This window comes from Nicotiana tabacum, chromosome 17 (assembly GCF_000715075.1).
Source record: "Nicotiana tabacum cultivar K326 chromosome 17, ASM71507v2, whole genome shotgun sequence".
NCBI lineage: Eukaryota > Viridiplantae > Streptophyta > Magnoliopsida > Solanales > Solanaceae > Nicotiana > Nicotiana tabacum.
Window position 1 is genome coordinate 40,233,283 of NC_134096.1, and position 72,089 is coordinate 40,305,371.

The following is a 72,089-nucleotide window of genomic DNA, read 5'->3' on the forward strand; positions in this document are numbered from 1 at the left end:
TAATAAAACCCTTGATTTTTTAATAGTTTAAGAATGGATAATTACGTTGGTGGTTCACCATTGGCAGCGTTGGACGCCATCACAGCCTATGGTGGGAATTGGGTCGTGACTGCATGGTATCAGAGCTCTAGGTTCACATATATTTCACGAGTAATGAGCAGACTGTCACGTCCCGAACTACCCCCTAGACGTGATTGACACCCAACTAACACCACATGCTAGGCGAACCACTTTCTCAAACGTTTAACCATTTACAAAACACTGGGAGAAAAATAAGTGCAGACCTAAAAGTATTATTAATAATTATAGACGAAATAGTTATCAACCAATACTTTAGTCAATTGATAGAAAAACCAACAATCACTCAAATAATAAAACTCTAGCCCAAATCTCACACTAAGACCATTGAGCATCTAATAGAGTAATATGAGTTTTACTGACGGGTATGCAAACCCCAAAGAAAAAGGAAATAACTAACACGAACTAGATAAAGCTGGGAAGAAAGCCTCCACGAACAATGCGGTGGCTCTCCTCAATAATAGGATCCACTCGAACGAAACTCGTCAACCACTAGCTCTATCTCCCGCAACGGTATCTGCATAGAGGTGTAAGTAAGGAGTGAGTTATACGTAAATATAACCCAGTAAGATTTTCGACCCGTCACTTTGAACACCTCTGGAACAAGTGTTAGAAAATACAAATACACCACAACGAAAGCGATATGATAAATACGATGATTATACAATAACTCTCTCTCTCTATATATATAGAGTTAATAAGAATTAACCAACAAAAGTACTCATATCTTAACACAGTACACACCAAGGACTTGTCATAACTACAATGAAAAAAATTAACCAATATCTCTACGAGTCTGCACCACAATGACTCAAATATGTAACAGAGCATACACAATGCTCAGTGAAGCATACTTAATGCCCCAAATATATCAAGAAACATATACAATGCTCGGGTGATGTACAAAAGCATACACAATGCCCCAACATCATGGCTCACAGCAGTATCAAACTATCAAAACCAACACATGGCTCACAGCTGTATCAAACTATCTAAACCAACATCATGGCTCACAACCATATCAAACTATCAAACAAGTTATAAAATAATTTTAGTATTTTCCCCCCCATAAAATAGTATATTCGCGTCTAGTCAAAGATCATCGATTCTGCCAAGCGCACGCTTGTTCCAACACATGGACCAGGCAAACAAAATATATTTATAAAACGGATTTTGAAAAAGCAAACATCAAAACTTAAAGTCTCACTTACCTCGCTAACGGGAAGTTCTCCAACCTTGCAACATCTAGAACACCAATCAAACGACCTCCAATGACCTCAATCTATCGAAATGTATTGATAAATCATGTCAATTATGCTAGTCGGTGCCAAATTTTAATTTCGGTGTGTAGTATCCATCTCCCTAAATTTAAGCTTAAGGCTAAATCTGAATATTCTATACCTTAAATACCATATTCTTAAAGGTAAATACATGTTCCAATATCTCAATCTAAACTCAATGTTTAATTACCAATTCAATATAGTAAAATTCATGTTCAGATAATAATCATAACGTATGTAGAAAGAAAGACTAGAAAAAAATTTGATCACTTCTGAACGTTTGCACATTTACATACTAATTCCTTACTCAAAATCTAAATTTTATTTCTAATCCCAACTTACCTATCACTGCCTAATCATTAGGTATCGAAAGAAAAGAAGCAGAAACCAAAATTGTATCAACAAAATATTTTCCCTAGCAGATTAAGTGGCTTTCTCATTTTAAGTCTACTACATCACGTCTAGTTCCATAAACTCACCACTCATTGGCAAATTATTTTTCCTCCATTCATTGGCCTAATAATTATAAGTTATAGATGTTAATTACAATTCCAATTCAATGTAATAAGCACGTAGAATTGGATTAGATAGATACCTGTTTGCTAGACTTGTGAAGTTCCAACTTAATTGATAGTCCTTGCTTGTTCAACTATTAAAAAAATGTCAAAGCTTTATGCCTTCAACTTCTCAAATCCTCAAGCCACCATCAAGATTAAATGATCACCTTAGTTGTTCGCCTACATGTGATGCGCCGTGAATGTTCAGAACTTCTGGGTGTGTATTTTCTTTGTAATTTCTATACCCAGGTAATCTCACGTGACCAACTAATAAATGATGGGCCTGGCTCATTTTTCATCTTTGTAAATCATATTATATTATAAGCGGGAAGCCCAGAGTAAAAGTTAAATTACCATATTACCCATTAAAAGTTGAATGACCATTTTGCCCTTAAATTACACATTTACTCTTATAATTTTTAATACTTAAAAGTAAATTTACCTTTAAAAAATAATAATATTGTATTAGAATGAAATTAGATAAATATACCAATACTTGTCCAGGTGCAATTCTCACTTATTACACCCTATTCAACCTCTAGAATACCTATTTAATATTTTAATTCTTTTCAACTTTCAATAATAACTACAAATGGGAGGGTGAACCTTTTCAATACCTTTTATATCCTACTCAAATCTAAAAAACAGACAGTTAACTTACTAAACAATTATTCTTTCTGTCAAGCCATTATCCATTAAACAAATCATTCTTCAAAATTATGCATATTGCTTAGTATCATCTACAAAAAAAACCATACTACAAGTGCCAAATTAGGTTAATTGATTTCTTTTTTTAGTCACTTTCCATAGTTTTTTACTAATTCTATAACTAATTAATGGTATTTTACCTTGTTATGTTCTGTGTAAAAGTTTTCCGATAAATCAAATGATAAAAGAAATTTTGAGAAATTCATGAAACCGTCTGAAATTTTAAATTATTTGTGGTCCACTCGATTTCTATTCTTTTATTTTTTTTCTTCGGTTCTTTATGCTTTACAATAATTTAATAACTGTAATATCATTCATTTCTATTTCTTTTTTTTCCTTACCCTTTTTGTCTATTTTTATTCATTGTATGATTCGATAACAATATCTCCATTTTGTTACTCTTGTGAGATGTACCGATACATCATCTTATATTGTGGTTTTCATGTTCTTTTAGCATATTTCATAAAAAAAAAACATTCTTCTAGCATAATTTTTAGATAGCCTTGTGATAAATTAAGTAATCTCACATAAGGTAACTTTTCTGGTGCATTAAAATACATATGAGATTGAATTGCATTAATTTTAGTATTGTTATATATATATATAGTATCTATTAACTTTTGGTCTTCTAAAACCTATCCTAAAAAGAAATTTTTTTGTCATCTAACTATTCTCTCCATTCACTTTTACTTGACATGTTGTGACTTTTCACGCCCCTTAAGAAACAATGATTTACATGATAATTTTGCCACAATAACCCTATTAATTGATACTCAATAATTGAACCCAAATTTTCAAATAACTTTTGAAGAAAACAATACTCCAAAGAACAAGAGAATAAAAGATGACTTTAGTGGACTTTTGTGTTTAACGAACACTGATAATGAAGAGTTCTCTGTGAATTTCAATATTGAGCATTGGAAAGCTACAATTGACCATTATTTATTCAAAAAATATTGGTTAATGAATTAAGGTTATAACAGGAAAACAATTGTCTTCTCTTGATATGTGTAAAGTGACAAGTAAAAATGAAAATCTATTTTTAGTATACATGCAAAGTAAAAGTGAACGGAGGGAGTGTAGTAATCAGAGACATTATTTCTCTTTAGGAAAGGTTGATAATTGGCTTGACATTTTGGTCAAATAATAATCGCCAGCATGTTCGTTTTCTGTTCTAATAATACTTTAATTAATGTATGTTTACTGAGTATGTTATTTATATTACTGGTATGATTTTTTTATTTAAATTATTTATCCTTTTCTTTTATTTTACCGTCATTTTATAAATTCACCATAGACAGAAGGAGGCAAATAAGTCATTTACTGAGTAGAATTTCAATACCCAAATTATCAAACATTAATAATGTTTATGGGTCGTACAGTTAATCTTCATATATTTACCTTAGACAAAAGAAAGAAAAAATCGTACTGATTTGCATAGGATACACGTGCAACGTACGTGTCCAGAAACTAGTATTAACCAAAGTCACTTACTTAAAATTCTAAATTTGGTAATATGTAATTGGCCAACTGGTCACTTATTTAATATCTTATTTGATAATATATTATAATAATCTCCTTCCATTAGCTTAGTATTTGACCTAATAACTATAAACTAAATTAACTCTCCAATGTTACAACTAATACGTATATAAAAAAAGAGTCGGGTTATTACACAAACCTAGTAGAATCTTGCAGATCGGTGCAGAGATGTCTATGATTATCTTCGAGAGACTATGTGGTATTAGGAAACTTCTGCTTCTTAATCATCTATCGTGCAATCAATGTTGTGCTATGTATCTTTTTCTTATTCTCTGACATATGGTGAGGACGTACACGACAGCATTATTGGGCGGTAGAGGGGCTGCTCCCCCGGTCGTCAGAGGTAGAGGTAGAGGCTGAGGGAGGGCCACAACTCATGTTAGAGGACGAGGGCATCCTAGAGTTTTCCCAGTGGTACCACCAGCGGATCCGGTGGAGGATCATGTTATTGAGAAGCATGATGAGGTACCTGCAGCCGAGTAGGCCCCAATAGATTTTATGATCACACCCGACTTTCAGGAGATCATGGACAGTATGTTGCATTTATGGATTTTATGACTCAGGCTGAACTATTCCTAGCAGATCCGACCACATCTCAGGCAGGAGATAGAGCACAGACCCCTACCGCTCATGCGTTGGGGCACACTGCTACTGTTTATCATACCCAGGTGCACTACCTGCAGTGGGGTTTAGCTTCTAGAGCAAAGACCAGACCGGTTGCGACTGTTGAGGAGAATAAGTGGCTGGACAGATTTACTAGACTTCGTCCTCCTATCTTTGGCGATGAGAAGTCAGAGGACCCACATGATTTCATTGACTATTGCAGGGAGAGGCTGCATAATTTGCTTTATGATTTATTCATACTTTATGACTTTGTAAGAATCTAAGTATGTTTCTATGGTTTCTACATTTAATTCCATTTACTTAATGAAACTCTTGATTATTTAAAAGTTTAAGAATGGATAATTATGTTAGTAGTTCACCATTGGCTTGTCTAACGATATCATTGGGCTCCATCACGACCTATAGTGGGAATTTGATCGTGAGAAGGTGGGTGTGGAATATGATTTTTTATACTTCAATACCACATAAGAGGGGAGGCGATTTGTATGGTGCCCAATTTTTGCGTGCACTGAATCATCGAAAGACCTATTTCATCGATGCGTTCCTTACACTACAATTATAGAATAAATAATACAGAAAGTAAAGAACATAAGGATATTTACGTGGAAAATACCCATCTCAAAAAGGTAAAAAATCACGACCTACTTCCCAGTAGGATTTTCCGTAAAAACATCACTAAACTCTGAGCCAAAACAAAGTTTACAAACTCTTGCAAACCTAAGGATTAAACTTTAACCGTTGTAGCAACACGCCACAGGCTGTTGCGACTACTTCAAGTTAACTGTGACTTGAATAACACAACTCAAACTTACCTAGTACAATTTATTTCTAAAGAAAGCTGAAAGGTATAACTCAAAAGATCCTACTACACTTGAACTAGAATTCAAGACAGACACTTGGAACTGGTTCATGTAGCTTCAGGTTCGCATCCTTGAATTTTACAAGAATTGCTCACAAAATACCTTGCTATTTTTCTCTCAATTCTGCTAAGTTCAGTATATGTGTGATTACCTATAATAGAGAATAACACTGATATTTATAGAGTTAGTAGAATAAGGAGGAACTGGAAGTCTGATGCTTTACTATTCCTTTGTGAAAAAGTTCTAGTTAACTTCAACATCTAACTCTTTCCTTATCTTGGATATAGTTCCCTTCAAGTAAGGAGTCCTACTCCTTATCAAATATGCAACCTTTTCATTCAAGGATTATCAGGAATAATCACTTATACTTACCCCTTGCACGTGTATGACTTTTGCTTGATTCTAACTGTGACATGTGTACAGTGTCCATGAACCTAGTTCATGCATGTGTTCCTATGTTAATCATCAAAAGATATACTGCTTAGGTCAACAATTTCTCCCTTTTTATGATGACATACTCTGTGATTTTCATAAGCGTGGAACTTGTTTCAACTTAGCTCAACATTAAACATAATGTCAGAGCACTTTCCATTTAAAGTTACAAATCATCAAGGACCAGATTCATTAGGTTATAGATATCACAGTCTAAAGCATAAGCACACCTTATGTTTCCCCTTTTGGCATTATCTAAAAGTTAATTAAGTTAAGTAACAAGATTTTAACAAATATTACTCATGGCCACTAGGCTACTTCAAATGCAATCATGTATTCAATATTCTTTTTTTTTCAATCTAAGGATATTAGACATCTAAGAAATATCAACATCAAATAATTTGAGCAAAAGCAGTGAATTTTATTGATTAATAAGATCCTACCACAAAATATACGAAGAAATAAAAACACAGAACCATGAGCAAAAAATAGAAAAATCCCATTTGGGTCATAAAAATGGACTGGTTACAACTGAGCTAGGAAGGGTTTAGGAGTGGGAAGGACCAGGATCTTGGTTCTTGGCTTGAAGCAGCTCCACCATATCTTGAAGAATATCATCGATCTTCTCCTTCTCCTTTTCAAGCTCAGACTTAAGAGAGTCTCTCTCAGGTTCTACATCAGCCATCCATTTTTTTAGCCTCTCAATTTCTGCATCCTTAACCCCACTCCCATGCTCCAATGCTCTAACCTTGTTATTTTTAGGTACCCTCTTGGATGAACCAGGTTCTTTGGGTGTAGTTTGGACTTGGTAGTCATAATTAGTCAAAGTTCTCACCCCAAAGTAATCTTTACTAGTACATACATCCCATTTCTTAAGAGGAACCTTGAAGGAGGAAATCACAACAGTTCAGATAAATACATAGGGAATGGCATGAGTATTGGTGCCAAGAAAGACCCTATGAAGGAGTTGGATCATGAATCCTGAACAATTAATCTGTTTTCCAACATCCAGACATTCCATAAGGATCACGTCCATGAAGGTAGCCATATTTCTTCTTTCCTTCCCGGTAAGAACCACCTTGTTCACAAATTCAAAATGCACCTTGTAGGAGGGCTTCATCTCACTTTTATACACAGCTTTGGGTTCTCCTTCCAAGTCATTGTCAGCAAATTTGTTTATGATAGCTAGTGAGGAGGGAAGATCATCTAGACTTGGCAATTTAAGCTTTTTATAATCGTTATACCCCTCATCAGGTTCTCCCCAAGCTTCTTGTCATCAAAGCTTATTTTTACCCCTTTTACCTTACTAATGACCCTTCTATGGTTCACCTCACAATTCATAAAGAATTCTACAATTTCAGCCCTGACCAACCTACCCTCAAACTGAAGGAACATGTCATTCTAGCCTTGTAATTCTAATTTTTCCAGCAACAAAACCATTTCTTCTTCCTCCACATCTCGAATACGCCTTCCCTTCAAAATGGTTCTTTTCTGGAACTTTACTAGATTATCTTCCTCCTCATCAGTCTCTTCTTCACTTTATTCCTCCACCACTTGAACTTTCATGGCTTTTCTATCAGACTTGGTTCTTTTGGACAAGATTGAATCTTCTGCCTCAGCAATCCTTTGTTGAGACTTCTTCTAAGAAGTCTTTCTTTCCTTAGCACTGGGAGTGGGTAATTCCAGCTCCTTTATCTCATCCCCGTCCTGAAGGACCAAGTCCATCTGCTCAATCTGAATAGCTTCACTCGTTTCCCCAACTTTCTTCTTCCCCTTGGCAGCAACCTTATTGGCACTCTCAGCTAAGGTCTCTTTTAAGTTGGCCTCACTCTACTTCTTCTAGCTCCTTGTAGTTCTTCAACTTGTAGGAGAAATTTTTACAGGGATAAAAGAAGCAATCTTTATCTTCTTACCACCCATACCCTTGCAGGATTTTTTATAATAGAACTCTTTTTCTTTTTGAGGTTATATCTATCATACACCTTCTGTAGCAGATCATGGAGGGGCTCTTGTCTAAAAGGAACAGGTTCTTAGAACCATTTTCTCAACCTAACTAGCCCTTCTTCTGCAGTAGTTTCACCAGATACACAAACCCTTTCTTGTGTCTCCATTCCAATATTTTCTTCCTCATCAACACTCTCTTCACTCCATACAACGATTGCCCTTGTTTATTCATCCAACCCAATACGAGTAGGTGAAGTATATCCAACTCATTCTTCTTTCCTTCCCCTCACATCTGCCTCAACACCCTCGCTCACCTTTTTTTTTTCTTTTTTATTTTTACCACCAATGTTTTCAGTATCAACATCCCTTGTTTCAACACTAGCCATAGACCTAACCTACACAAAATGATTCCCAAGATTTTCTGCAATGTTAGAACCAACCATAGACGAGTGAAACTCAAAAGTTACATGTTCAGTTTCAGAAAAAACTAGTTCTTCTCCCTCAGTCGCATACTGAAAAGAATCATTAGAATTTTGTGGTTCTTCTGATTGACTAGCTTGAAATTTCTCATTCAATTTCTTGGCCCATTCTCCACTTGTTACTGTTTTGCATGCAACCATTTTAAAATAGTATTTCTTGGAAGTTTGGGTGGTTGAAGATATGGGTGATAATGGGGGGTGCAGGATCTTTATTTGGAGAAGAAGGGATTTCAGAAGTCTTGGGATTTTCAAAAGTTTTTGCCATTTCAAGAATCTAAGAGAGTTTGAGAGTGATTTAGGGTTTTGGTGTTTTGACCTTTCAAAACTTTTGGAGAGAAGAAGGAAAAATTGGATCAATTTAAAGTAGGAAGAAGTTGAGTATATAATGGCAGCTTTTGGAGGTTAGAAGTCTTTTCTCGCTGGCAGTGTCAGTTTGAAGAGACGTTACTCTTCCCCAAAATTTTAGTATTCGTGGCTCGTAAGGATCAGGTTGGTGGGAATTGGTTCGTTTGTAACTTCTAAGTTTAAAAAGAGTTTAGGATAAAGTGGGACACATTTTCATATCATGATTCTTTAGCAGTTATTTCAATTTATGCAAAGTGGAGAATACATTCCTTATAAGCTCGATGAACCAGGTTGCTCACTGAAAGTTCTCTTGTGTAAGATTGAACTTTCCAAAAAAATAAGGGTAATATAATTAGACATCAGAGAGATATTTTAGTATATGGCACAAGAGTATACTAATATAAGTATGAGATTGAGAAATATCTAATTTAATTATTTACAAAATTCACAAGGCATTTAACCAATCATTTAGGTAGAACCGATTTAATTCAGGTGATTTTAATCATCTTTAATTCTAACATTTTCCTTTCAAAGTGATCCCTACTTAAAGCTTTTGTGAAGATATCAACAATTTGCTTATTAGTAGCACAATATTCCACAGTGATCAAGCCCTTCTCAAAATTATCCCTTAAAAATAATGTCTAACATCTATGTGCTTAGTTCGTTTGTGATGGACCAGGTTTTTAGTCATACTGAATGCACTTATATTGTCACAAAATATAGAGATACAACCTACATCAATTCCAAAGTCCATTAACTGTTGCTTAATCCACAATAATTAATCACAACATGAGGCAGCAGCCACACACTCAGCTTCAACAGTAAATAAGGCCACAAAATTCCGCTTTTTGGTGGCCAAAGGTAGAAGAAATAAGTCAAGAAAATGTGTCATACCTGAAGTACTTTTTCTATCTACAAGAAAACTTACATAATCAGCATCAGCATATCCCACTAAATAAAAATTACTACCTTTTGGATACTAAAGCAAATATCAGTTATGTCTTTTAAGTATCTCAAGATCCTTTTGACTACCTTCAGGTGATACTCCTTTGGCTTTGCCTGAAACCTGGCGCAATGTCCTACACTAAAAACAATGTCAGGCCTACTAGCAGTGAGATATAACAGAGAGCTAGTCATCCCCCTATACATTTTCTGATCAACAGATGAACTAGGTTCATCCAAATCATATTATATGGTTGTTGCAATAGGTGTGTCGATGTTTTTAGAATCTTCCATCTTAAAACTTTTTAACAACTTTTTGACATATGTTTGTTGATGGATCATAGTTTCATTTAAAATTTATTTAATTTGTAAGTCTAAAAAGAAATTAAGCTCACCCATCGTACTCATTTCAAATTCACTTCCCATTAGCTTAGTAAATTCTTTACATAACCTATCTGTTGTTACTCCAAAGATTATATCATCAACATATATCTGAAAAACTAAGAGCTCTTTACCTTTTTCCTTCAAGAATAAAGTATTATCAATTTTACCTCCCTTGTAGACATGCATAATCAATAATTTGGATAATCTTTTATACCATGCTTTTGGGGCCTGCTTAAGCCCATAAAGTGCCTTATCAAGCTTGTAGACATGCTCAGAACATTCCTTGCTTTCAAAGCCATGAGGTTGCTTAACAAATACTTCTTCCTTTAGATAGCCATTGAGGAAGGAACTCTTGACATCCATTTGATAGAGAGTGAATTCCATGTAAGCATTAAAGGCTATAAAGAGTCTAATTTATTCCAATCTTGAAACTAGAGCAAAAGTCTCATCATAGTCTATGCCCTCCTCTTGACTATATCCTTGAACCATAAATCATACCTTATTCCATGTAACTGTTCCTTCTTTATCAAGTTTGTTTATGAAGACCCATTTAGTTCCAATCACTGTTCTGTCCTTGGGTCTTTGTACGAGTTGCCAAACTTGACTTCTGTCAAATTGGTTGAGTTCTTCTTGTATTGCATTCACCCAATCTGTATCCTGCAAAGCGTCAGAAATATTTTGAGGTTCAATGAGAGATAAGAGAGAATAAAAATACATAGATTCTTTAAAGAAGATCTGGTTTTGATTCCAAAGGTTGAATCAACAATTATATTCCCAGTGGGATGAGAATTTTGATATTTATAAGGTTTCACAACCAAATAGTTTTCTTTGGATGTTCCTTCATTATTTTGTTGTTGAGGAATAGGTTCATCGACAAGTTCCTTCAAGGTTTGAGGATCAGTTCCTCTCTGGTAAGTTCCCCCTATCAGGTTGCCCTGGGTGGAAGGACCTGGTCCATCACCCGTTCCTTCTTGTGTTATAACATCTTGCTGGACTGTTGTTTCAGCATATGAGTTTCTTGTCAGTCCAATCTCTCCATCATCTTGTTCCTGACTCTTAGAAAAGAATCTTAGTTTCATCAAAAATAGCATGTACACTTTCTTCTACACACATAGTTCTTTTATTGTATATCTTATATGCTTTACTATGTGAAGAATATCCCAAGAATACTCCCTCACCACTTCTAGGATCAAACTTTCATAGAGAGTCTTTTCCATTATTGTGAACAAAGTGATCGGTCCAAGCCTGCACTACTATTGAGTAGTGATGATAGTCGATGCAGTTTTACCCAGCAAGGTCGGATCCACAGGGAGTTAATTGATTTGGAATTAGGTTTATATCTAAGTCTAGATGCGTGTTTTGTTCCTAATTACGCTTCCACACATTTTGGTTTTGATTCTACTTCTAATTCTATTCTATTGTATGCAACCAATAAAGCTAAGTACAATATTTTTGATCTTGGTTTTCAAGTGTTTAAAAGGACTAGGGTAGTGACTTCCGCCTGGGTGGACATCTAACGGGTAGTAAAAATCTAGCGCAAGCTTGATTAATTTGGGGTCGTGATATAGCTATCTCACCCAAGTACTCACTATATACCTCTTGATAGTTTGAGTGATTTTACCCAATTTGGCTTTATCAAGTCTAAATGGGTATTCATGCAACTCACGTGATATTAGCTAAAGTCGGGTATTACTATCTCTAGGTTTAACCCTTTAATTGGGGCTATCAATTTCATGAGTTCACCCCAATTCCTTGTTAGTCTGGTTTTCTTAGACTTAGTCCCTCTTTCTAAAGAAAAGACTAAGTTATAAAGGCATGAATTAGTGTTTGCAACCACAAATTCTACAATTCTAGCAAGAGCTAGGCTAAATATCACTAACCCGTAAACATTCAAGCCCTAAAATTCAGTACCCATTAAATACCCACCCTAGGGTTGGATCACAACCCTAGCTATGGGTCTAGCTACTCATATAAATAACAGAAATCAAAGATGAAAAAAGATAAAATTTATAATACTAGATTAAAAGATGAAAATCTAATGTTAAAAGGTGAATCTAATACAAACTTTCCCAAAAGGGAAGTTCCAACCGTCTCAAGTGCTCAGCAAATACACATCATAACATAAAAATGATAACAAGTTCTATTTATACTAAGATGAAATTTCCAGACAAAAATACCCCTGCGAAGGTTACGCGGCCGTGTAATTCTGATCGCGGCCGCACTCTTGCTTTAACGGCCGCGTAATTCTGATCGCGGTCCGCGTTCTTCACTTTTGGATCTGAGTTGAGCTTGGTTTCACGGGCCGCGTAATTTCCATCACGGTCGTGTAGGAGACTTCCGCGGCTGCATAATCTTAATGCGGACCGCACTTCTTGTTTTTGCTTAAAATGTAAGCTCTCTGAACCTCAGCAACCACGGTCCGCGTAATTCCAATCGCGGCTGCGCAGGTACTTTCGCGGCCGCACCTTTCTGACGCGGTCCGTGTTCATGTTTTAGCCCAGAAATCCATCTCTCTGAATCTTCCTTTCACGGACCTCGAAATAGCGCTTGCGGTGTCAATTTCGCCGCTGCACAATATTAGTGCGGTCCGCGTTTCACATCTTTTGGCCCAGTCTCGGATTTTGTTCAAGTTTTGACTCCTTTATGAGTTGATTGTAACTCTTTTGGCTCATTTTGAACAATCCCTGCAACCAAGCATATTACATTAGTTTTTGGGAATACCTTCACGCATTTTTGGCCCTAAACACAAGTAAAAGAGAGCAAATAATAGGTTAAAATCCCTACTTATCAAGTCCCCCAAACTTAAGCTCTTGCTTGCCCTCAGGTAAATAGGGTAATTCCCACCTCCACAAGAAAAAGAAAAGGATATTTCAGCTGGCCTAAGGTGACTCCATCAAGCATCAATTGGAACTAACAATTACCCTCAACACAAATGAATTATCAACAACATCCTGTTATGACCTTTTGAGTACTATAGTTCTAATATAACACTAGAGCATCAAGAGTTGACTCAATTCATCAAGGACGCTCGCCCTATCAAGTGGGTCATTATGGATCCCAAACTCCTCCTCATCTACTCTCCATGAGCAAATCTCACTTTTTAGAATGTACCACTAAAAACAAGGATTGTGAAGAAGTGCGCTCATCACTCTCAAAAGAATGCCACAAGTCCGGCTCTAAATACCATAAGCTTGCCCCTTATGTAAATTACCACTAATGTAAGCTCACTCAACTTGAAATCATATAGGGCTTTAACGGGATGTAATGAAGGCTTTTGGATCAAGGTAGGACTTTATCGAACTACGATGGTTTCATCTTTCCTTAAGCACTCCATTTTCTCATTTCGGCTCATACTTTCTTGACTCTTTGAGTCATTTTCTTCTTCCTTAGGGAAACTAGAAAGACACACCGTCACTCTTTCTTACTCATGACAATCATTTTTCTCCTTTTCTCATCGTTCCATGCCTTTCATTATTGCGTTCTTTGAATCCCTTCAACCTTCACTTTCTTTTTGACGTATTTGTTTTTGGATTTTCTTCCTTTTCTTTGCCTTTCCTTTTCAACAATTCTTTTTCTTCTTTGAACCTTTTATCACTTTCAAATTCCTCGTCTCTCCCCCCAAACTTATGCTTTTGCCAATTGTTCATCATGAATGCTAAGGAAAGATTAGGTGCCAAGGGAGGGTCATTATAGAACAGATAAAGGCTTTTAATGTGGCTATTGAATGAAAAAGGCTTAGGCTCAAAGGAGTTGACTAGGGATATCATGTTGGTAGGCTACGGAAGCTTTCAAAGTTCAAATTGGACCAAGGAGAGCGTACAATCATTTCTCAAGTCGAGCTACACTTAGAATTTCGCCTAGACAAACATTCAGGGCAAGTTCTAGACTTATTGGCACGAGACTTGGACTTGCAATTCAATACCTCACCTCTCAAGCTACTGGATTGTTAAAGAGAATAGAGTCGAGGTCCCACAACAACCCTAGCTAAGATTGGAAATCACAAATTGCTCGAGGAAACCACTCGATGATTATTTTAGTCAACGCAAGAGTCTAAAGTTCACAACTAGAGCTAATCTTTGCCAATCAACTTGAACCTAACCATGAGGTCGAAGATAAATGTGTTAATACCAAGTGAAGCCTGCTTGAGACACTTTTATTCATTACTACTATTATATACACCAAAACAAAAAGAAAATGGACTCGATCCCTTAAGAAAGTTGTCACGCCATCCATCGTTGGGAAGAGCCACCCGGTTCACACAGCATCCACCTTTGGAAAGAACCGTGGCATTAAGAAAACTAAAGGCTTATTGTTCACACAAAAATGTAAAAAGAAGCTAAAAACCTACTAGAGGAAATAAGAAGCTAAGCTATTAAGGAAAAATAACTAAAGAAGTTATGAAGTAAACTGCATATGTACAAAATGGAGTAAAGGAATATATACATAATGAAAATGAATATATACATCGAATGGTAAAATTATATACATACCAAAAGTGAAAATAACGGTAAATAAAGATAAAGAAAATTAGTATCATAGTTATTACATACCAAATGTCATCACAAATCAAATCAAAATAGACCACCCCCCAAATAACAAAATAGCATTGTCCTCAATGCTAATATCAAAATAAGATCAAGGAAAGGTTAGAGAGTCAAGAGAACTCCCTTTGTGGTCTCTGTCTGCATCGGGTCCGAAACATGAGTGAGGTCCTCAGACTGCATAGGATCACCAGCTCCCTCTGTGTCCTCTAACTGGATCTCCACATCCTCTGACTGGAAGACCACGGGGTGCCTGAGCATCTGGATCATCTCCTCAGCAATATGTGTAGTGGCAGTCCGCTCCTCAAACTGGCCAGCTGTTGCGTCTGATGCCTCATGCACTAGTGTAGGTGCTGCTGGGGCTGTCTCTTCCATGAGCATGTCCAGTGGAATATCACTGGCAAAAGCAATCTTCTGAACTTCTTTGCTCGACTTCTCCACCGAATCCTTAGATGCGTGAGTTTTCCGCATCTTCTTCACCTGCTTCCCCAAATCCTTGATAATCTCCCATGTGTATCAAGAGTCTCCCGGATCTTCTTCTGGTCATCCAGAATCTTGTTCTGGTTGTCTAGAATCTTCTTCAAAGACTTCTCTAATGATGGAGCACCTGAAGCTCTGATGGGGCTGAAGACTGTGCTGCTACTGCACTGGATAGGACAATCATCTTTGTGGTAGCTGCCTGCATCCAGTTGTTGAGGCAGGATAGTGTCTGTAAAACCCGCAGTGTAGTTTGAGGGTAGGTGAAAGATGAAGGCACATATTATGGAACTATGATGGATGGCCCGGAGGAAGGAGGGGGCATGGCAGTTGCTCTGGCAGAAGTACCAGCTGCTGTGGAGGGCTCAGCAATTGACCCGGTGGCCACTACCCCTGGCTCTTTAGACTGGCCAATGGGGGTAGTGGCTTTACCTTGAACTTAAGGTTGTCCGCTCCCTGGAGGTGGTACTATGAGAAAGGCTTCTTAACCTTCACCCCCGCATCAAAATGTCTCGGCTCTACCCCTTTGTCGTGGAAATACTCTGTGAGGAAGTTGGGGTAGGGATATGATCTTTCTTCTTTTTGAACTGAATTGGAGATGTTGTAGGACATCAAGTTTCCTACATTAACAGGATATCCTACCATGATGGAAGCTACCAATACTACCCGGGGGAGTGGAAGGACATTCGCATGCCGGCATGGGTCAAGACGGCTGCACACGAATGTCGCCCACCCTTTTGCTTCAAAGTTAAGGGTGGCTCTCACAATTTGAACTCCTTGTGAGCCATGCAGGTGTTGTCCTCGGAATAGCAAGTATCTCAGCTAGCCATGGGCGAACTGCATCACCCAAGGCTAGCTTCTCCAGGTATTGCACTGCCTCGACCTCCTCAAAACATGCATAACTATTTAGTGCGTTTCCATCAAACCGGATTTTCAAGTTTCGGACCTTCGTCACCTTTGTACCCTTTTTGATGTGGGCAACATTGGCATAAAATTCCTTGACGAGGTATTCATTGGCATCTTTCAACCGCAAGGTGTTCCATTTCCATCGTTTTCTCTCCGTAAATTGCCGTAGGACATTCAGATTGTGCTGGCTTAAGTCTTTTGTTAGGAATTGTCGCTCAAGAGTTAGCGACCTTTGGGGCCACCATTCCCGAAATTTGCCATACGCCTTCTCACTTACAAACCTATCAGCCCACACCTTTGGGGTCTTTGATCTAGCCAGGCCTCCCATAATTGTGTCACCCCCTCTCTCATCATCTGGGACCTCATCATCATCATCAATATTTATTGGGGCAGCTGTTGAGGCAGATGTTGTAGCGGGTGGGGAAGATGGTTCGGATGCCTGACTACCTCCCTCTGAGCCATCAGAAGAACTAGAGGAGGAGGTTGATTCATCGATTAAATAGAATCTGTCAAGGAATTGTTGTGATTGTGCCCCCAGTTGTGGTTGTACAGAATCCCCCGCAGACGTCTCCCGGGATGGGAGGTATTCACTTGTGTCCGAGGAGTCTGTAGGAGGTCTAACGAGGGTAGCCTTTTTTCCTACTACCCTTTAGGCTGCTAAGGGTAAGGTTTGCTTTCCTTTACCCCCAGCCTCGGGAGAATTCTTCCCTCCCCTTAGAAGTGTCTCCTCTCCCACGAGAACACACCATTTTCTGCAACACATAAGTAGTGAAAGACAGTTATAATTGAGGTTCAATTATGTGTTAAAGCAGTACAGATGAAATGAAAAACAATGCTTCTCATAACAGGGCATCGCGGACCGCATAAAAATGAGTGCGGCCGCGAACTGCCCATCGCGAACCGTGTAAAAGTGAACGCGGTCGCGAAGAGGCCAGGCTCAGACTACTGGCTCTCTAAACTTGATCAACCGCGGACCGCACAAAAATAAGTGCGACCGCAAAAGAACAATCGCGGACCGCATAAAAATGAACGCAGTCGCGAAGGTAAAAGATAGAGTCTCTGAAATTCAAATGCACAGACCGTGAAAATTAGGGTGAGGCCGCGAAAGACCAATCGCGGACCGCTCAAAAGTAACCGCGACCGTGAATTCTAAACAACCGTTAGTGCCTTGAAGCTAGGGCATGGCGGACCGCGTAACTTTTGGACGCGGCCGCATACCCTATCGCGGACCGTGGAAATATGACCGCGGCCGCGGAATTCAAAATAAATCGGCACTGATGAACACTTAAAACTAAGGTTTTTACTAATTACCCAAGAATTGTAGCAATTAAACATGCAAAGGTACTAACCCCAACCCCCATTATGCATACAAACACTACCCATATGTTGTTAATAAAAAAATAAGCATTAATTTGACATTATGGCATGATTCTAACCCTATCTAAAAAGAAAAAATTAAAACAAAGAGAAAAGAAAAGAAAAAGATAAAATCAAATTATTGAAATGAACATCCCAGTTGTAAAATGTGGTAGGAAATCGACAATTGATGAGAATAGAATGAGTTTGAAACCAAGTAAGAATGCACAGTGCTTTAGGTGAGTTTGAGAGGTTAGGGGTTCGTAAAGTGTGAAAAGTTTAAAGAACTCCTATTTAGACTCAGAACCCAGTGACCCCACCGCCTTACCTGAGTGCGGCCGCAAAATTTTGTCGCATTCCTCACTCTTTACCTTTCTGTAGATCTGCCTCAGATGCACGGGCGCGGTCCGTAAAACACTGGCCGTGACCACGCAATTTGTGCGGACCGCGAAAATTTCAACGCGGCCGCGAACTCTGAAGGAATTTTGACAGGACAACTTCAGAGAGTTGGCATTTTACCCATTTCAGCTACGCAACCACGCGCAGAATTGTGCGGCCGCGAAGTGCTCATGCAGTCCGCAAAATTTTGAGCGCGGTTCGCGAAAGTTCACAACTTAGCCAAAAAAAAAAAATTCTTGCCAATTTCTTGTACTGCACAAACAATTCCTACATACACTTCACAACCAGTTAGTCCAAAACAATGTCTAATCTACGAAAAAAATCAAAAGAAAGAAAAACACATGGGTTGCCTCCCAAGAAGCGCTTGATTTAACGTCGCGGCACTATGCATGTTACCATCATTATTTGAAATGGATCAATGCCACCACATGGCTATCATCAATCTTGCCAAGGTACTGCTTCATTCTGTGCCCATTGACTCTAAATATCTCACCATTCTTGTTTTTCAAATCTAGAGCACCATGTACGACTTCGAAAGGACTACTCCACTTTGACTTGTGCTTTCCCGAAAACATCCATAACCGAGAGTAGAATAGAAGAACCAAGTCACCTTCCTTGAATTCTTTATTCCGGATATACTTATTATGTAAGTACTTCATCTTGTCCTTATACAAGGACGAGTTGGAATAAGCATGGAATCGAAACTCATCAAGTTCATTTAGTTGCTCTACCCGGAGATTGGCGTCTACATCTCATTCAAAGTTCAATTTCTTCAACGCCCACATGGCCTTGTACTCTAATTCAACCGGAAGATGACATGCTTTCCCAAACACCAACCGGTAGGGAGACATGCCAATTGGAGTCTTGTAAGCTATTCTATAGGCCCATAAAGCATCGCCAAGTTTCCTTGACCAATCAATCTGGTTTGCATTGACAGTCTTGGATAAAATGCTCTTGATCTCCCTGTTGGAGACTTCAACCTGTCCACTTGCCTAGGGATGATAGGGGGTTGATACCTTATGATTGACACCATACTTGGAAAGTAAAGTGTCAAAGGCTTTGTTGCAAAAATGAGAACCCCCATCACTAATGATAGCCCTTAGGGTGCCGAACCTTGTGAAGATATTTTTCTTTAAGAAAGCCACCACACTCTGTGCCTCATTGTTGGGCAAAGCCACAGCTTCAACCCATTTGGAAACAGAATCCACAACAACAAGAATATAAGTGTTCCCACAAGAACTCATAAATGGTCACATAAAGTCGATGCCCCACACGTCGAAAATATAAATCTCAAGGATGGTGGTGAGAGGCATTTCATTCGTTTTGGAAATTCCACCGGCTCTTTGGCACTCATCACAATGCCTAACGAGCTCACTAGCGTCTTTGTACAAGGTAGGCCAATAGAATCCACAACTTCGGACCTTCGTAGCAGTTCTCGCCCCACCATGGTGTCCACCATAGGGTGAGGAATGGCAAGCTTCAAGAATACTCAATTGCTCTTCTTCCAAAACACATCTCTGGATAACACCATCATTGCAAAATTTGAAAAGATATGGCTCGTCCCAATAATAATCCAAGTAGCCCTGTTTGAGCTTCTTTCTTTGATTAGAAAAGAGCTCTTTCGGGACAATGCCGGTCATAAGAAAGTTAGCCACATCGGCGAACCAAGGTATCCCAGTCAAAGACACAGAGAGGAGTTGTTCATCCGAAAATGAATCATTAATCTCGAGGCCATCATGGGGCGTCCCCTCCTCTTCCAAGCGGGACAAGTCCGCCACTTGATTCTCACTCCCTTTTCAGTCTATGATTTCCAGGTCAAACTCTTGTAAAAGAAGAACCCATCTCATCAACCTAGCATTAGAGTCCTTTTTACTCATCAAATAACGAAGTGCCGCATGATTGGTGTGCACAATCACTTTGGTACCCATGAGGTATGGGCGGAACGTTTCCATGGCGAAGACAATGGCTGATAGCTCTTTCTAGGTCATCGTATAGTTGACTTTGGCGTCATTCATTATTTTGCTTGCATAATAATCCGGATGAAATATCTTGTTGATTCTTTGCCCCAATACCTCTCTTATCGCAACGTCGCTAGCATCGCACATGAGCTCAAATGGTAAGCTCCAATTGTGTGCGGTAATAATGGGAGTGGTAGTCAACCTATACTTGAGTATCTCAAAATCTTTCATGCAATCATCATTGAACACAAACTTGGCATCTTTTTCTAACAACTTGCACAAGGGGTTCACCACTTTTGAGAAATCCTTGATGTTCCTGCGGTAAAACCCCGCGTGACCAAGAAAGCTCCTCACTCCCTTGACGGAAGTCGGAGGAGGGAGTTTTGATATCACTTCAATTTTTGCTTTGTCCACTTCAATACCGTTCTTGGAGATCTTATGGCCGAGGACAATGCCCTCCTCGACCATAAAGTGGCACTTCTCCCAATTAAGCACTAAATTGGTCTCTTCACATCGGGCCAACACTTTATCAAGATTATCCAAGCATTATTCAAAGGAATCACCCACAACACTGAAATCATCCATGAACACCTCGAGGAAGTCCTCTACCATATTCGTAAATATTGCCATCATACACCGCTGAAATTCCACCGGCTCTTTGGCACTCATCACAACGCCTAACGAGCTCGCTAGCATCTTTGTACAAGGTAGGCCAATAGAATCCACAACTTCGGACCTTCGTAGCAGTTCTCGCCCCACCATGGTGACCAACATAGGGCGAGGAATGGCAAGCTTCAAGAATACTCAATTGCTCTTCTTCCGGAACACATCTCTGGATAACACCATCATTGCAAATTTTGAAAATATATGGCTCGTCCCAATAATAATCAAAGCAACCCCGTTTGAGCTTCTTTCTTTGGTTAGAAGAGAGCTCATTTGGGACAATGCTGGTCACAAGAAATTTAGCCACATCGGCGAACCAAGGTATCCCAGTCAAAGACACATAGAGGAGTTGTTCATCCGGAAATGAATCATTAATCTCGAGGCCATCATGGGGCGTCCCCTCCTCTTCCAAGCGGGACAAGTCCGCCACTTGATTCTCACTCCCTTTTCAGTCTATGATTTCCAGGTCAAACTCTTGTAAAAGAAGAACCCATCTCATCAACCTAGCATTAGAGTCCTTTTTACTCATCAAATAACGAAGTGCCGCATGATTGGTGTGCACAATCACTTTGGTACCCATGAGGTATGGGCGGAACGTTTCCATGGCGAAGACAATGGCTGATAGCTCTTTCTAGGTCATCGTATAGTTGACTTTGGCGTCGTTCATTATTTTGCTTGCATAATAAACCGGATGAAATATCTTGTTGATTCTTTGCCCCAATACCGCTCCTATCGCAACGTCGCTTGCATCGCACATGAGCTCAAATGGTAAGCTCCAATTGTGTGCGGTAATGATGGGAGTGGTAGTCAACCTATACTTGAGTAGCTCAAAATCTTTCATGCAATCATCATTGAACACAAACTTGGCATCTTTTTCCAACAACTTGCACAAGGGGTTCACCACTTTTGAGAAATCCATGATGAGCCTACGGTAAAACCCCGCGTGACCAAGAAAGCTCCTCACTCCCTTGACGGAAGTTAGAGGAGGGAGTTTTGATATCACTTCAATTTTTGCTTTGTCCACTTCAATACCGTTCTTGGAGATCTTATGGCCGAGGACAATGCCCTCCTCGACCATAAAGTGGCACTTCTCCCAATTAAGCACTAAGTTGGTCTCTTCACATCGGGCCAACACTTTATCAAGACTATCCAAGCATTATTCAAAGGAATCCCCCACAATACTGAAATCATCCATGAACACCTCGAGGAAGTCCTCTACCATATTCGTAAATATTGCCATCATACACCGCTGAAAAGTAGTCGGTGCATTACACAAACCAAACGGCATCCTTGAGAACGCAAATGTGCCATACGGACAAGTGAAAGTGGTTTTCTCTTGGTCTTCAGGTGCAATGAGAATCTAGTTATATCCGAAGTACCCATCCAAAAAGCAATAATAAGCACGTCTGACAAGTCTATCCAACATTTGGTCAAGAAATGGCAATGGAAAATGATCTTTCCGGGTCACTTTGTTCAGCTTCCTATAATCCATGCATACCCTCCAACCTGTGACAGTTCTTGTGGGGATCAATTCATCTCTATCATTTGTGATCACAGTCACGCCCCCCTTCTTTGGGACACATTGTACCGGCGAAGTCCATGAACCATCAGAAATGGGGTACACAACCCCTGCATCTAGCCACTTGATGATCTCTTTCTTGACTACCTCTTGTATGGCCCCGTTCAACCTCCTTTGATGTTCCATAGAGGGTTTGGCATCTTCTTCCAATATGATTTTATGCATGCAAAAGGAGGGGCTTATACCCCGAATATCTGCCAATGTCCAACAACGGCGCCAAAAATTGATCAGGTCTAAGCTTGCACTACTATTGAGTAGCGAGGATGGTCGATGCAGTTTTACCCAACAAGGTCGGGATAGAATCCACATGGAGTTAATTAATTTGGAATTAGGTTTATATCTAAGTCTAGATGCGTGTTTTGTTCCTAATTACGCTTCCACACATTTTGGTTTTGATTTGACCTCTAATTCTATTCTATTGTATGCAACGATTAAAGCTAAGTACAATATTTTTATGTTGATTTTCAAGTGTTTAAAAGGACTAGGGTAGTGACTTCCGCCTGAGTGGACATCAAACGGGTAGTAAGAATCTAGGGCAAGCTTCATTAATTTGGGGTCATGATATAGCTATCTCACCCAAGTACTCACTCTATACCTCTCAATAGTTTGAGTGATTTTGCCCAATTTGGCTTTCTCAAGTCCAAATGGGTATTCATGCAAGTCATGTGATATTAGCTCAAGTCGGGTATTACTATCTCTAGGTTTAACCCTTTAATTGGGGATATCAATTTCTTGATTTAATCCCAATTCCTTGTTAGCCTGGTTTTCCTATACTTAGTCCCTCTTTCACAAGAAGAGACTAAGTCATAAAGGCATGAATCAGTGTTTGCAACCACTAATTCTACAATCCTAGCAAGAACCAGGCTAAATATCACTAACCCATAAACATTCAAGCCCTAACATTCAGTACCCATTTAATACCCACCCTAGGGTTGGGTCACAATCCTAACTATGGGTCAAGCTACTTATAGAAATAGCAGAAATCAAAGATGAAAAGAAGATAAAAATCATAATACTAGATTAAAAGATGAAAATCTAATGTTAAAAGGTGAATCTAATACAAAATTGCCCAGAAGAGAAGTTCCAGTCGTCTCACGTGCTCATCAAATACACAATATAACATAAAAATGACAAAAAGTTCTATTTATACTGAGCTAAAATTTTCTGACAAAAATACCCCTGCGGAAGTTACGCGGCCGCGTAATTTTGACCACGGTCGCACTCTTACTTTAGCGGCCGCGTAATTCTGATCGCAGTTCGCATGCTTCACTTCTGGATCTGGGTTGAGCTTGGTTTTGCGGACCGCGTAATTTCCATCGCGGTCGCGTAGGAGACTTCTGCGACCGCATAATCTTGATGCGGACCGCACTTCTTGTTTTTGCTTAAAATGTAAGCTCTCTAAAACTCAGCAACCGCGGTCCGCGTAATTCCAATCGCGGCCGTGTAGGTACTTTCGTGGCCGCACCTTTCTGACGCGGTCCGCGTTCATGTTTTAGCCCAGAAATCCATCTCTCTGAATCTTTCTTTCATGGACCTCGAAATAGTGCTCTTGACCGCGTTGTAGATTTTGTAGCCGCACAATATTAGTGCGGTCCGCGTTTCACATCTTTTGGTTTTTGTTCAAGTTTTGACTCCTTTATGAGTTGATTATGACTCCTTTGGCTCATTTTGAACAATCCCGACAAGCAAGCATATTACATTAGTTTCCTGGAATACCTTCACGCATTTTTTGCCCTAAACACAAGTAAAAGATAGCAAATAATAGGTTAAAATCCCTACTTATCACAAAGCACTTGCATCCAAATGCCCTAAGATGGGATATATTTGGCTTTTTCTCTTTAAATAACTCATAGAGAGTTTTCTCAACAAGAGATCTAGTCATGTACCTATTTATGATGTAGCATGCAGTGTTCACAACTTCTGCCCAGAAGCTATAAGGAAACTTACTAGCAATTAATATGGTTCTAGCCATTTCCTCCAAAGTCCCATTATGTCTTAAAACTACTCTATTTTGTTGTGGAGTTCTAGGAGCAGAAAAATTATGATCTATGCCATGCTCATCACAAAAATCAGAAAACTTAGCATTCTCAAACTCAGTACCATGATCACACCTAATTGATGTAAGTCGATTAACTAGTTATTTTTAAGTTTTTCTAACAAATGAAGTGAACATGTCAAGTGCTTTATCTTTAGATGTTAAGAGCAATGTCTAAGTAAATCTAGAGTTATCATCAACCAGCATCATAACATATCTCTTACCACCTCTACTCATTGTCCTCATTAGTCCACATATATTCATATGGACCAGTTCCATCGACTTGATAGTACTCACCATTTTCTTATATTTGGAAGAAGATTTTACATGCTTCCCTTTCGCACAAGCCTCCCAAACTTTTATCTTCCTTGAACTTAGTGTTAGGCAGCCTATCACCAAGTCGTTGGAGACTAGTTTGTTAAGTTGACTTAGACTTGCATGCCCAAGTCTCTTATGCCAAGGGAGGGTATCATTGTCCATGACACTCAAGTGAGTTCATTATCTGAAAGTGACGATAGATCCACCATATATATAATATTCTCTTTTCTTCCCTGCAAGACTATTTTGTCAATGGTAAGTTTAATTACAAAATATTTTGCAACGGTAAATGCTACCATGTTTCCTCTATCACACGGATGTGAGATACATATCAAGCTGTATTTCAGCCCATCTATCAGGTATACATTCTCAATTGAGTGAGAATTATATTTACCTACCTTCCCAACTCCAATGACCTCACATTTCTTTCCCTTTCCAAAGGATACATTACCTTATTTAAAGGCCACAAGTGAAAGGAAATGATTCTTGTTTCCTGTCATATGCTTTGATCAACCACTATCCATGTACCATATTTGGTTGTTCTCCTTTACTTAGACCTGCAAAAGGAAATCAAGGATTAGTCTTAGGAACCCAAACTAATTTGGGTCCCTATCTATAGGCAAAAGGATAAATCAAAATCTTCTTTGCCCAACTTGGCAGCCTATTCTTCTCTAGAACAAAATATTTTTTCCTTAGACTTGCTTTATTTTTTGCTACACATTAACTCCTATAGTGTCCTGTGGTTACCACAGTGAGTGCAAATCTTATTCTCAGGAAGTGTTAGTTGCTTGTTTTTGGGATCCCATTTAGGTGCAGATTTCCCAATGCCAAGTCCCTTTCTGTTGCTACTATGGTGTTCTTGTAGCCTTGAAAGTGCATCAGAGGACCTGTTCCATTTACATGTTTTCTCAAGCTCATGTTTAACCTTTGTTAATTCTTCTTTCAAAACACTTACCCGCTCATCTCTTTTGTACAACTCATCTTTTACCTTTCGTAAATCCTCTTCTAATGTGAGTTGTGTGTCACTAGCTATTTCCTTACTTGTCCCTAACTTTAAGTCCAAATTTTCAGATCTAAGTTCTAAGATAGTTCTATCAAGTGCAAAAACCTGGTTCTTCAAGAGAATATTTTCCTTTTCAGTTTTATTAGCCTTCATTTCAAGATTTTTGCATTCTACTTTCAAAAATGACATACTCCTTTGACAGTTGATCCTTTTCAGAACTTATATCCTCAGATTCATCAACTAAGGCTAATAACAGTTTAGATAGTCTATCTTTAGAAAGGAACTTAATTTTATCTTTTAGGTCAAGGAAGTTTACCTCATGTTCTTCATCGCGGTTTTCTTTAGATTCTCCAATAGTCATAAGAGTACGTTCATCATCATCATCGTTATCATCAAAGTCCTTATCTAAGATATCTTCCCAAGCAGCAACCATTACTTTGGTTGACCCTTTGTTGTAGCTCTTCTTGGCATGAACTTGTTCCTTCTTCCCGTTCCTTCTTTCAGATCTCTCTTTTTTCCACTAAATCTCCCACATAGGATTAGTTCTTGATTATGTGATCCGATTTACCACATTGCTAGCATCCATTAGCCACCTTCTTTTCAGCTCCTTTGGCTTTGTTATAGTTTTTACTTCTTGAAAGGCCTTTTTCTTTTCTCAGATATTTCTTGAAGTCTTTAGTGATCATTTCCATTTCATCATCTTCAAAATTAGAACCCTCAGTGATTCTGAGTGCCATACTTCTTTCCTTCTTAGGCACGCCCATCTTCATGGTTTGTCTCCTTAGCTCATAAGTTTTGAGATTTCCAATCAACTTAATTAAGGGAAGTGTAGAAATGTTCTTTGATTCCTGAATGACAATGATCTTGCTTTGGGAAGTGACTGGTAGAACTCTAGTTAGAATTTTCTCAACCCTTTATTCTTCAGTGGGAATCCTTCCAAGAGACCTCAACTCATTTGTCAAAGTAGTGAACCTTGTGTACATCTCCTGAATGGTCTCTCCATCCTTCATGGCAATGTTTTCATATTGTGAAAATAACAAAGATCTTCTTGATCTTTTCACTTGAACTTTTCTTTCATGAGCCACTCGCAGTGTGTCCCATATTTTCTTAGCAGTAGAACAACCTTGGATACTGCTGTACTCATCAGGACAAAGTCCACAGATAAGTCATTTATTGGCTTTAGCATTCTTCTCCCACTTCTTAAAATCATCAGCATTGCAGTCAACTCTTGTCTTTGGAACATCCTCACCTTGGGTATTCTTCTTGAGTGTTGACAGTAGACCATCAGTGATCATGTCCCATAACTCATAATCTTTTGCCTGCAAATAATCTATCATCCCCTCCTTCCACTATGAATAGTGGTGGCCATTGAAGAGTGGTGGCCTAACAGTGGATTGCCCTGCACTCATCTCAATCTTTTCTTAAGGCGTTAGCCTCTTCAAAGATAACCTGCTCTGATACCAATTTATGATGTATACTTCAATACCACACAAGAGGGGCTAATATTTGTGTGGTGTCTAATTTTTGCGTGCACTGGATTATCGAAGGACATGGTTCTTCGATACGTTCCTTACACTACAATTGCAGAATAAATAATGCAGAAAGTAACGAACACAACAATTTTTACATGGAAGATACCCAACTCAAAAAGATGAATAACCACGACCTACTTCTCAGTAGGATTTTCCCCCATACACTTTACTAAACTCTGAGCCAAAACAAAGTTTACAAACTCTTACAAACCTAAGGATTAAACTATAACCCTTGTAGCAACAAGCCATAGGCTGTTGCGACTACTTCAAGTTAACTCTAACTTGAATAATACAACTCTAGTACCTAGTATAATTTGCTTCTAAAGAAAGCTAAAAGGTACAACTCAAAAGTTCCTACTACACTTGAACTAGAATTAAAGACATGCACATTGAACTGGTTCTTTAATTTGGTTCATGTATGCAACAACATGACCGATCATTTTGAGCTTTAGCATTCCTTTCGGTGGTTTGAGACTTTGAGTATCTTCATATGATGTATTATGACTTGACTGTATGGCCGGTTTTAATTTTAAGTGGTTCGAGATTGAGTTGGAAGAATGACTCTTGATTTGGAAGCTTTAAGTTGGATGAGTTTACCAATGTTTAACCTTTGGGTAAATGGACTCGAAATTGCTTTTTGATTGTTTCGATAAGTTCATATGATGATTTTAGACTTGTCGTATGTTCGATTTTTGTTTCGGAGATTCCTAGAAGAATTCGACACCATTTGTCGAAAGTTGGCAATTTGAAGAACTTAAAATTTCACTAACGTTGACTGTGCAAAACGATATAGGTGGCTATTGATATATTGTTTGGGCAGAGTAATATGGGAGGCTATTGTGTTACTCTTTGGATGGAGTAATACGGGTGGCTATTGATATATTGTCTGGGCGGAGTGATATGAGTGACTATTGTGTTACTTTTTGGGCAGATTGATACAGGTGGCTATTGTGTTATTGTCATGGCAGAGCGATACGTGTGGCTATTGTGTTACTGTCTGGGCAAAGTGATACGGGTGGCTATTATGTTATTGTCAGGACAGAGTGATAAGGGTGGCTATTATGATATTGTCAACGCGGTGCGATAAGAGTGGTTATATGAGGATGTTATGTGATGGTCTGTGGGGTGTGTTGTTGATTAAAGAGGAGTATTCTAGTTGTTGCTTTTGACTTCCTTGTGTATGTCATGCATATTACGTGATTTGTTGTGTTGTTCCCAATGTGCTACTCGATGTATCTGATATTACTTGATGATTTGAACCATGATAGTACACTTGCATATGCATACACTGTAACATGTCCTTTATATTAGGCCAGGAGGATGAAACTTGATGTTCGTTGATCGTGTACATGTATTCTTCTATATCTGATTTCTCTGAGACATGGTTTGGACTGGTAGCCTGTGACCACGCCGGGTGGATTGTGATATTGAGCATGTGACCACGTGCGGGGGATTGTGATATTGAGACTATGACTACATCAGGTGAATTGTGATATTGAGATTGTTACCACACTAAGCGGACTATGATATTGATCTTGTGACCACGCCGGGCATATTGTGATATAGGCACGTGAGTTGTCCATGCAACATGTGAGTTGCCTGTATGGTTGTGACTTATATTGTGGGCATGAGGTGCCATGTGTATAAGATTCGTGATTTGTGAATTAAGATTTGTGGTTATGAGGTATGGTGCCTCAGGGTGACTCTTGTTGTAAATCCTGTGTCGGAATGGTTTGTTGATTAGAATTGTCGCTATTTTTCCTTTATTGTTTTCACTTGTATTTTATCTGTGCTTTGATTATTTTGCTAGGGCTATAGCAATCTGATTATACCACGAATAACCATCTAGGAAATAGTAGTATTCCTGGCCAGCTAATCTATCAAGCATTTGGTCAATAAAGGGGAGGGGAAAGTGGTCCTTTCGGGTGGCATTATTCAATTTTCTATAATCTATGCAAATTCTCCACCTAGTGACAGTTCTTGTGGGAATCAAGTCATTATTTTTATTAACCACTACAGTCATACCCTTTTTCTTAGGCACACATTGGACGGGGCTTACCCATTTGCTATTAGAGATTGGAAATACAATACCTGCATCAAGCCACTTAATCACTTCTTTTCTTACCACCTCTTTCATGATTGGATTTAGGCGGCGTTGTTACTCTACACTTGGCTTGTGTCCGTCCTCCATGAGAAAGCTGGACTAATGCCTCTAATGTTAGACATCGTCCACTCAATTGCTCGCTTGTGTTCACGTAGCACTCTCAACAGCTTTTCTTCCTACAATTTAGACAAGTCATAAGAAACAAAAATAGGTAAAGTGCCAGAACCACCCAAATAAGCATATTTAAGGTGAGGGGGCAGGGGTGTAAGCTCCAATTTTGGAGCTTCTTCAATCGATGGCTTTGGAGGAGGCCCATTTGGCCTATTTAGGGGCTCAAAGGGGTTTAATCCCTACATGTAAGCACAGGATGTATCTAGGATATGCATCATCTCCTCAACCTCATCATCAATCTCCAAGCTATCGAACAACATGAGTGCTTTCTCTAGAGAATCATCTAGATATACACTCGTGTCAAGAAGTTGCTCATCCACCTCCATAGTAGATATCATAGAGAGATCCTCATAATGGCAGGGAAGTTGGATCTCCTTGTAGACATTAAAGACTACTTCCTCGTTGTCCACGATCAAAATCATTTTTCCCTCTCTCACTTTAATAATCGCATCACTTGTAGCCAAGAGAGGTCGTCCCAATATGATCGGAACTTGTTCATCAGCTTCATAATCTAGGATAATGAAGTCATCTAGGAAGATAAATTTCTCAATTTGCAGCAACACATCTTCAATCACTCCTTCAGGGTAGGCTATGGACCTATCAGCTAGTTGCAATATCACAATGGTTGGTCTTGGAGCTCCCAGACCCAATTGCTTTAACAAAGACAAGGGCATCAGATTTATGCTAGCCCCAAATCATAAAGAGCATGACCCACATCGATATTACCAATTTGCACATGGATGGTGAAGCTGCCGGGATCCTTAAGCTTTTGAGGAAGCTTGTTTTGGACCCTTGAAGTGCACTCCTTAGTAAGTACGACTGTCTCGAATTCAGTCAATCTCCTCTTGTGAGCTACTATATCTTTTATGTACTTAGCATACTTTAGAATTTCATGAAGTACATCTACCAATGGAATATTCAATTGAACCTGGCTCAACATAGAGAAAAATTTGTTGAACATGCAATCATCATTCTTCTTCTGCAATCTTTGGGGGAAAGGTGGTGGTGGCCTTGCAGCCTCTACTGGCTCAGAACTTGGATCATCTTTCTTTGAATCATGTGTTGCTTTATGAATCAATTCCCCCTCATGGGTAGGCTTGTCCTTTCTCTTCTTTAGCACTTCCTCTAATTCCCTCCCGTTTCTGAGTGTAACTGCATTAACTTGAGGGTTCTTCTTTGTATCACTGGGAAGAGCGCCTGCATGCCTAGTATTTTGGTTTGACACCAACTGACCCATTTGCCTCTCAAAATTTCTGAAATCGGTCCTGAGTTGTTGATTGTCAAGCAACAACTTCTTCAACAAGTCATTTGTACTCTATTCTATTAGCTGGGGTGGCTTCTGAGGTTGATTGAAATTTCCTTGGGGCTTATAATGATTCTGAGTTGGCTCATTTCCACCCCAGGAGAAGTTAGGATGATTCTTCCAATTTGGATTGCAAGTGTTCCCATATTGTGCATGTTGATTCATCAGACCTCTGCTTTGTTGCCCCACATAGAAGATAGATTCCGGATGCGTAGGGCACATGTCACTCGTGTGACTGTCACCACATAATTCGCAGCAAGTAGACATCTGTTGTACATGTTGCATCTATTGTGTTTGGTGCATTGTCATTCTATTCATCTGATTTTCCAATTTTGCTATATCTGCTCTCATGGCTGAGAAGTCATCAAGCTCAATCACACCGGATGCTTTCTGTTTAATTGCTCTTCGTGATTCCCCATCTCCTTGCCAATTATGATCATTAGCAGTGAAGTTGTTTAGCAGGAGATGGATTTCACTATACGGCCTCGCCATGCAACTACCCCCCACAAACTGAGTCAAGATTCATCTTTGATGTCTCGTCTAGCTCATCAACAAAAGTATGACCCAACACCTCATCAGTCTGGCAATGATGTGGGCAGTCTCTTAGTAGCTTCTTGTATCTTTCCCAAGCTTGATGAAGTGTCTCGCCATCCCGTTGTTGGAACCCAAGAATCTGGTTCCTTAGCGACTTTGTTTTCTTAGTGGGAAAAACTTGATTAAGAATTTCCTTGCTAGATTATCCCAAGTGTGGATTGAGTTCACGGGCTCCTTTTGCTGATTCCTTAGCTTCTCCCAGCAGTGAAAAGGGAAACAGTTTCAGCCTGACATAGTCCTTGGAAACGTTCAGATAATTGAAAGTGTCCGTAATTTCCAGGAAATTCTGAATGTGCCTCTGCGGGTCTTCATGAGATAGACCCACATATTGCCCTATGGACTGAATCAGTTGTACCATGTACTGTTTGAGTTCAAAATTTCTCATGATATCAGGCTTCACAATAGCCTGAGTCATATTAGGAAGATTGGGCCTTGTGACTTCTATCACAGGACGCTCTTCATTACCTACCATCTCTATTGGCTATGGTTAAACTACGATGTCCAAATCTCTTCTTATTCTAGTTCTAGCTTCGACTTCCCTCCTCACTCTGTGAAGTGTTCGTTCAATTTCAGGATCAAGAGGAAAGAGGTTGTTTGTGCTTCTAATCCTCCGCATTCAAGAGAAGAGCATACGTTAACACAAACAGGGCAAACTGAAAAATAAAACTTGAACAAATAACTAATAAAAGCTTAACTCAGTCAAGTAGCTAATTTCTAAATCCCATGGCAATGGCGCCAAAAATTTATTGCGACCAAACACACTCACGCAAGTATACGTGCTCGTCAAGTAATAGAGCAGTGAGTAGAGTATCGCTCCCACGAAGACTTATGATTAACTTTTGATTGATTCAAACTCAAACAACTTATCGATTCAAGAGATTTCTCACAAAATATGGAATTAACTAATTTACTACCTAAGAAACTATCAAGCAATGAAATAATTAGAAATCAACCACAACACTTAAGCAATTTCGGTTAACGATCTGTAGGAAAGGATATTCCAGGGTCATAGGCTAGCTAACAATCATGTTACGTTCTTGTCTTAAAATGACTAATTAATTTATCTGGATTGTTGATTGACAGGGTTGATATTACTCATAAGAATCTATCGAGTTTTTACTCGCCTATTCAAGCTAACTTAATGCCTATATATCTATGGAATTAAGATTAACAAGAATGCATTTACAATTCCTGTATTTCAACCAAGCAAGGCAATTAGGCATATTTCTATCCTAATTGCAAATCCATTCCCCGATGCCCGGGTTCAAGAACTTGCTCTATTTAATTCTATGTGCAATCGAAAATTTTCACTTTCGAGTTCAACTCTAGATTCGTAGATAGTATTTCACTGTTAGCTACTCAGCAAAATAATTAAAAATATAATTAAATAAATAACCCAATATGATAAAATCAAACTCGTCAATTTAAACTTCAAACATCAACATTCATGTAGCACCCATGACCCCAGAACAATAGGGTTCTTAGCCACTTATATTCATACAATCATCAAAAATAATATTTTCAAACATAAAATTAATGAATACTAGAAGAAAAATGGAAGAATTGATCAAATCCATCCTCCTGAGTGTTTCGTATTTTTGTTTCTCTCTCAAAGTCACGTCCCACCTTTCAAAATATGTTTAGGTTGACTTTTATATTAGTTGGGGGCATTTTAGGGTTGAAATAATCGAGTCCTAGTCGAAATAGGACATGTTCATATTTTGAGCATCCAGGGCAGCGTGGGGCGCTGGCCCTGGCGCTCAGCTTCCCAAGTTTCTGTTGTGTGCGCCACAGGCAGCGCCCCACGTTGTGTGTGGCCCTCAATTGTGCACTTTTGCCTTTTCGTCCCATTTTCGCTCCAATTCGCGCACTTTTGTCCCAAATCGCATCCGAATGATTCCTACACATAGAGATACCACAAATTAGCACAAATCATTATATTATACATCTCAAATCTACGATACATGAGAAAAATGTGAGGCAATATATATCAAAATATGCATACATTAAGCCAAACATCAACTCTTCATTGTCCCCACCTTTGTTTGACTCCGTCTCTAATCGTCAATCAACATAATTCATCTACAAATAACATATTCATGGAATTTCATCTTACCTATTGTTGGTCATACATCTGAACTCGATAAACAGAGCTATAACATCTCCAAAAATTTATATATATCAAACATGTTTTTGGGCTATCAATAATGCATCTTATTGATAAGAAATTGAGCAGTAGCTAGTGAAGGTTATGTAGATTAAAATGTAATTGTATAATTTTCATTAAAATTAATCCAAAATTTAGAATAAGTGAGTTTACTACAACAAAATTTGTTTTATTATCTTATTGTCTTTCTATATTTTTTGAATATATGCATGTGACTAGTGTCAAAAATGGTGAGTGTAGTAAGTGGAGGAGCCACCCTTGTCCAATGAGTGTCAATTGGTATAATATTTGCCGGACAATTACATTGTGTAAATAGCTAAAAAACAATTATGAATATAATTCTTCGTATATTTTTTTCTTTATATTTTAATTCCCTTATTAAAAATCTCGACCTCACCACGGAGTGTAGTCACACTTTCGGATGACATATAGGAACCACTCCCGAGACTCAATATCTTTGAGAAATTTTAAAAACGCAGAAGTAAATAAACATTTATGTCAATTTCTTTCTCTATGTAAGCAAATGTTGGAAGACACAACTCCATATCTCATGTTTCTATTTGAATTCTAAACAATGGCGTTATCTCAGAAGTCAAGAATAGTAACCTTCGTTTACATACTCTCCTTTATTTTCTTGACCATAGCTATAAATCTTGTATGCAAGTGTGAGGCACGAACACTGATAGAGAAAAGCACTGGGGAGGAAAATCTAATAAAATGAAAGCTGGAGGGTGCTCGTGTTTAAACGGAGGAAACTACTGTTAACTGGCATCAGTTGCGAATATGTGACCGGTGCTGAGTGAGTTCCAAAGACGCTGGAACCAGGAGAAAAGTTTGAAAGGAAAATATCGATTGGGAAAGGCAATATTCAATGGGCAGCCGTTACAAAGAAAAAATCTTTGTATTAATAATCAACTGTTATGCGGCCATCAAGAGTGATTTTATTCATATTAAAAAAGAGCTTGATTTGGAGATCTTGTCTCTATGAATTGGGCTATAAATAGGAGAATTTGTACTCATTGAAGACAAAATATCTGTACGCAAAAATGCTAAGTTTACTCTTATTCTATTCACAACATTCTTCCTTTCTACTCAATACATTATTCTTATTCTTGCTTCCGGAAAGGCTCATTTCACAATCAGACTTGTATTTTCTTTAATTAATTTATTTCTTTTCTACGTTATTTTATATTCTTGAATCAAATTAATTCACGTGTCTATAAACCACGATACAAATTTAACTGTACTGTTTACGGGCAAACAGTTTGACGCCCACTGTGGGGGCATAGACAATTGTGGTATTACTTTTATCTATTCATATGTTACTAATGCTTTTTGATGCTTTTTCATTAGTAAAGTAAAATCAGATATGGAAACTAATGATGCGAACAACTCCTTCAACATTGGAACAAACAACGAATGTGAGGATATGTTTGAGCGTGATGATTCAACCAGTGAAACTCGCAATGATGGAGATGAGACAACTATGGTTTACGAAGAACGAAATCCTCGGTGTGTGTGAAGCCCAACTCCTGATGATATATACGATGACTCCAATGGAGGAGTTCGAGCCCCTCCCAGCGTGCCTGCAAATCAAACAACACAAAAAAATTGTAACATCACTTCGAGGGAGGAGTTTGATTTAATGAAAATCAAGCAGGTGGTGCAGGAAGTGGATCCGGGAATGACAACAACACAATTGATCCCTTTAATACTAAGCTCACGAGATTCATGAGGGAAATGAATGATTGGATGGATCAAAATGCTAAAGAATTTCATGCTTTGATGGATTAGATTCCGGGGCACCACCGGTAGTGAAGAGACCAGATTCAAAGAAGTATACACATTTGACGTTCAAATCAAGTGTGGACTCGGAGCTGATTCTAAAAAGATTCTAGATAACCGATATTCCAAAGTATGTGGAACTTTGGATCCATAAGAGTATATCACAATTTACACTAATTAGTTAGCCAACGTAGTTAGTTGTGCATAAAAGAATAATAAGTTTAAAATGTGTATAGATGATAAAGATCTAAATAAGGCATGGTTTAAAGACTCTTTCCCATTACTAAACATTGACCAAATGATGATGCTACGGTCGGGCATGAATTGATGAGTTTTCTTGATTCGTATTTCGGGTATTATCAAATTAGGATGAACTCGAACGATCAAGAGAAAACCTCATTTATCATAAATTTTGGCACTTATTGCTATAATGTGATGTCTTTTGGGCTTAAGAATGTTGGAGTCACTTATCAGATGCTCGTTAATAAAATATTTGAACGTCAAATTGGTAAAACCATGGAAATTTATATTGATGACATGATGGTTAAGTCTATTAGTGCAGGAAATTATTTGACAAATCTACAAGAGACGTTTGATATTTTGAAAAAATACAACACGAAGCTCAACCCTAAAAGTGTGCCTTTTGGAGTTGGGTCCAGGAAGTTTCCTGGCTTCTTGGTTTCTCAATGAGGAATTGAAGTGAATATCGACAAGATTAAGACCATAGAAGATATTCATAACCAACTTACAAGTGTGAAGTAAGTGCAAAGGTTGAGTGACAGGTTGGCGGCCCTTAGCAGATTCATATCAAGGCCATCGAAAAATGTCATTATTTCTATTTGCTTTAGAAAAAGAAGAATTATTTTTCGGGGACCCCAAAATTCCAACAAGCATTGAGGGACCTTAAAAGGTACTTTGTCCATTCTTCCGCTAATGTCTAAATAGAAGGAGGGAGAATAATTATTAATTTATTTAGCAGTCTCGGAAGTTACGGTAAGTGCAGTCCTGTTCCGGAAGGAAGAAGGTGCGCAATTCCCTATTATTGTATTGGTAAAATACTATTGGGAGTGGAGATGTGTTATCCACACCTGGAAAAGGTGGATGTAGCTCTCGTAGTTGCCTCTCTAAATCTTAGACCTTACTTTCACTGTCATCTAATAGCCGTCGTGACAACCTTTCCTTTAAGGAATAATCCTTTCAGGTACCGGAAGAAGAAGACGATACCACAAAATCGACCGCAGAGGAACTTGAACAAATTCCTTTGTTCATAGAGTTCCCAGATAAAAAACGGTTTACCTAGGAACGGGGTTGAGTCTCGAACTTAGGCTTAAAATTATTGAGTTTTTAAAAGCTAACTTTGATTGTTTCGCATGGTCTCATTATGATATGACAGGTATTCCACTAGATGTGGTTGTCCACAAGTTAAGTTTGGACCCTAATTTCCCGTTGGTGAAGCAAAAGAAACGGTTGATAGCTGAGGTCAGGAATAGGTTTGTTAAAGAGGAGGTAACCTGGTAATTAAATATAGGTTCAATTCGTGAAGTGAATTATCCTGTTTAGTTAGCCAACGTAGTAGTTATGCCTAAAAGAATAATAAGTTTCAAATGTGTATAGATTATAAAGATCTAAATAAGGCACGCTCTAAAGATACTTTCCCATTACCAAACATTGACCAAATTATCGTTGCTACGGTCGGGCATGAATTGATAAGTTTTCTTGATGAGTATTCCGAGTATAATCGAATTAGGATGAACTCCAAAGATCAAGAGAAAACCTCATTTTTCACAAATTTTGGCACTTATTGCTATAATGTGATGTCTTTTGTGCTTAAGAATGTCGGAGCCACTTATCAGATGCTCGTTAATAAAATATTTGAACGTCAAATTGGTAAAATCATCGAAGTTTATATTGATAACATGATGGTTAAGTCTCTTAGTACAGGAAATCATTTGACTCATCTACACGAGACATTTGATATTTTGAGAAAATACAACATGAAACTCAGCCCTGAAAAGTATACTTTTGGAGTTGGATCCAGGAAGTTTCTTGGTTTCTCAAGGAGGAATTGAAGTGAATATCGATAATATTTAGGTCATAGAAAATATCCATAACCAGCTTACTAGTGTGAAGGAATTGCAAAGGTTAACTGAAAGGTTGGCGGCTCTTAGCAGATTCATATCAAGGTCATCGAAAAAATATTATTATTTCTATTTGCTTTTGAAAAAGAAGAATGATTTTTTGTGGAACCCGGAATGTCAACAAGCATTGAGGGGCCTGAAAAGGTACTTGTCCAGTCCTCCGCTAATGTCCAAATCAAAAGAGGGAGAATAATTATTAATTTATTTAGTGGTCTACGAAGTTTTGATAAGTGCATCCTGGTCTGGAAGGAAAAAGGTATGCAATTCCCTATTTATTATGTTGGTAAAATACTATCGGGAGTAGAGATGTGTTATCCGCACCTGGAAAAGTTGTCTCTAGCTCTCGTAGTTGCCTCTCGAAATCTTAGACCTTACTTTAACTGCCATCTAACCGCCGTCGTGGCAACCTTTCCTTTAAGGAATGTCCTTCATAAACCTAAATTATCGAGTCAATTGGTTGAATGGACAGTTGAAATTAGTGAAATTGATATAGAATATAAACCTCGGAGATCTATCAAGTTTTGGCCAAATTTGTGGCCGACTTTAGTCCATGAATGATGCTTTTAGCTACTAAAGAAGCAGTTCTGGTATCGACAACCGTCTTCGGTGTTTGAACCTTGTTTTCGGATGGAGCTCCCAGCGTAAAAAGGTTCGATCTTGGGATATTACTAATCACTCCTTTAGGATATACCCTAAAAAGGATATTATAACTATTCCTTTAATTAACAATGAAGCCCAGTATGAGGCTTTGATTACAAGACTTGAATTAGCCTAGGGACTAGGCTCCAAGGTGATTGAAATAAAACGCAACTCTCAACCGGTATTGAATTAGATATATGGAGTCTTTGACACTAAAGAAGAGCACATGAAACAATACTTGAATAAAGTTCAAGTTTTACTTTTCCGGTTCAGGGTGTGGTCGGTAAGTGTCACGACCCGAAATTTCCCACCGACAGGATCGTGATGGCGCTTAATATTTCACTTGATAGGCAAGCCAATGTTAGAAAAAAAATCGTTAAACCAATTTCTTATTTCCATTCAGTAAATAACCATAATAAACTAAGATAAAATATATTAAGTGCAGAATATCATAAAACTGTATTAATTATTACCACCCGGATCTGGAGTCACAATTTACGAGCATTCTAGAATTTACTACAAGTAAGAGTTTGAAAGAAATACAACTGTCTGAATGAAAAAAAACAGTAGGACATAAAATATAGACGGGGACTTCAAGGTCTTTGAACGCCGACAGATCTACCTTGAGTCTCCGGACGGCGGACCAGTAGCAAATCTCGATCAACCTGAGCCGGTATCAAAATCTGCATAGAAAGTACAGAGTGCAGCATCAGTACAACCGACCCCATGTACTGGTAAGTGTCGAGCCTAACCTTGACGAAGTAGTGACGAGGTTAAGGCAAGGCACCTACAAATCAACCTATACAATTTAACAGTGTATATGCAAATAACAGAAATGAAGAACCAAACAGGAAATGTAGGGAGGGGAACATACTGAGGGGAATACAAGATAAAGAACTACAACAGAGTGATCAGCGGAGCAGTTTATATACCATGAATTAACAGGAATAGTGAATACATTAAGGAAAAATGCACGGCATCACCCTTCGTGCTTTTACTCTCAATCTCACCATAAAATAAATAGAAACAGCACGGCATCACCCTTCGTGCGTTAACTCTCATATCATGACACATCATCAGCCTTCGTGCATTAACACTCACAATATGGCACAACATCACCCTTCGTGCATTAACACTCACAATATGGCACGGCATCATCCTTCGTGCATTAACACTCTCCCTTACCAGAATGCAATGCATAAATATCAACAGGGAGATAGAATAACAAGTATAAACCTTACCTCAACATTTGGTTCCATAACATCAATCTCAACTTTGAAATAAAAACTCAATTATCACCAGAAAAACCGTAAACATGATAAGAACAATAAATTGAACAACACTAGTATAACACATCACAATTAGGCATAGGAATGAGACAATATAACTAAAACTGAGAAACATGAAAAATAGATAAATTTGGCGGCGCATAAGTACTCGTCACCTCACATATACGCCACTCGCATGAATTTCACTTATCAAGTAATCTAAGGTTCCTAATTCCCTCAAGTCAGGGTTAGACACAACACTTACCTCGCTCTGAAGGCCACTTAATTCTCAATTACAGCTTTTCCTTTGGAATTCACCTCCAAACTACTCGTATCTATTCAAAAATGACTCAATAATATCAAATATTACTAAAGGAATCAATTATATTGCATAAATTAAATTTTCTAATTTTTCCTCCCAAAAGTAGAAAAATCGATCCCGGGCCCGCTTGGTCAAAACCCGAGGTTCGAACCAAAATCTTTTTACCCATTCACCCCTGAGTCCGAATATGTAATTAGTTTTTGAATCCAACCTCAAATTGAGGTCTAAATTCCCGAAATTCCTATTTTCTACCTTAACCTCTAATTCTACCATGAAAACTCTAGATTTTAGGTTGAAAATTCAAGAAATGTAATGGGTCATTGAAAGAAAATGGTTTAGAATCACTTACCAACAATTTGGGAAAGGAATGACTCTTGAAAAATTGCCCCTCACCATTTGGTTTTTTAGAAAAACGAGTTTTTTGGGCAAAAATCCCGTTTTGGATTCTGTTAAGTGCTGGGCGACAGTGTTCATCGCGTTCGCGAGAGCACTGTCACATTCGCAAAGTGTATGGACTACCAAGCCTTCGCGTTCACGAGGCAGTGCTCGCATCGCATAGGCTACCCTTCCCTGGTCATCGCGTTCGTGAGACATTGCTCGCGTTCGCGATGAAGAAAAGGCTGACTCCCCCCCCCCCAGTGCCTAATGCTACGCGTTCGCGATGGGCTTGTCGCGTTCGCGAAGGGTAACGCCCCCATCGCTTCGCATTCACGACCAAACCTTCGCATTCGCGAAGAAGATATCCTCAGCTACCCAGTTTACTCTTCACGTTCGCGAGAGTACCTTCGCAAACGCGAAGAAGGACATGCCAGAACACAGATTCTGCAGAAAAACCAGATTTCCAAAGTCCAAAACATCCCGTGGCCTATCCGAAACTCACCCGAACCCTCGGGGCTCCAAACCAAACATCAACACAAGTCTAAAAACATCATACGAACTTGCTCGCACGATTCAAATCGCCAAAATAACACCTAGAACTCTAAATTTAGCACCAATTCAAATGAAATTCTCAAGAACACTTTAAAACTTCTAATTTCTCAACTGGACGTCCGAATCACGTCAAATCAACTCCATTTCTCACCAAATTTCACAGACATGTCTTAAATATCATAATGAACCTGTACCGTGCTCCGGAACCAAAATACGGACCCGATACTAACAATGCCAAATACCAATCAATTCTTAAAAACAAATAATTTCCAAACTTTTAATTTTCATAAAAAATTCATAACTCAAGCTAGGGACCTCCAAATTCGATTTCGGGCATACGCCCAGGTCCCATAATTCGATACGGACCTACTGGGACCGTCAAAGCACGAATCCGGACCCGTTTACCAAAAATGTTGATCAAAATAAACTAAAATCAACTTTTAAGGCAAAAATTCTTATTTTCATTAGTTTTCAACATAAAAGCTTTCCGGAAACCTGTCCGGATTCTTAACGCAAATTGAGGAGGGTAAAAAATGAGATTTTTAAGGATTAAGAGTGCAGATTCGAGTTCTAAAACATAAGATGACCTTTTGGGTCATCACATTCTCTACCTCTAAAACAACCGTTCGTCCTCGAACGGACATAGAAAAATACCTGGGCTAGTGAAAAGGTGGGGATATCTACTCCGCATATCGGACTCGAACTCCCAAGTAGCTGTCTCAATAGGCTGACCTCTCCACTGCACTCGAACTGAAGGGTAACTCTTTGACCTCAACTGACGAACCTGCCGGTCTAGAATGGCCACCGGCTCCTCCTCGTAAGTCAAATCCTTGTCCAACTGGCAGAGCTGAAATCTAACACGTGGGATGGGTCACCATGATATTTTCGGAGCATAGACACATGGAATACGGGATGAACTAAGGATAACCCTGGAGGCAACGCAAGTCTATAAGCTACCTCCCCCACTCTCTCGAGGATCTCAAATGGCCCGATATACCTAGGGCTCAACTTGCCCTTCTTCCCAAATCTCATAACACCCTTCATGGGCGATACCCAAAGCAATATTCTTTCTCCAACCTAGAATGCAATATCACGAACTTTACGGTCAACATAACTCTTTTGCCTGGACTGAGCTGTACGAAGTCAATCCTGTATAATCTTGACCTTGTCCAAGGCCTCCAGAACTAAATCTGTACCCAACAACTGAGCCTCCCCCGGCTCGAACCACCCAACTGGCGACCTACACCATCTACCATATAATGCCTCATAGGGAGCCATCTGAATGCTCGACTAGTAGCTGTTATTGTAGGCAAACTCCGCTAACGGCAAAAACTGATCTCAAGAACCTCCAAAGTCAATAACATACGCGCGGAGCATATCCTTTAAGATCTGAATAGTACGCTCGGACTGCCCGTCCGTCTGAGGATGAAATGTTGTGCTAAACTCAACACGCGTACCCAACTCACGCTGAACTGCCCTCCATAAGTGTGAGGTAAACTGCGTACCTTGATCAGAAATGATAGATACTGGCACACCGTGAAGACGGACGATCTCACAAATATAAATCTCTGCCAACCGCTTTGAGGAATAGGTAAATGCAACAGGAATGAAATGCGCTGACTTAGTCAGCCTGTCCACAATGACCCAAACTGCATCGAACTTCCTCTGAGTCTGTGGGAGTCCAAAAACAAAGTCCATAGTGATACGCTCCCACTTCCACTCAGGAATATCTAACCTCTGAAGTAAACCACCAGGTCTCTGATGCTCACAATTTACCTACTGGCAATTTATGCACCAAGCTAAATAGGCAACTATGTCCTTCTTCATTCGCCTCCACCAATAATGCTGCCTCAAGTCCTGATACATCTTGTCGGCGTCCGGATTAATAGAATGCCGGGAGCTATGGGACTCCTCAAGGATCAACTCACGATGTCCATCCACATTAGGCACACAAATACGACCCTGCATCCTCAAAACTCTGTCATCTCCAACAGTAACCTGCTTGGCACCACCATGCCGCACTGTGTCTCTAAGGACAAGTAAATGAGGATCGTCATCCTGCCAATCTCTGATGCGCTCAAATAAAGAAGACCGAGCAACTGTACAAGCTAGAATACGGATGGGCTCAAAAACATCTAACCTCACGAACTGATTTGCCAAGGCTTGAACATCCAATGCAAGCGGTCTGTCACCAACTGGAATATATACAAGGCTACCCATACTGACTGACTTTCTACTCAAAGTATCGGCCACCACATTGGCCTTCCCGGGATGATACAATATGGTGATATCATAGTCTTTCAATAGCTCCAGCCACCTCATCTGCCTCAAATTGAGTTCGTTCTACTTGAACAAATACTGCAAGCTCCGATGATCAGTGAATACCTCACATGGCACTCCGTAAAGATAGTGCCTCCAAATCTTCAGCGCGTGAACAATGGCTGCCAGCTCTAGATCATGAACAGGGTAATTCTTCTCGTGAACCTTCAGCTGCCGTGAAGCATATGCAATAACCTTGCCACCCTGCATCAATACCGCACCCAGACCAATACGAGATGTGTCACAATATACTATATAAGATCCTGAACTTGTGGGTAACACCAATACCGGTGCCGTAGTTAAAGTTGTCTTGAGCTTCTGAAAGCTCGCTTCATACTCGTCTGACCATCTGAACGGGGCACCCTTCTGGGTCAATTTAGTCAACGGGGCTGCTATGGATGAAAACCTCTACACAAATCGACGGTAATAGCCCGCCAAACCTAGGAAACTACGGATCTCTATAGCTGATGTGGATCTAGGCCAATTCTGGACTGCCTCAATCTTCTTAGGATCCACATGAATACCCTCTGCTGATACAACATGACCCAAGAAAGCAACTAAACTCAACCAAAACTCGCATTTTGAGAACTTAGCATATAACTGGCTGTCTTTCAAAGTCTGAAGAATAATCCGAAGATGTTGCTCATGCTCCTCTCGATTGTGGGAGTAGATCAAGATATCATCAATAAACACAACCACAAAGGAATCCAAGTAGGGTTTGAACACCCGGTTCATCAAATCCATGAATGCTGCTGGGGCATTTGTCAGCCTAAATGACATCAATAGAAACTCATAATGCCCATACCGATTCCGAAAAGCTGTCTTAGGAACATCGGATGCCCTAATCCTCAACTGATGGTAGCCAGATCTCAAATCAATCTTTGAAAACACCTTGGCACCCTGAAGCTGATCAAATAAATCATCAATCCTCTGCAATGGATATTTATTCTTGATGGTGACTTTGTTCAACTGCCGATAATCTATACACATCCTCATCGATCCATCTTTCTTCTTCACAAACAACACAAGGGCACCCCAGGACGAGACATTAAGTCTAATGAAGACCTTATCAAGCACATCTTGCAACTGCTCCTTCAATTCTTTCAACTCTGGCGGGGCCATGCAATATGGCGGAATAGAAATAGGCTGACTGCCCGGAGCCAAGTCAATGCAAAAATCAATATCCCTGTCAGGTGGCATCCCCGACAGGTCTGCAAGAAATACCTCTGGAAACTCACGAACAACCGGCACTGAATCCATGGAAGGAACCTCCGCACTAGAATTGCGGACATAAGCCAAATAAGCTAGACACCCCTTCTCGACCATATGCCGAGCCTTCACATAAGAGATAACCCTGCTGGCAGAATGGCCAAGATTCCCTCTCCACTCTAATCGAGGCAACCCCTGCAAGGCTAAGGTCACCGTCTTGGCATGACAATCTAATATAGCATGATAAGGTGACAGCCAATCCATACCCAGTATGATATCAAAATCAACCATGTCGAGAAGTAGAAGATCTACAAGAGTCTCAAGACTCCCAATGGTGACCACACACGAACGATAAACATGATCCATAACAATATCATCTCCCACTGGTGTGGACACATACACATGAGCACTCAAAGAATCACGGGGCACAACAAAATAGGAAGCAAAATAGGATGACACATAGGAGTAAGTAGATCCCAGATCAAATAAAACTGAAGCATCTCTACTGCAAACTGAAATAGTACCTTTGATAACAGCGTCAGATGACTCAGCCTCAGGCCTGGCTGGGAAAGCATAACACCGGGGCTAGGCCCCACCACCCTGAACTACGTCCCTGGGATGGCCTCTAGCTGGCTGGTCTCCACCTCTAACGGCCTGACCTCCACCTCTAACTGTCTGGCCCCTACCTCTAGCTGCCTGACCCCTGTCTCTGGCTGGCTGAGCAGGTGGTACAGCAACTGGTGTCGGAACCATGGCACGAGAACTCTGATGCTATGAGCTGCCCGTTGCTCGAGGCCAAAATCTAGCAATATGCCTCGGATCACCACAAGTGTAACATAACCTCGGCTACTGTGACTCCTGACCCTGAAACTGACCATGTCGACCTGAATAACCACCCTGATAACTTTGGAGTAGAGGTGCACTAATAGGAGCTGGTGGTGTACTGTAGGCTAGCTGGTCAGAATAATGCATATCAGGGTCACGACCACCTGAGGCACCGTGGGATGCCTGGAGCGCTGAATGAAATAGCCTGGGAGGATGGCCTCTACCAAAAGTACTACTGCCTCTAGATGAACCGCCGCTGAACTCACGCGAATGACGAGACCTATTGTCAGACCCCTGACCCCCCTAAGTAAGAACCATCTCAACTCGTCTAGCGATATTAGCAGCCGCCTAAAACGAAATCTCACTCCCAGTCTCCTTAGCCATCTGCAATCTGATAGGCTGAGCAAGTCCATCAATAAACCTCCTCACCCTCTCTCTCTCTCTGTCAGTGGGAAGCAGAAGAATAGCATGATGGGCCAAATCCATAAAACGGGTCTCATACTGAGTAACAGTCATACTGCCCTGCTAGAGACACTCAAACTGACGGCGACGCTCCTCTCTCAATGTGATAGGCAGAAATTTCTCTATGAAGAGCTGAGAGAACTGGTACCAAGTAAGAGCAGGCGACCCAGCTGGTCTGGTCAACAAGTAATCTCTCGACCATTTCTTGGCGGAACCAGTCATCTGAAATGCAGCAAAATCGACCCCATTGGTCTCCACTATACCCATGTTCCGTAAAACCTCGTGACAGTTATCAAGATATTCCTGGGGGTCCTCTGAAGGAGCACCACTGAAGTGAGCATGAAAGAGCTTGGTAAACCTGTTCAATCTCCATAAAGCCTCAGAAGACATAGTTGGCCCATCTCCGACCTGTGCCGCAATAACCGGCTGAACAAATCCGACTGGCTGAGCTGCCGGAGCTTGATAATGGGGAGTTATCTGCTCCGGAGTGGGAGTGGTAGGAGTCTGGGCTCCTCCTCCAGCCTGATAGACTACTGGTGCCATGGGAAATGCGCCAGTCTGGGCCATACAGATAAAGCCCACCAAACGGACCAAAGCATCTTGAAGTATTGAGGTAGCAATGAACCCCTCCGGAACCTGAGCTGGTCCGATAGGAACAGTCTGGGCTGGAACCTCCTCGTCAAGCTCTATCTAAGGCTCCACTGCTGGGGCTGCTGCTCGGGCTCTAGGCTGAGCCCTGCCCCTGCCCCTGCCTCGGCCTCTGGCACGGCCTCGGCCTCGACCTATGCCCCGCGTAGGAGCTGTTACTGGAGGCTCTGGTTGCTGCTCAGCCGAGGAAGCGGTACGTGTTCTCGCCATCTGTGAGAGAATAAGAGTAGAAGAGTTCAATCAGTATTGAGAAAGCAAAATAGCAAGACAAAGAAGAGTAGAAGTGAAACTTGTTCCTAAACTTAATAGCCTCTGGAAGATAAGCACAGACGTCTTTGTACCAATCCTCCAGACTCTACTAAGCTTGCTCATGAATCGTGAGACCTAGGCAACCTAGGGATCTGATACCAACTATCATGACCCGAAATTTCCCACCGACGGGACCGTGATGGCGCCTAACATTTCACTTGATAGGTAAGCCAATGTTAGAAAAAAAATCGTTAAACCAATTTCTTATTTCCATTCAGTAAATCACCATAATTAACTAAGATGAAATATATTAAGTGCGGAATATCATAAAACTGTATTAATTACTACCACCCGGATCTGGAGTCACAATTAGGGGTGTTCAAAACCGAACCGAAACCGAAAACCGAACTGAAACCGAAGCTTAATGGCTTATTGGTATCGGGTTAACGGCTTAACGGACGGGGAACAGATTGAAATTTTTTTATTAACGGCTTATCGGATTGGTGGCGGATTATTCAATTTTCTTAACGGATAATCCGTTAACCCGTTATATATATATATATATCAAAAACCCTTCCACTTCTTCCAGTACTCTATCTCTAAGTTCTAACGCCTAATTCCTAAATAATCAGATACCTAATGCCTAAACTTCATATATATATATATTAAATATCAAAAACCCTTCCACTTCTTCCAGTACTCCATCTCTAAGTTCTAACGCCTTATTCCTAAATAATCAGAACCTTTACGTACTATGCATCAGAAGATCCCAGGCTTGGCTTAGCTTAGCTTATTCTCCCACCCTACAACAAGATTGTTTAAGCTGTTGTCTATGGTTCACCTCTGCTTTTGTTTTTTTAAAACTAATGCCTGCTAGACATGTTTAATAGAAGAACAATAGTGTTGTGCCACAACTTTTTTCACTCTACAATACATGACACGCTACATCATTCTTATGTAGGCGTTAACAGACATGTATGTATGGATTCAATGTGTAATTTTCTATTCTGAATTTGTATGCTAGGCGGTCAACAAACAATTAATGAACGCAATATAGATTGAATTAGGCCGATAAACCGCCCAATAACCGCCCGATAAGAGCTAAACCGTTACCAATCTGCCCGATATCTTATCGGGTGGCTAGCGGATTAATACATTTAAAACCCGATAACCGTTAAGCTAAACCGTTAAGAGTAATTAACCGCCCAATCCGCCCGATAAGCAACCCTAGTCACAATTCACGAGCATTCTAGAATTTACTACAAGTAATAGTCTGAAAGAAATACAACTGTCTGAATGAAAGAAAACAATAGGACATAAAAGATAGATGGGCACTTCAAGGTCTGTGAACGCCGACAGATCTACCTTGAGTCTCCGGACGGCGGACCAGTAGCAAATCTCGATCAACCTGAGCCGGTATCAAAATCTGCATAGAAAGTGCAGAGTGCAACATCAGTACAACCTACCCCATGTACTGGTAAGTGTCGAGCCTAACCTCGACGAAGTAGTGACGAGGCTAAGGCAAGGCACCTACAAATCAACCTATACAATTTAATAGTGTATATGCAAATAACAGAAATGAAGAACCAAACAGGAAATGTCGAAAGGGGAACATACTAAGGGGAATACAAGATAAAGAACTACAACAGAGTGATCAGCGGAGCAGTCAATATACCATGAATTAACAGGAATAGTGAATACATTAAGGAAAAATGCACGGCATCACCCTTCGTGCATTAACTCTCATATCATGACACGGCATCACCTTTCGTGCATTAACACTTACAATATGGCACGACATCACCCTTCGTGCATTAACACTCACAATATGGCACGGCATCACCCTTCGTGCATTAACACTCTCCCTTACCATAATGCAATGCATAAATATCAACAGGGAGAAAGAATAACAAGTACAAACCTTACCTCAACATTTGGTTCCATAACATCAATCTCAACTTTGAAATAAAAACTCAATTATCACCAGAAAATCCGTAAACATGATAAGAACAATAAATTGAACAATACTGGTATAACACATCACAATTAGGCATAGGAATGAGACAATATAAGTAAAATTGAGAAACATGAAAAATAGGTAAATTTGGCGGCACATAAGTACTCGTCACCTCACATATACGTCGCTCACATGAATTTCACTTAGCAAGTAATCTAAGGTTCCAAATTCCCTCAAGTCAGGGTTAGACACAACACTTACCTCGCTCTGAAGGCCACTTAATTCTCAATCTCAACTTTTCCTTTGGAATTCACCTCCAAACCACTCGTATCTATTCAAAAATGACTCAATAATATCAAATATTGCTAAAGGAATCAATTATATTGCATAAATTACATTTTCTAATTTTTTTCTCCAAAAAGTCAAAAAATTGACCCCGGGCTCGCTTGGTCAATAACCTGAGGTTCGAACCAAAAGTTTTTTACCCATTCACCCCCAAGCCCGAATATGCAATTAATTTTGGAATCCAACCTCAAATTGAGGTCTAAATCCCCAAATTTTCGAAATCCCTCTTTTCTACCCTAACCCCAAATTCTACCATGAAAACTCTAGATTTTAGGTTGAAAATTCAAGAAATGTAATGCGTAATTGAAAGAAAATTGTTTAGAATCACTTACCAACAATTTGGGGAAGGAATGACTCTTGAAAAATCGCCCCTCACCGTTTGGCTTTTGAGAAAAATGAGTTTTTTGGCAAAAATCCCGTTTTGGATTCTGTTAAGTGCTGGGCGACAGTATTCATCGCGTTCGCGAAGTTTATGGACTGCCAAGCCTTCGCGTTCGCGAGGCAGTGCTCGCGTTCGTGTAGGCTACCCTTCCCTGGTCTTCGCGTTCGTGAGACATTGCTCACGTTCGCGATGAAGAAAAAGCTGACTCCCCCTCCCCAGTGACTAACGCTACGCGTTCGCGATGGGCTTGTCGCGTTCGCGAAGGGTAATGCCCCCATCGCTTCGCGTTCGCGACCAAGACTTTGCGTTCGTGAAGAAGAAATCCTCAACTACCCAGTTTACTCTTCGCGTTCGCGAGAGTACCTTCGCGAACGCGAAGAAGAACAACCAGAACACAGATTCTGCAGAAAAACCAGATTTCCAAAGTCCAAAACATCCCGTGGCCTATCCGAAACTCACCCGAGCCCTCGGGGTTCCAAACCAAATATGCACACAAGTCTAAAAATGTCATACGAACTTGCTCACGTGATCAAATCGCCAAAATAACACCTAGAACTCTAAATTTAGCATCAATTGAAATGAAATTCTCAAGAACACTTTAAAACTTCTAATTTCTCAACTAGACGTCCGAATCATGTCAAATCAACTCCATTTCTGACCAAATTTCATAGACATGTCTTAAGTATCATAATGAACCTATACCGGGATTCGAAACCAAAATACGGACCCGATACTAACAATGCCAAATATCAATCAATTCTTAAAAACAAATAATTTTCAAACTTTTAATTTTCATCAAAAATTCATAACTCAAGCTACGGACCTTCAAATTCGATTCCAGGCATACGCCCAGGTCCCATATTCGATACGGACCTACCAGGACCGTCAAAAAATGGATCTGGGCCCATTTACCAAAAATGTTGATCGAAGTCAACTAAAATCAACTTTTAAGGCAAATATTCTTATTTTCATTAATTTTCAACATAAAAGCTTTCTGGAAACCTGCCCGGACTGCGCATGCAAATCGAGGAGGGTAAAAATTAGATTTTTAAGGTTTAAGAGCGCATATTCGAGTTCTAAAATATAAGATGACCTTTTGGGTCATCATAGTAAGTCACATCCCAAGGGAAGAAAATGTGGAGGCGAACGCATTGGCCAATTTAGGATCGTCCATGGAAATGAAAGGAGTTGGTTCTGGCGCAGTTGTTTAGATGTTGCATTTAGTCTTGGACGTGGATGGGTATTGCGAAGTCAACTCGACCAACCTAAACTGGTACTGAAGAAACGAGTTTATAGAATATTTAAGGCATGGAAAATTGTATGAAGATTCTATAGCTTCTCGGACATCACGAACTAAAGTGCTCGTTATTGCCTTGTTGATGGTCAATTATACCAAAGATCTTTCCAAGGACTATTGGCTTGAACATCAGAGGCTGATTATGTGAGGAGAAAAGTTCACGAAGGGTTTTTTGGAAATCACTATGGTGTAGACTCATTGGTTCTTAAATTAATAAGGGTCGGTTAGTATTGCCTCGTATGGAACAAGACGCAAAGGAATTTGTACAAAAATATGATAAGTGCCAATGTCATGCACAATTAGTCCAATAGCCGGCGGAACTTCTGCATTCGGTGATGTCAGCGTGGCCATTCATGAAATGGGGGATGTATATAGTTGGTCATTTTTCGCAAGGGTTCGATCAAGTAATGCTTTTTTTAGTTTTAACTGATTATTTCAATAAGTGGGTTGAATCAGGTGATTTCAAAAAGATTGGAGAACTAGAAGTGATTGATTTCATTTGGGATCATATATTTGCCTATTTGGAGTACCAAACAAGATTTCTTGCGACAATGGGCCTCAATTTATAGGTTCCAAAGTCACAAAGTTTCTGGAAGGGTTGAAAATAAAAAGGATCATATCTTCCCCATATCACCCAAGTGTTAATGGTCAAGCGGAGTCAACAAACAAGGTGATAATTCAAAACCTAAAAAAAAAATATTAAAAGATGCTAAAATGTAGTTGACTAGAAGAGTTGTCGGGAGTGCTTTGGGCATATAAAATGACGGCAAAGTCAAGCACGGTGAAACACCTTTCTCTCTTGTGTACGGTGCAGATGCTTTGATTCTAGTGGAGATTGGAGAACCGATCATAAGGTACTCCTGGTCAAATGAGGAGGAGAATAATGAAGCAATGTTGATTAATTTGGATTTACTTGAGGAGCGTCGGAAGTTAGCATATGTGAGGATGGTGGCACAAAAGTGAAGGATAGAAAGATACTATAATCCTAGAGCAAATCTTCAATATTTCAAAGTCGAAGATTTGGTTTTGCAGAAAGTGACTCAAAGTACCCGAGAAGTCAATACTGGAAAGCTATGACCAATATGGGAAGGACCTTACCTGATTTCAGCTATAACCGGTAAAGATTCATATTAGTTGGATAATCAAGAGGGAGTAAAATTACCAAGCAATTGGAACGTAAGTCACCTCAAAAGGTATAACTGTTGAAGATCTGTCATGATACTGAAAGTATGTGCTGCACTCTTTTTTCCTTCTTCCAGTTTTTTTCCCAATTTGGTTTTTCTGGCAAGGTTTTTAACGAGACAACAACGTAAAGTATACTACGAAGAAGGATCATCGACAACTATAAGAACTCTAGTGTTCGAATTCCCATACTTAGAATCCGAACACTTGGGGAGGGGACTATTGTATATCAGAGCACTAAAAATGTCATTACAACCGGTGACTGTTAGAATCGAAAGTTGTATCTTGTCAGGACTGGAGACTGCATGATCAACCCCGTAGAATTAAGTAGTACAAGTTAGCCACACGTATTGGCAGCTTTATTTAATTAAGCAAATTTTTTATCATGTAAATTTACTTTTGGAAATGTAAGGAATAAATTAAAGTCCTTGTGTTTTTATTTTATTTCTTGTCCAAATGATATGATATGGTCTTTTTCATTTGAAAGTTACTTAAACTTCAAATGCTTGTGCCAGAATGAACAGGAGATGTCCTCTTCAAGAGGGCAGTAAATATAAGGGCCCTCTCTTATGAAACCCACATAGTTAAAGGGTAAAAACTAGAAGTATGAATGCTCGAAATTAAAGTTATCGGATGTAAAAATAATTCTGAACTTTATCAAATAGAAAAAGATGTCTTTTATTACTTAAAAACTTGAACTCAATAGAAGTTTCAGCATAGTTACAAAAAAATAAAAAACAATAATTTACATTAGTTGGTTTTATCAGCAGAGTCTAAAATATGAGAAGTCTCCTGCTGCATCTTTTGAAGATGAAGGTTGTTCCGCATCTGGCTCAGTACCTTCATCGTTGTCTTTATCTTCTTCTTCAACTTCCTCCTTAATTTTCGAGGACTCAAAACAAGTGAGAGGAGCTTGAAGTAGTGGGCCATGCAGGAATATTCTTGTAGGCAGTTGTCTCCAAACTGAGAGCTTCAAAAATGTATTCGTCTATGTTGGAATGCCTTTCTTGGCATCCTCCAAATTATTCCTCCTCAGGTGATAAACTGAAAAGGTTTTCTCAAGAAGGAATGAATCCTCTTGATCCTGGAGTTTGGCTTTGAGCTTTTTGATTTTGGACTGCAACTGGTCATTTTCAGCGTTCACGATGCTATAGGCCCATGATAAGTTATGTGATTATGGTTTTGATGATTTATCAAACTTTATTTGGGAACTAGATAAGAACCTGATACAATCTGTTCCTTTGCGCCTGGTGGACATGCTAAGTTGTCTGGTCAAACTCTCGAGAAACCAGAAAAGGGAACAAAGAGGATCCGTTCTCTCAACTATCGTACAGTCAACTCTACAACTATAAAAGTTGTTTAATTGTACCGACTGGCAACAGTGCAACGGCACAGCCGCTGCTGCTAGAGGCAAACCAAAAGCTGAAATGTCCCTATCTTTTCCCACATGCTCTCTCGTATAAAAAGAACATTATGCAAGTTTTGACCTAACACATGAGAATATGAAAAACCCTATCATTCAAGTTCCAACCGCCACTGTTTTCTCCAAGTGCACTCAAGAACAAAGATTCTACAAACCAAGGACCAGATCCCAACACTAAAGATGTCTTGAGCCCTTAAGATTGTTGTGTCTTTGTCTTTTGTTCTTTACTTGTATTCCTACATGGATTTTTAGAATTATTTCGGAGGACATCATTTAACCATTATTGTTTTGGTTGTTTGACTAGAGTTAGTCAAGAGTGTTTCTTTGTAATAGAGTTATTGCAAAGGGCTTACAATAGAGCTATTGTAAGGGGTGAGGGATTAAGAGTTTAATTCCTAGATTACAATAGGTTATAATCTGAAGTTTGCTCAATTTAGTGGAGTTGAAATCCTACTGGGGTAGGTCGTGGTTTATAATCCTTGAGCAGGGAGTTTTCCACGTAAATATCACGTGTTTTTTATTTACTTCTTGTTTACTGTGGAAACTGATAGAGAACCTGGTTCTCTATACTGTTTGGTGGACCCTTTATTTTTATCAATTGGTAACAGAGCAGGTTATTTCTATAAGGTTAACACCTAGAAAGGATCTTCATCGTGGCTACTCCACCAAACCTCAAGGAAGGATAATCAACCATAAGACCCCAAAGATTCAACGGCAAGTACTATGGATGGTAGAAGACAAGAATGCATGACTTTATCATAGATGAGGACTTAGAGTTGTGGGATGTGATTTGTGATGGTCCATTTGTTCCCATGAAGGATGATGCAGAGGGATCAAGACTTGTCCCAAAAATAGGAAAAGAGTATAACGACGCCGATAGAAAGGTCATTGAAAAGAACTTCAGGGAAAAGAAGATTCTTGTGTGTGGCATTGGACCTGATGGATACAATTGCGTCTCAGCTTATGAGTCTGCCAAGGAGATCTAGAAAGCTCTCAAAACTGACCATGATAGAACTACTCAGGTTAAGCAGTCCAGAATTGGTATGCTTACTACTAAGTATAAGCTTTTCAAGATGAAAGAGGTTAGTCCATTCAGGATATACATACACGTTTCACCTCTATTATCAATGAGCTCCACTCCCTTGGAAAAGTCATCCCAACAAACAAGCCGGTCCGGAAGATACTCAGTGTTCTACCAGGTTCTTGGGAAAGTAAAGTAAATGATATCACTGAAGCCAAAGACCTACAGAAGCTGACCATTGATGAACTCATTGGGAATCTCAAACCCTATGAGATGAAGAGGAAAAAATATCTTGAAAGAAGAGAGCCCAAGAAGGATAAGAGCCTGGTCCTCAAGGCTGCCAACATTGATTCAAGTAGTGATGAATCAAACATGGCTTATCTTTCTCGAAGATTCCAAAAGATGGATCAAAGAAATGGAGGAATTCCCAAGAAAGGAAGTTCTAGAAGAAACTCCAAAGGAAATGATTGTTGTCATAAGTCTGGAAAACTAGAACATTTCATTAAAGAATGGTCTCTTCACAAGCAGGACCAATACAAAAACAACGATGACAAGGTGGCCAAGAGGAACCTAGTCCATGGCAGGAGGTTCAAGAGAAGAGATGTTGCTGACAACGTTGTGAAGCAAGCTCTGGCTGCCTGGGGAGATTCCTTCAGTGAATCTGAAGGTGAGAATGACCAAGGAGACACATCTATAATGGCTCTTGAAAGTGGATCTATAATGTATGATTCTATATTTGCACTTATGGCCAAATCTGATGATAATGAGGACAAGGAGGAAGATGAGGTAAACTTTCTTGAAATTCAAAGGAACTTGAAAACCTACTCTCAAAAGAAACTGAAGTCTTTAGCAAATGTCTTGATTGAAGCTTATCATAACCTTATTAATGAGAAAAATGCACTAATTGAGGAAATCAGTGAGGTAGAACAAGAAAGAGATGATATGGTGGTTGTAATTATACATCTGAAAGATCAAGTGGAAGAAATAATAAGAGAAAACAACCTGGTCCCTTGATGTAATTTTATGTACAAGAGTAATGGTGAAAATATGCAAGGAATCGGGTTCCACAAAGCTAAAACTCCCTATAATCCCCATGGCAAGTATGTAACGATGACTGATAACTATCTTTGTACTCATTATGGTCAAACTAGTCATTACAAGGACTCTTGTAACTTACCTCTCGCACTGACTCCTTATGTATCAGATGTCCATTCACACTTATTTATCAATAACATCCTGGTCGGGAACCCTTACTACCTCTCCCCAACGTCATGCTTGCATAATGTTATGGGGTCATAACACATTTGTAGGATTTGAATAAGTGCAATCTCATCCCTTTCGTATTTTTATCATATTCTTCCTTTACCATTCCATAGTTACCTGAACCACTTAACTCCAACTTAATACCATAGCGCACCATCTTTCCCCCTTTAAAGGAGTACTAACATTTAATGCTATGAAGTTTTACATGCATATGTTTTACCTATTCATCTTCGGCGTCTTTCCATATTTTCAATGACCCTTACTCACCTTGCAGTAACCTTTTTGTGCCAGGGATAACTAAATTTCTTACGCATGAGAGTGACACTTAGTGTTACTGCACACTTAGTCATATAAGCTTAACTTTGCTCACAATGCTTGCTAAAGGAAGACGTCTTCCAGAATGACCTTTAAAGGTTATTCTTTTATCTTTCATTCTATTATTGCCGGAACGCGGTCTGTGAAATTCACACGATGTCGACTATTATCAAATACTCCGATCCCTAATTCATGTTTGATTTTATCTTGTTTACTAGCCCATACTAATTTTTATTACTCCGGGGGGTCCAACTTGGCCTTATGGTAATCATATTGGAGTCACCAACTCATTTCTCAAAATGGGGATGTGACCTTTTTGGCTTATATTCTTTTATGTCTCAAGGCCTGTCTCCTCTTATCTTTCCATTCACTTGACTATAGACTCTGTCATCCCATCATATTTTGATTTACCATTATCACCCATTTATCACATCTTACTCGCAATGCTTCAATTACTCTTTTCTTATTCTCCTACTAATATTTGTGTCTATTACCTTATTTTGAAAACTTCAACGAAACATTCTTTCTCTTTAGCTCCCCTTGCTACATCTCACTGGCTCTTCGAGTTGCCTAACATTCTCTCTTTACTAGGGACAAGAGTCATACTAAGGTAAATATTTATCCCTTATAGGATGACAGTGCCTATCTTCTCAATTGTCTGAACATTCTAGTATTCATATCTGACTGTGCTATTCTAGAGTGCACCATCTGGGTGTCTCACAAGGAGAACTATTATCACGTTTGCAATATACTTCGAAAATGTCAAATAACACGAACAGTCCAACCACCATTTTGGGTTACTCTAACCCCAACTAGATCCTGATATCTTATCCTTCTCTTAAACTATATATGTTAGCTCCTGTAGGGCATAACTGAGATGGGTGTGGCTAATTGTACATACCTCTGTTATTGTTGAAGGTAACTTATAATGCTTGTATTTGTTTTGCCTGAATTGTAAATACTGATAATCTTCACTAACTGGGTATCTCGTACCCTTCTTCACCTTGCTTCTTTTACTTTTTGAAACTTATACTTTTACCATATGATACTCCCATATTCACAGGGTGTGTTTGATATTCCTATCTTAGGGTCTTAAGCTGGAAATTTGCACATTTGGTATGCACGATCTGATAGGGCCTCAAACAGAGCCACGTCGTCAAGAACTCTCTCTCTATTAATGCCCTCACCTGTTGTTGTATTAGCCCTTTGGCTAGCTGTAATCTTTCTAATTGCAAACATATTTGTATCATTAGCAAACATTAGTCCTGACTCAAACTCTTATGACTCAACTCTATAACACGATTTGGATTTGAAATAAGGGACAGGGCCTCGACCTACCCATCAAACATGTATATATAAAATGGACTACAAGATCTAGACCTGGTAACTCCGAGGAAGTGGAGCTTACCAACCAATTTGATGTTTGACTCTATCTACTAGGAAGGTCTATCCAGCTGTCTATCAAGATCTGCAGTCATGAAATGCACCGTCCCTGACAAAAGGGACGTCTGTACGAAAAAATGTACCGAGTATGTAAGGCAATAGAATAACTGATAGCTGAAACTAAACTGATAATATAATATCTGAAAGTAACTGAGGGTTAGACATGATCTGAAGATATGCTTACCTGCTGATAGTGAAACAACTCTCTCAATATAGTAAGTAAAATAGTTGTCCAACCCTATAAGGCTCGGTACATTTAATTGCTCTGCCGTAGTAGGCTCGCTCATAGGCGCTCGGCCATACTAGGCTCGGTATCTAGGCCATTATATGCTTTCTCATAGGCACTCGGCCACAGTAGGCTAGGTATATAACTTACCATCTGATCAGAGGTTGCCCAATAGGGGCCTAACCCCCAGATTATAGCTCGATGGTGGTGAAAATACTGTAATACTTCCTAGTAGAGGCATACCCATCGATTATAGCTCGATGGTAGTGATTTCTGGTTGTACCGATACTAGTTGAAACCAATTTGCCAGTTTCCTATAGTTGATCGATTGATCCATAAGAGCGGTAAGAGTATGATATTTACAAGGACGGGAAGCGGTATCGAACAAGAGGACTCTTAATAAAGAGAGATTTTTTGAAGAAAGAAATTCAAGTAGGGCATGAAAGAAGCCAGGCGATCCGATCAGAAGATAAAGAAGATAGGCGAGAAGATAAGGGGCGAAGGACTACAGGAGCTTCAACCAAGCACCACCGATCAATTCAACTTTGGGGCCACCCCTGACTCTACCATTATTTTAGGGGTATGGGGTTCGAGACAAAGAAAGATTAAATACTATAATATTATTTATATATATATATATATACCCTCTGCTATCTTGACTGGAAGAAGACAATACTTAACTGAATATGAAGTCCCGATAAGGGAGAATACTATATACCTTATGAGATATATTGTACATAGATTCAGAAATATGAACTTCTCTTTATGTCTCGTTATCAAACACATGTAGTTGCAGGATCTTGCCCAAATGAAGGAAAGGCTTAGACTTAACATACCTTATCACACTCTGTCCAATAACCAACGACAACCCATACAACCTTCACCTATATACTTTCATCACCACAAAACAAATCAAGCTACACAAGAACAAGTGCATAAAACATCACCAACAAAACTACTATTTAACACGATGAACGGCAAGCTCGGATTGAAATCCTTTTGAATCCTTTAACCCCAAAGACATTCATTCATTAACTTAACAACATATCCAGTATAATATTAAGTACAATAGGAGGACTTATAACCTCCTATTCATCTCATAATTCACCCTCAAACAACCCAATGATCCGACAACAACAACAAGTACAACTTTGCATTGTTATGTTATCCTTTCTCTTCATATTCATAGTACCAATAGCAAGTTCGACATGTAGACAATATATTTATAATAACAACATCATAAGAAATTCATTTTCCAAGGTTTCCAACCATTTAATGCTCATGGAAACAACCTTTCCAAAACAGTCCATTAAAAACAATAACATCTCAAACTATTTCAAGTCTCCTCTTGTAGTATTTTCCTCAAATAATGCAACCAACATACAAACAAATTCAAGAACATGTAGCAGAATGTTATACTCACCTTAACTAGTAGAAACAACATGAAATTTCAGCCAAATACAGCCCACAACTATCCTCAATGACACCATAACACTATAGATGTTGTATTATCGCTTCTTGAATCAACTTTTGATGTTCAAGTTTGTGTGTAAACATTTATAGTTCGCCTTGAAACTCCAATATATATGAAGGAGGGACTGATTCTTACCTTAATCAACAAGAATAACACAAAACCTGAGGTTACTTCTCTTTGAAGAATAGTCACAGGATGAAGAACTACGATCTAGCAAGCACCAGGAGATTTCTAGCATTGGATTCATATTTGTATCTTTGGTTTTCACTCTAGAATTATGCAGACTGATTTGAGAGTATTTTGGGAGAGTATAGGATCTGGTTGTTTCAAAAACTGAACCCAAATTAGCCTTGCCCCTATCTTTAAAGGTTGGAGAATTATCAACCACCTAAGTGGGTCCTATTGGGAGCTACTTGCACAGGCTCGTAAAAATGTAAATATCTCTCTACTCTGATATTATGTCAATGAACGGTTTAATATGTTTGAAACTAGACTCGTAGATCTTCAATTTTTGTAGGTAGATCATCCCGTAATTACAAGTATATTTGAAGAAAAGCTCAGATACATTTGACTTAATGTTCAGCATATTTATGAATGTAACTTGTAATGACCTTTGCCAACTTTTGTTCCACAACTCGTTTGAATTCAAAACATAACATAAGACTATCATATGACTAAAATAACTCATAAAATAACCTCCATATCATGTTAAACACCCTAGTATCACCCCAAAAGTACATGTTATAATGTTCCCAACTTGTTGACTTTCGACGAAACTTATTTTCTTCAATTCGTTTAGCTTCTAAGCCTTCCAACCCTCTTGGTACTTGTTATCCATAACCTTAAATATTTTAACCTCTGCGGTAACATGATTAACTTACTTTATGTACTTTCAAAGATGATTTCATTTATGAGCTTACATCATTTGACTTACGACGTACTCTTACGTACGAAAATATGGGGTGTAACAATTCTCGGTGTTGGAAAGATTGGCAAAACACTCTCCATGCAATTAAAAATGTGTACTATGTGAATGGTTTGAAATATAGCCAATTGAGTGTATCCCCAATATGTGACAAAGGAAACAAAGTGGAGTTCTTGTCAAAATCTTGCACTGTCATTAATCTCATAACTGGTGAAGTGGTATTGATGGCAAAAATGGTTCAAGCACATCTATGTTGCAGACTTCAACTCACTAAATGGTGGTGATCTTACATGCCTGGGTGCTATTAATGATGATGTTGAGCTATGGCACAGACGATTGGGGCATGTAAGCTTTTCTCTGTTGAACAAGTTAATTAAAAAGAACCTGGTTCATGAGCGGCCTAAGTCAAAGTTCAAAGATCATAAGGTATGTGATGCTTGTGCAAAAGGGAAGCAGGTTAGGTCTTCGTTTAAACCTAAGAAGGAATTAAGCACCTCAAGGCCTCTAGATCTTTGTCACGACCCAAACCGTAGGGCCGCGACGGGTACCCAGTGCCTAACTCAACTGAGTACTAACGTAACGTATACTTCTTATCATACTATCATAGGTAAATGAACCGAAAAGGTTGTCATGAGATAACTAAAATTAAACATAAGAGAATACTCGACATGGGATGACTCATCATGATATAGAAGCTTATGCATGTGACATACGGGCCTATAAGGCCGACATGATCATTTGTATACTCAAAACATAGGCCGACAAGGCCATACAAGTATTCATATACATGACATCTGTCTGCAAACCTCTACGAGTACATAAATATCAAAAAGATTTAGATATGGCCCCACCATACCAATTAATACATGTCTAAATCATACTGACCAGATAAACAACTCCGGAGCAAATGGAGTGCACCAACACCTTCCGCTGAGCTGATAGCCTACTAGGAGGACTCTCAACCTATCTATCGGGATCTGCAGGCATGAAATGCAGCGTCCCCAGGCAAAAGGGATGTCAGTACAAATAAAGTACCGAGTATGTAAGGCATGACAGTAGTATATAAAAGACATGAAAGAAACATGGAGTAAAGAACTCAACCTGTAATTCTAAATAGCTCTGTGAATCATGAAAAAATTATAATGTCATGCATGTGCGTATAAATGCCATACCATGCATAGGTATATGCGTACATAACATCATCAAGCCTCTGAGGGCATCTCATCATATCATCTCAGCCACTGTATGCGAAATCATCAACGTATACCAGCTGATCAGGTGGTGGTGAATATATAACTCCATAACCTTTTCTCATATTCCATATACATATAATATACGCGTATATAATGCCATCTGGTCATGGGTCAATGTACATGTATAAATGAATGCAATGCATAATAAAGTAAGTCAGTAAGATTTCTCGGAATATCATAAGATCAATATGCCTTCGGATAAACTTTAGCAACTTACGTATTTTTATGATACCCATGAACAGAAGATATAATAATAGGATACATGGGGAATCAAGAACATAGGCACCCCTAGTACTTCTATGAATAGAGTCATTTATGAAAATTTCGCGTTTGCACGTTTCGTTTGTATCATATGGATCATGCCAAAAGGAAAGAATGGATAGCCTTAACATACATGTATGATCTCTTCCTTATTACTCAACCAAACTCAACACAACTTCTTGCATCTACAACAAGTGAAATGATATTGCCGTTAACATATAATATTGTACCATCGTATTTGGCTTGTCGTATGGCTTAAGGAAAAACGGGCAGCAATTCCCCTATTTTTAATACATCCCAAAGAAAACTAAGTATCATCAACAGCCCAACAACAACAGCTATAACCAACAATAGCAACAACAACAATATAATCCAATATGCGTTTCTCTGATTATCTTAACAATCATATTGAGCGGCAAGCTCGTTTTTACTCATAACAAGATATAAATTAAATCCAACTCTTATTCCATAAATTAGTTTACAACCTTAAGAACATCATACTTATATGTACTATATTATTTCTAGTTCAAAACATCTACAAAATGCCTTCCAAAACAATCTCATACGTCTAGCACCTTAATTTTTATCGTCAATCACGTGTTTTTCATCTTTTCTTCTTCAATCAACTTAATTAACACCTAGAAAATCTTAACAACAACAGCCACAACATTATCAAATTATTTCTCACAATTTCCAGCCACCACAAACCATATATTTAGCCACAAAACAGTCCAACCAAAAAGACAACCATATCCCATATTCTTTCAAGTGCTATATTATGGTTTTTCACTCAAACAACACAACCAACACAAGATTAACCTTAGGAACAATCAAAAAGATGTTATACATACCTTGTATAGCAGCTACAACTCGAAACCCTATCTCAACTTAGCTCACAATAGCCTTCAATCACACTACAACATCATAGAAGTATTCTCTTGTAGTCTTTAACACCTTTGATGATGATTTAAGTTGATTTCCCTTGATTTTGGTTCTTGGGATCTTGGGATATGTTAGGGAGGGTATTGGAGAGCTTTTGTACAAAATTTGGATGAGAAATGACCTGAAATGAGGCTGAAAAATCTTTTAAAAGACGTAAGGTCGGTGGCCGTCTCAAGTGGGTCCCAACCGAGCTGCTTGCGCAGTCTCGCAAAAATATAGATATCTGTCTACTCCGATGTCTTATCGATAAACGGTTTAAAGCGTTAGAAACTAGATACATGAGTATTTAATTCAATATAAAGATCTCCCCGTAACTTTCAATATATTGGGAGAAAACTGCCTAGCAACCTGGCCTATAAACCTGCCAGTTTCTCCGAAGTGCGGCGACGTGACTTGGTGACCCTACTTTAAAAATCCATATTTCTCTACCCCGATATTGTATAAATAAATGGTTTGGACCATTGGAAACTAGGTTCAAATACCTTCATTTTTGTATAATATATGTCCCAAAATGACATCATAAATCTTACAAATTTAATTTCTCAAAACGGCTCGTTACAAGGCAAATCTTAGCTCGATCTTTCCACAACTTAAATCCGATTTTTTCCAAACTTTATATTTCATATCCAAACATCATATATAGTCATATCATGACTTTAAATCATTATTAAAAAGTCTCATAATCATCTTAACAAGTCTCATATCATGATTTAAACTCATTAAATCATGATTAACAAGTCTTATATTCATCTTAACTTACTTAAGACTTCGGTAAAGCTTTCTTATCCTTGTAGAAGAATTTCGTCATTTTTGAGCTTACATTAGATAATCCTATAATAAAAGTGACGTCTGATGTACGGGGTATAACAACATGTCCCCTTAAAACATTTGTCCCTGAATGGTAACTCTTAAAGGCTTGCGAAAATGGGACATAACATCATTAAATCACTTTATATACTTTCAAAGAGGATCTCATTTTCAAGCTTACATCAATTGACTTACGACGTACTTTCACGTACAAAAATATAGGGTGTAACAATCTTCTTCATATGTGATATAAGGATACCTAGCAGAGGAGGAAAGAATTACATATGACTATTCTAGATTCAAATGCACATTATTTCTGAGGACCAAAGATGAAACCTTTCTAGTATTTGTTGCTTTTTGTAAAGCAGAGTCAAGTGAAGATGGGATATCATGTTGTGAGTATCAGATCTAATCATGGCACTGAGTTTGACAATGCCAAATTTGATGAATTTTGTGCCAAAAATGGTATAGGTCACAATTATTTCTGCTCCTATAACACATCAACAAAATGGTGTGGAGAGGAAAAACATAACTCTTGAGGATATGGCTAGAACAAAGTTGATCGATAGTGGTGTGCCGAAGAGTATTTGGGTTGAAACAGTCAACACTGCATGTTACTTGATTAACAGATACATGATCATGTCCCTGCTTGACAAGACTCCCTATGAACTGCTCAATGGGAGAAAACCCAAGCTAACTTACCTAAGAGCATTTAGATGCAAATATTTTGTCCTCAACAATGGTAAGGAAGCTTTAGGAAAATTTGATGAAAAAGTGATGAGGATATCTTTCTTGGTTACTCCTCTTAGATCAAGGCATACAAAGTCTACAATAAAAGAATCCAATGTGTAGAAGAAAATGTGCACGTGATCTTTGATGAATCCCATGAATCAAATGGCAAAGGGTCACATAACAAAGAAGATGGAGATGGAGATTTTTCAAAGGTTCTTGGAGAAGCCATAGATACTTCCAATGGTAAGACTGATCTAATGAGTCAAGTCAAGCAAAGTGATGAAAAAGATGCATCAGAACCTTCAGTAGAGACAGAGGAACTTGGTCCATCTATAACCACAATTGAAGCTAAGCATAGGATTGTTGATGTTGTATCAGGTACTCCTGATGCAAGACAAAGGAGTGGAAGTCATAATTCTCTTGATGTCAATGTTGGTTCAAATATGAAGGAACCTGGTCCCTCTCTTTATGAAGTTTAAGTATCCAAATGGAAGCACATAAGTTCACATCCACTTCAAAATATGATCACACCCTTGGACTTTGGTATTTAAACTAGATCTAAGGCAAGGAATATGTTTGCCTTCTCATCTTTCTTGTCTCAAATCGAGCCTAAAAATATTAAGGAAGAATTGAAAGATGCTTACTGGATTGCTACTATACAAAAAGAGTTTCATCAATTTGAGAGAAACAAAGTGTGACATCTGGTTGCTTGACCCTCAGATAGAACTGTAATTGGAACTAGGTGGGTGTTCAAAAACAAACTTGATGAATTTGGAAATAGAGCCTTGTCAAGCTTGAAGACATGTTCAGGATGCTCATGACATTCAAAGCCAGATGGTTGTTTTTGATGGGTGAGCTAAACTTCTTTCTTGGGTTTCAAGTGAAGCAAACCTCAAAAGGGACCATGATAAGACAACATAAGTACATCAAGTAGCTGATGAAAAGATTTGAAATGGAAAATTCTAAGACCATTGATACTCCAATTTCCACTGCTACTAGGTTGGACATGAATGAACCTGTTTCTTCTATCAATAAAACTTGTATATGTATATCATTGGATCTCTTTTGTACCTAACGGCTAGCAAACCTGATATTGTCTTTAGTGTTGGGTTGTGTGCTAGGTTCTAATCAAACCCAAAAGAATCTCATTTGAAGGCTGCCAAGAGAATCCTGAGGTATCTCAAGAAAACGCAGGACCCGGGACTCTTCTATCCCTCATGTGATAATTTTGACCTGATTGGATATACTGATGTTGATTATGATGGATATTTGGTGGATAGAAAAAGTACATCTGGAATGGCACAATTCCTGGGGTCATGCTTGATCTCATAGGGTACAAATAAACAAAACTTTTTGGCTCTTTCTACTGCTGAAGTTGAGTATGTATATGCTGCCTCTTGTTGTGCTCAATTACTATGGATCAAGAAACAACTAGAAGACTTTGGTGTGTATACGAATTATATGCCATTGTTGTGTGATAACACAAGTGCTCTCAACATGGCATCACAAAAGGAAAAAGCACATTGATGTGCGCCATCACTTTTGAGGGACAATGTTGAAAATGGGCTTATTTGTATGAAGTTATGCAAGGCGGAGGACCAGGTAGCAGATATCTTCACCAAAGCACTGAGCAGAGAACACATTGAGAGAAATCGTTTGGAGTTGGGGTTGATCAAGCTCAACTAAGGACATGGTCCCTCGATGATTGGCTATGTAAAGAAGGAAAGGTACAATGCAAAAAAGTATTTTTGGCGACATCTAACTCAACTCTATACCGTTACAGGTAGACACGCTTGTCAAATTCAGAACAAAATAAGTGACGAATGACATTGCACATATCTAGAAGTTTTTTCTCACATTTTCAAACGATTGACAAGGAACATGGTTCATATGACTCGAGTCAGTAGTTCCTTTTACACTTATATGAATTTTAAACTGCTAAGGTGCCACATCATTATTTTGTTCCCGCTTCTTCTAAATGTCATTTAAGCCAAACGTTACAACTTTTCCAAATCAACCCGTTGACCCGTTTTCCTTCTCTCTCACCCATTTGTAACCGGTCCCCTTTGTATTTTATATACCTAAAAAAATTTCTCTTTTCTCACTTCAAACACAGAACAAGACTTCTCTCCCTGTCAAACCCTCTTCTTCTTGTCTTCTTGCTCCTAAAATCGAACATGTCTCAACAAGAAATTCCATCTCCCAAACTGTCTGAAGACAACCCAGTCTCGTCTCCATCTAAAGAGTTACCTTCATATGGATCTGAGTCAAACACTTCACCCACAAAAGCCGCAATTTCTATTAAACCTAAACCCACTGTCACTCCTCCCAAACCATTTAGTCCTGGTCCCCAATTTTGTCATAAAAATAAACTCCCAAAAGTTTGTTTCTTCTCCCCCTCCTCTGCTCCTACTGAGAAAGATGACTCTACCCAAACAATATCCACTTCTCAATTTTTTCAAATCATAGAAGAAATTGTGGAAAGAGATGACGGTGTCAAAGTGTCTAGTCACCCCACTGGGACTGAAGAAGTGAGATTGGAGAAATAGTTGGGTTCTGTTGTTGCTGAGGGGCCACATGCGTTTGAGATTTTTGAGTCTCCGGATATTGAGGAAAATGTTCCAAGTATTTCTTCTGTATGAGGTAATACTCCACCCTCTTCTACTGTAAAAGAAGCTTTGTGTACAAAGATTGTGGGAAATCTGAGTGTTATAGACAAAGAGGGATCTACTCCTCTTGAAAAGGAGTATGTTGTTATTGAGAGTTCGGTTGAGGGGTCAGTGACTGATGGTGGTGATGAAGGGACTCAGGGGAAACTACTGAGTCAAAGGGAACAGGGTGAGGGGGAACAAGTGCCTGTCAGTACTACAGGGGAACCTACAGAGGAACTTCGTACGTCTTCCCAATGGGAGTCTTCTGCTCCTACTTGGGATGAAACACTATGTTCTACAAGACCTCCCTGGACAGTGCTGACATACCCCTATTTGATTTCCCTAGTACTGTCCCCTTAGAAATTGAGTATCTGGCAATGAAGTCTCTTTCTGATGATCATTCTCACGAGAGTGATAAAAGTATTGATTCTAATAATCAAGTTGTGATCAGCTTTTTGATTGCTATAGGTGGTGGTAAAACCAAAAAGAATATTGTTCCTAAACGCCCCACTACTAGACAACAGAGCAAAACTGAGTTTGATAATGCTTTGAAAGCTAGTAAGGAGAAGAAGAAAAAGAAAAGGAGATTAGTGAATAACATACTAGTCAATGAGGAAGATGTGCCACCAGCAGATGTGGTGGAGGTTGATGATGAGGAGCATGTGAAGGACACACCTCTTGTTAGGAAAAATTCAAAAAAAAGTATTGCTACTAAGGGAAAGAAACCAATGTCTGAGAAAGGTATTATGAGTGATGTTGCTGCTGAAGTAGAGAAGGAAGAACGAGTGGAGAAAGAGAAACCTCTGAGGAATAGGCAGAGTATTAGTGAGGAACCTAGTTTCTCCAAAAGGGCAAGGGTAGAGTTATCTAAGTTGGAAAAAAGGGCCAACCTCAAATAACAAAAGGTGTTTTAGGATCGTGTCTTTGACTCTGAGATCATTGAATAGCTAGGAATGAGACAGTTTTGTGAAAATTATTGAATTCCAAAAGTGGACGCACCTTTTTGAAATCCAAATTCCAAAGGTGTATGAAGATGAAGTGAGAAGTTTCTATGCTGGACTGTTTGTGGTGGACGGGGACATGCTTTGTCTAAAGATTAATGGAAAGGACTTTATTTTGAATGAGGAAACACTTGGAGATATTCTTGATGTACCCACAGATGGGTTGAAAATGGTGAAGGGAACTAGTTCCCCTAATTGTAAGAAGTTGATCATCAAGAAGAAAGTCGTCCTGCCGGGGGAAAGGGTGTACAAGAAAGCTCTTCAGCTGGAATATCAGCTATTGTTTGAGTCGGTGAACAAGGTGCTACTACCTAGGGTTGAAGGAAGATCCATCACCTCCATTGCGGACCTGGTTTTCCTAAAAGCATTGACATCCTTCTACTTTATTAGCCTTCATGGCATTATGATTGAACGCATGCTGAAGGTGGCAGACTTTAAGGATGGAAATCATGGTCTCCCTTATGGGTTCCTCATCACCAAGGTTTTTGAGTATTTCGAGATTTCTTTGGGAAAAGCTTCTGTGGGAACTAGAAAGAAGATGTTTACCATGAGTACACTGGAAGAATGTGAGTGTGTAGTGAAGAAGGGAGGTGTGGGGAGCAACTCAACTATTTCTCAACTGATTGATGCTAAGGAGTTAGCCAATACAGAGATCAAACGCCTTCAAGCTCAAAATACTATTATGCAGTCCAAGCTTACTCAGGCCAGTCAGGAACCTGGTTCCGGTAGCTCCTGAGGGAAGAAATTTCCAAGTTGAAGGCTGAAAATACCAAGTTGAGAAAACAAGTTGAGACCCTAAAGGAGCAACTGATCACTGATCACAAAGCTGCAAATAAAAGAGTGGATCGACTCCTCAAGGCCTTTGCTCCCTAATCCACCCTATCTCCTATTCAGTGTCCCCTATTTTTGAACCCCTTTCTAGTCTTGTCCTAATATTGTCCTCCTTTTTGTTGTTGCTAATTAATGACTATGGCACTTTAGTCTGTTAAATTTGTAATATTTGTGTGATTGGTACTGATTTCCCTATGTTTTATCCTTAATTAATGGGAAATGGCTATCTATTTTGTGCATTGTTAATCTCTCGTGTTTTATTTTAAGCCATATTGTGTGCACACAAGTGGCATGAGTTAATGTTGCTGGACTTCTTTTTTCATATGCTTATTATATCTTGTTTTCAATGATGTCAAAAGGAGGAAGATAATTAGGAGGTGGGGTGACAGGGTAACAGGAATCTGAATCTCAGGGGGAAGGCTTCTGATACGTAGGGGGAACATGCTGGGAATCTCGTTCTTAAAGGGAATATCAATTATGAGTTTGTCATCATCAAAAAGGGGGAAATTGATAAATTATGTGATTACGATTTTGATGATTTGTCAAACTTCATTGGGGAACTAGATAGGAATCTGATATAATCAATTCCTTTGCACTTGGTGGACATGCTAAGTTGTCTGGTCAAACTCTCGAGAAACCAGAAAAGGAAACAAATAGGATCAGTTCCCTCAACTGTCATAGGGTCAACTCTACAGTTGTAATAGTTGTTTCACTGTACTGACTGGTAGCAATGTAGTAGCATAGCCGTTGTTGCTAGAGGCCAAACCAAAAGCTAAAATATCCCTATCTCTTCACACATGCTCTCTCATATAAAAGGAACATTATACAAGGTTTGACCTAACACTTGAGAATCTGAAAAACCCTATCATTCAAGTGACATCCGCCACTGTTTCCTCCAGGTGCACTCAAGAACAAAGATGTTACAAACCAAGGATCAGATCCCAATGTTGAAGATGTCTTGAGCCCTTAAATTTGCTGTGTCTTTGTCTTTTGTCCTTTACTTGTATTCCTACACAGCCTTTTAGAAGTATTTCGTAGGACATCATTTAACCATTATTGTTTTGGTTGTTTGACTAGAGTTAGTCAAGATTGTTTCTTTATAATAGAGTTATTGTAGGGGGTGAGGGATTAAGAGTTTAATTCCTAGATTGCAATAGGTTGTAATTTGAAGTTTGCTCAATTTAGTGGAGTTGAAATCCTACTAGGGTAGTGTCACACCCCAAACTCGGGAAGCGCGACTGACGCTCAACCGAGTGAACCCGACTGAGCAAGCCTGTTGGATTTCCTTCTACCCAAACTCATCCATGAATAAAGAGAATACATATTTTCATTAATCAAACAATAAAATGATCATGTCTACAATACCAATCCTTACCATTTGCTACTTCATTTTAAAGTCTCAAAGTTCACACACATTTTTCATAGTCTGAAGTGGAATAAGTAATTCAAACACAACATAACTAGTTTGACTTCCCCAACACCAATATACAACCCACACTAAGTCTACAGAGTCTCTATAGATACAGAAGAGTGTTATGATAGTGCCGGCAATAAGGCCCCAGCTATACCTCGAGACGTGATAATAATATGAACAAAAGATACAATACGTGACCCTGGGATGAACTGGGGCTCACCAAGTCTGCTGGGAAAAGGATGTACCACTATCGCTGATTAACATTGCCTGCTATGGAACCACCTGCATCCATTTAAAGATGCAGCGCCCCCGGCAAAAGGGACGTTAGTACTGACGAATAGTACAAGTATGTAAAACTAAACACTATCTCAATAGAATGAATAATAATACAAGGGGGAATAGTCAAGAATTCAATAAGATATTCAAATAATACTAAAACATCAAGTTAAGGATCACATAAGTTTTCAAGTCAATTTCCATGTTATTAGGTTGGGTGATCTTTAGTGTCGATATACCATAATTCACAATACCACCGTATTCTTACACGGAGTCCGATCACGACCCGATCGGCTAGCTTGTTTCATTTGAGATATCAACCATAACCACAATTTCATTATACTTTCCAGCACAGTCACCACCATGTGTGCGACATGGCGTTCGATCACGGCCTGATCAGCTAGGCCGTCTCACCCAAGACATTACCTTTTTCAGTCAATCATATCACATCATACTTCTTTCATATCCTTTCGATTTATTGGCACTAGTGGCCACAATTATAAAGTCATTCTTGGCACTTGGCCGTATTTCATAATTCCAGTTCCCCTTTCCATATTCAAACATCATTATCATTATCAATCAACAATAAGGCTTCCCATTCAAGATATTAAATTCACATATGAGCAATTTGGGAAACTTAGGCACATAGAGGCTTTTCATATAATTTGGCATAACAACCTTTATTTCGACCTTGACTTGAAGTCTTAACATTTTAACACATATTCCACATTTTGAACGCATCCCCAAATGGCAAGATGACATGATGAAGCATTTAGAATACATATTGAACATATATCCTTCAACACAAGAACATTCGGAATAGCCAATTCTATTATGATCAATTTGGGACTTACACCAATTACATGAACACCGTGGGATTCAATTCTAAGAAGAAGGGGGTTTAGCCAACATACCTCAATTGATCTTCCTTTAAACTCTACAACATTCCGTAATTCTTAGCAACTTCGATCTATTTTAGAAATATAATAAGTTGGACCAAAATTAGGAGGATGATCATGGTTCTAGCTTATTTTAGCACATTATCAAACACTAGGTGTGCATTAATATTTTTAAGGCCCTTTTGTGAAAGATTCCATCATTCCCCAACCCATTCTATACCATTTTTAGCTCACAACCTTCCTACACCCCTTTGATAATACATGCATCTAAAATAAACAACTCTCATGCCCAAAAATTATCTTGCTAATTACCCATTTTCAGATAATTTCAAAATTAGGGGTTAGGGTGTAGAATCTTACCTCTAGGATGAAGACCTAGTGAGTTTTTCTTTTTAATCTTTAAAGATTCGAGCAAGAATTGAAGAACAAATTGTTGAAGATCACTCTCCCACTCTAGGGCACTCCCTCACCCTTAAAATATCAGATTTTAGCTCAAAAGTGGTACAAATCGTCTATTTAACGAATTAGGGTTGGGTTATAAAAACCCAAAAATAAAGCTCCGAAATAGGGTATGCGGTCCGCAGAATAGGCCGCATAATTGCCCTCCAATACTGGGCAAATTTTACTCGGTTTGTGGTCATTATGCGGCCCGCAGACCTGTTTTGCGGTGGCATAATGCACCGCAGAACCTCCCTCCGAAAAAGCTCAAAGCTGGATATGCGATCAGAGTTCGGCCTGCAAAATGGTTTTGCGGTCGCATAATGGGCCGCGAAAATGACATAAAAAATGGCCCAAAAGACTGTCTCACTCTACGACCATTATGTGGTCCGCAGAGTTATTCTGCAGCCGCATAGTGGGCCGCAGAAGTGCATTTCTTCTGCCAAATATTTTTTCTTTACTTTTTAGTGCATTGTTCAAGGGAAAAGGGAAGAAAGAAGAGTAAGATGATACGTGAGCAGCAAAGTACATGCTATTATTGATCAGACACGTCACACAAAGAGCCTCCATCTTCTGTCAGCCCTTGTTCGAAGCCAAGGGCTTGAAGTAGTTGGCAACTCCCACCAGCTTGGAGACTAAGTGAAACTCAGTCGAAACTGAAAGAGTGACACTACATTTACCATCGGGATTTTGGATAGGTGCTAGGAAAGTGTTCTCAATGTTTCCATGATCGGGTGACCGATGGGAATGAACATCTTCCATTTATTCAGTTGCGGCCGGTGGAGAGGCAAGAGCTGATAGTGCTACAACTGGCATTGAAGTATGAGGTGGAGGAATATAAGAGGTAGAACTCCTATGACCGGAAGAAACAACTGGAGCCCGAAAACGAGACTCAGCATTTTCAACTTTTTCCATTTCTATGAAGACTCAACTGGCATTATTTTTTCTCCTTGGGCTAAGAACTCAGAGAAGATGGGCCTTCACCGAAAGCAAGAGCGGTGTCACGAGCCCTCTTTCGGTCAATGACTTCTCGAATTTGTTGATGAGCCATCATTGGGTCATGGAAAACCTCAACAACAATGCAGACATAAGACCCCTTCGAAAGGCCTACGTATTGTGAAAATCAGTCAACAAATTTATACTGAATCACGTTGCAGATTAAAAAGGAAAAGGAGAGGTTTTACTTACTATGGTTCTTGGCCTTCCAGTTGAATTTGGGTGAAATTTCTTTCTACTTACGAAAATCTGGTCTAAAA

The 72,089-nt window shown here is 39.1% G+C and overlaps 1 protein-coding gene and 1 non-coding gene across 2 annotated transcripts; one reads left to right on the plus strand and one right to left on the minus strand.

Moving 5' to 3' along the window:
• Positions 1 to 26,324: 26,324 nt before the first annotated feature.
• On the minus strand, positions 26,325 to 26,747 carry LOC142171796 (uncharacterized). Its single transcript, XM_075235500.1, has 2 exons — positions 26,608 to 26,747; positions 26,325 to 26,544 (listed from the first exon to the last, which is right to left on the minus strand). The coding sequence occupies exons 1-2, from the start codon at positions 26,745 to 26,747 to the stop codon at positions 26,325 to 26,327; spliced, it is 360 nt and encodes a 119-aa protein (XP_075091601.1).
• A 4,354-nt stretch (positions 26,748 to 31,101) lies between these two features.
• Positions 31,102 to 31,208, plus strand: LOC142172222 (small nucleolar RNA R71). The gene has a single exon (XR_012701597.1). It is a non-coding gene; the product is annotated as a small nucleolar RNA R71 (small nucleolar RNA).
• Positions 31,209 to 72,089: the final 40,881 nt, after the last annotated feature.

What these genes read in the sequence shown, in the direction of transcription:
- LOC142171796 (XM_075235500.1), bottom strand. Translation starts at nt 26,747, where the DNA reads ATGATAGATTATTTGCAGGCAAAAGATTATGAGTTATGGGACATGATC. An exon ending in AATGCTGATGATTTTAAGAA is followed by an intron (nt 26,545 to 26,607) that starts GTGGGAGAAGAA and finishes TGATGAGTACAG; the next exon opens with CAGTATCCAAGGTTGTTCTA.